This window comes from Rissa tridactyla, chromosome 5 (assembly GCF_028500815.1).
Source record: "Rissa tridactyla isolate bRisTri1 chromosome 5, bRisTri1.patW.cur.20221130, whole genome shotgun sequence".
NCBI classification, from domain to species: domain Eukaryota; kingdom Metazoa; phylum Chordata; class Aves; order Charadriiformes; family Laridae; genus Rissa; species Rissa tridactyla.
In genome coordinates, this window is record NC_071470.1 from 11,685,859 (window position 1) to 11,757,610 (window position 71,752).

The 71,752-nt window shown below is 46.2% G+C and overlaps 1 protein-coding gene across 1 annotated transcript; it reads right to left on the reverse strand.

Moving 5' to 3' along the window:
• Positions 1-9,568: 9,568 nt before the first annotated feature.
• PDGFRA (platelet derived growth factor receptor alpha) lies at positions 9,569-45,636 on the reverse strand. The gene is made up of 23 exons (XM_054203191.1): positions 45,489-45,636; positions 38,142-38,202; positions 36,453-36,767; positions 33,225-33,488; positions 32,344-32,474; positions 30,790-30,961; positions 30,497-30,686; positions 29,897-30,012; positions 29,297-29,423; positions 28,132-28,325; positions 27,566-27,660; positions 27,326-27,458; positions 22,715-22,819; positions 21,898-22,008; positions 21,460-21,613; positions 20,161-20,327; positions 19,006-19,121; positions 17,994-18,116; positions 17,272-17,383; positions 15,406-15,505; positions 15,191-15,296; positions 13,802-14,037; positions 9,569-12,751 (listed from the first exon to the last, which is right to left on the reverse strand). The coding sequence occupies exons 2-23, from the start codon at positions 38,188-38,190 to the stop codon at positions 12,604-12,606; spliced, it is 3,264 nt and encodes a 1,087-aa protein (XP_054059166.1). The 5' UTR covers positions 38,191-38,202; positions 45,489-45,636; the 3' UTR covers positions 9,569-12,603.
• Between the last annotated feature and the right edge of the window lie 26,116 nt (positions 45,637-71,752).

The window sequence follows — 71,752 nt, forward strand, 5'->3', positions numbered from 1 at the left end:
ACTCTTTGATAATATATTGGAAGCAGAGATGGGAATGGACCTTCATTTACAAAGGATTGAAGGGTCATGAATTCAGGATCTGGAGATGGAACTGGGGGGCTGCGGCATATTGTCCGTTTATTGTTTTGATAATACCATTTCTCTGCTTTTTCTTTCTCTTCTCCAATAGACAGCTCTTGTATCAAAATACTTATTTTTTAAAGAGACTGTTTTCCTGGACAGTCACTAACATGTACGTACATCCCTTCAAAATCTGTAGGTTTTGAACCCAAGACCAAGCCGTGATTCAAAGTATTGCAGAAAGCATGGAGCAAAGTACCGCAGTGAGCACCGAGCAAAGCATCGGTGTCCTCCAGAGCGATGTTCAGGAGGATGAGTCACAGCACCTGCAGGGAGGGAAGAAGGAGTCAAACCGATTTTCCAAAGTACTGACCACTGACATATCATGGGGGCGATGGGGCCCCAAGGGAGGGGAAGGACAAGAAAGGACAAGGGTATTGCTAGTTTGTGGTGTGATGTGATAATGATATGTTTGCACAATTAAGAGGAAGCTTGTTGCATGGTTGTTCTGGACCTTTCTGCTAAATTCTTCGCAAAAAGAGCTGAGCTTGCTGAAGCCTAAGCTGGGGGTGGGGTATATTGGGACAGGACGCATTGACACAGACAAGACCGGTCACTGCACAGGCAGTCCCTGCTCCTCCTGCTCCCCTAGGACCCTCTTATTACCTAGCATCCTTTGCTTTCATTGCTCCATAGAAAACAAAATTTCATTTTCATGCAAAGTTTTCTCTCCAGAGAGAAACTATGGCCCTTTTGAGCAGACGTATAGCTGTACATCTACATATTTAGCAGAATTTATTCTACAGAATTACTGACAACTAAGGTCACATGCAAAGGTTGATATGCTGAAACCGCGTGTCTGCATTTTAGACAAAATTTCAACAAAGCCTTTTGATGTTGGCATGTTAACATAATAAAAATTTGGAAAGATGCATAACCTCTGCAGTAAACTAATATTCTCTTTTGCTTTGAAGTAGTTGTATCCCGCCTTTGAGGACTTCGAATTGCAGAGCTACTAAAGCCAGAAGAATTCAGACGGTTAGCAAAAATGGTATGTCTTAAAGATGCGCCTGCTCTACTAAAAAGATTTGATCTCAGCTTAGGCTGTGGGTCACATAAGATAGATAATAATTGATTTTCCATTGCTGTTACTAAAATGTTTTCTATAAAGGTCTTTTTGACTAAATTAAACCTCCTCTTCTCTCTTCTCATCTTATTTTTCCCAGATTCATGAAAAAAAATGAAAAACTTCCAACAGTCCCAAAACTTTCTGCTGGGTATTTTAATGAAATAAGAAAATTGTGTGTTTTAATGAAAGCATCTTTCATGTGTATTTCATGAAAGATACAGAGGATATATTTCAATGCACCAGTTGACCAATAGTTGGAGTGGTTGATCTTTCAAAGAGAGAAGAAGATACAGGCATGTACTTGTTTTTGGACATATTAACAATGCAATCTCATGGCATCATGCCAGGTTCAACAACATAAGAATATCATAAAAATCATATTTTTTCGATATTTTAGCTACTATGTGGCTACTTGCCATAAAACTCTAGCTAAGTGGAAGAAAGGGTGGTTTGGGAAGTTGACAGGAGGATTAGTTGTCAGCTGTTCAAATCTAGCCCAGGTTGCCAACAGCAATAATGGAACTACCACTGCTACCATCTGACAGCTCTTTGGCCTAAGTGAAATGAGTCAGTGGACTACTCCAACATTTTTAGGTTACCCGTCCCTCCAGTTTCTAGACAATATCATAAAATCTCTCAGACCAGTCCCCAGAAGAGAGGTGTCAATGCACAAAACTCAGCGAGGGTGTCTTGAGTGACGGTAAGCACATCTAGAAGTAAGAAACTTCAAGACGGAACCACAAAATCCTCTGAACCTTAAAAGGGCATCCTTCAGTGCAGGCTGGGACAAAGTGGCTGCTTTTATGGTTTTCTGAAGTTCTCCTGGTGATTTCCTCAAGGCCAAATCCTTAACTGTCCCTGTGTCCTTCTAAGTGGTCCAGGAGTGTCAGGCTTTTGGACTTACTGTTCTTGGCCAGATCCTTGTGCAACGCTGCTTTGTGAATGAGAACTGAGGTGCTTTGTCCTGGACAACGGTGACAGGGTTTGGTCCTTACTAGGACTGTAGGGTGTGTTATATGACAACATTTACCTTGTCCCAGTGTTTACATGGTCTTGTTCCCTCTCCCACCACATACAACCATATGGGGGTCCATCTTCCTTCCTCACCAGCAGCAGATCCAGTGCCACCTCCTGTTGTTGGACGGGTCTCCTGGGCCAGAGCTACCGGTCCTCCCATGGCAAAAGTCAGACAAGTCTCAGCAGTAGGGCGGGCAGTACACCTGTGGCTGGGGGACCTCAGCAGGATCTTGGGGACAGCATGGTGGACAAGATGCTGGGGCACGACACATAGTGTTGGAGGGAGGAGAAGAGAGGGAGAGAGGTTTGCCATGAGCTACATCATCACCGTTGTGTAGATACATGAGAAAACTCTTCCCTTCTGCTTGACTTGGCACTCTCACAAGTCCCCTGCTCACTCTTTGATGTAGGAGAAGACAACCTGAGCAACATTGTGACAAAATTCAGCACTGGCACAGCAGAGCTCCTCTAAATGAGAAGGTGTCAGGATTAAAGTGCAGTAGGTTTGCAGACAGAGGTGATGTCTCTTGCGATCCCTGCCTTGATGGCTGGTAAATCCCAGGCAGCACCAGCAATGTCTCTGACCAGTGTGAGGTTGCAAGGCCATGGTGGGGTTCGGATCCCTCCTTTATGTTGCTCCTGGGACATAAGGGTGAGGGCCCCCTGGGCCGACAGCAGGCAGGCAGCAGGCAGAGATGTGCCTGGTCACAAGCACCACTGTGGTCTCGCTCACGCATGTGAGCCCTTGCGTCAACGATGTTCCCGGGAAAGGAGGCTCTCACCGGCAGTGTTGCGGGCGGAGTGAATAACTTCACTTGTAAGAGAGAAGCAGTGAAATTTTATTAACATAAAACAGTGATTTAACAAAGTTAGTAGTGAACGCGACAGTGTTTTACGAGATTCGATGCCAGGGCACACTTGATTATTTACGGCATAGAGGCCAGGGTCAGACAAGCTCTCAGCGAGACCCTCCCATTGAGTCACGAGGTTCAGAAAGGACCCCCTGGCTTTCTAAACTCCTTCTCAGACAGGAGTCGAGGTGCGGCTGAATCCAATCCTAGTCCCAGACTTAGTCAACGGTTTCTGTCTAAAGGATTATATATGCGCAATCAATCCTTATATCACTTAGCTAAGATTGCAAAGTTTAGCATGCTATTAGTCACTTACCAAGAATCTGTTGCGGCAAGGAGTCTCTCAGCCTCGAGGAGAAGAACCTTAAGCGAGCTTCCCCACTCAAAGGGAGGTCCTGTCGTGCAGCCCGCTGCCGTGCAGGAGAGCTCAAAGGGCTCTTGGGCCGTCCGCTATTTATGGAGTAAGATAATTGACCTATAGTCATATTCCCATGGGAACAGGATACCTAGGTTCCCACTCCAGACAGTGTTTTGGTTATGTTGCCAGCCATCTCCCACAGTTCAAGTGCAACTCATAACAACTCCCGCTGATGGCCATGGCTTGAGCAGGACCTGGGAGGGGGGAGAAGGGGAGAGCACACCGCCACAGGCTCCCAGAGCCGGCTGCCACAGGGCAGAGCAGAGGAACAAAACGCATCTTTCATGCCGGTGCCCTGCCCGCAGCCTTGGCAGTACCCCAGCCAGGGCGGCTCTCCCACCTCCATCCTCTGCCGACATTTTTTTTGGAAGCTACCAGAATAAGAAATCCTGATAAATACTTCCCTGGAGTTGCAAGGCAACTTCTAACAGCTGTTCCTATGAAAGGTCCTTGTAGCAGCACAGTCTTGGTCTCCGCGCAAGATGTCATAACACACGGGATGGGAAGGGGGGTCCTTCCTCAGGAGGGAGGAGGTAGAAGTGGATTTCAATGGGGGAAAAAAAAAACCCAAAAGCTTGCTTTCTACATTCTCCATAGAGAACACGGCATTTTCAGGAGAAAATTTGAATCCCAAAATATTCGAGCCAAAAAAATAAAGTTTTTAATTTTTGGCAGCTCAGGACAGGTTTAGGCTGCTCAGTTTTTGACAGTAAAGCAACATATATTCGCACCATTTTTTTTTCCCCCTCTTCTTCTTCTTTTACAGAATGCTGACATTTTCAAATGCATTTTCTCTCAAAAATGCAGTTTCTCTTGAACATTTTCAACGACGCTTTCTCACGGTATTTAATTCTGAGGGTTTCTCACTGCCAGGGGAACAGCCGCAGATGTAGGGAGGAGCTGTGGAAACGCGTTAGCGATGCAGAGTCTCGGGATCAGCTTGGAGCGGCGCTGGACCACTTCAAACCCTGGCCTTTGGTGTTGTCCGATTCTGAAGCGGGGCACGGATGTGGCAGTGCTCCCAGCTCGCTTCTCCCGAGAGGGGGGAAAGCTGAAAAGGTTAGGTGGAAGGAAAAAGAGCCAAGTCAGATGTACCTTTGAGCAAATCGTGCGGTCTTGGCAAGACAGCAGAGAAAAAAAAGCAGAATATGCCATGCCCCAGCATCGTCTGGTCAAGCCTTACAGCCAGGGAGGGCATCTCTTGACCAGCCCACAGCTGTATCGGAGCAGGGACCATCCCCTGTGCTTGCAGCCAAAGGCAGAAGCCCAAACCTCCGTGTTGCTGCACTATGTCGTAGCTGGGATTGGTATAGAGGGTCCTCTACCCATTCCTGCTTTTACATATATAAAACCGAAGCACAGGCAGCTCTGAGCGAAGCCCTGGGGGGTCAGCAGCACCTTTCTGCTCAGAGCAATCTCCCTGGGCCATCCAACGGAGTCACAGCTTGGAAAACCGTGGGAAAGTCTTGGGACAGAGAGGGAAAACACTCACATTTAACTGAATTCGCCCACATTTTCTTACTGAGTAGAAACGTTATACCCGTATTTTGGCTACAGGCATCTTTCCTCCCTCAGGCTGGTCCACCTCCACTGACTTCCAGCCAGAGGAACTCCCATTTCATGCACGGAGCATCAGAGTAGTGTACACACATAACCAAAACTGCCAAAGACAGCCACCAGAAACTGCACCAAAAGTGACGGAAATGTGCTGATGAAATCCCACTCCCCCGCTCATCCAGCCGATCAGACTAGAAATGATGATGGCTAACGGGTTTCTCAGCTCCTCCAAGCAAACAGCCTGGAAATATAAGTCTTGGTTTGGTGCATGCCCAGAGAGTTGAACTAATAACACTTGTCTCACATGTAAGCAGCTGCAAAAACTGATATTTACACAAGGATTCACAGAGATGAAAAAAGACTGCTTTTTTTTTTTTCTAGATGACAAGCTCTGGTTCAAATGGGAATTAATTTGGGAAAACCCTCTGGTCTGTGTCATACAGCATGCCAGGTTAAATAACGACAGTAGACTCTTTTTTTTTTTTTTCTTTTTTTTTTACAGTTGAAGATTGGCTTTAAAGCACTGACATCATTCCCACATGAATATAGCAGCATTTTTACCTACCAAAGCACCCATCATTTTGCATGTCAAATAGATTGTGAGCAAAACAAAACTCTATCTTTGAAAAGCAATCAATCAACGGGCTCACAAATGCACTCGGTATAAATACAAATACACCGAAATGCGCTTGCTGGTGGGAGACTCTTTTTTACAGAGCCGTTGCTGGTAACGCATGCGTGCTTGGCTTACCTTTGACAAGGTGGGTCCAATTTCAAAGCTTAGAGCTGCCTTCAAATAAGCATTTCTAAGGCGCGGGCATCAGCTGGCACATGCTACTGCTGGCAGCACAATGGCTGTTGTCTCAGCCACCCAGAAGTAACATGCAGAAGATGTCTTTTACGAGGCCAATTAGTAGAGCTGGAAAACACAGCCCAGTTTTTAAATATCCAAGCCCTACCTCAGGTCCTGACGTTCCTTACTTCTCGATTTTTTTCAGATGGTTTAATAAATCACATCGTCCTTCTCACAAAGCTTGCATCACTTTTATGGAGAAATGATGGGGCAGGTGATGCTGCCGCTGGCAGAGCGCAGCAGGGCTGATGGCAGGGTGGGTACGGCAATGTCTGGTACATTGGGTTGCTGCAGGATTTGGAAGCGCTTACTTACAAACTCGAACTAACCCTCGAACCTGCATGCCTTCTGGGGGTTAGAGTTTGGGGGTCTGGCTACGTACATTAGACTTGCCCCAACTCTTTATTTTTTTGAATCCCATGAATGCACGTGAATCCGGCCCTTGGCTCAGGGGTGCTTCTGGCTCCTCATCTAGCATCCACACAACACTAAACCCAACAGAAGAATGAATGCAGAGGAGATGGACGCAGTCTCAGCTGAGTTTGGGATATCTAAGGTCTCACTCCTCACTATATTTAAAATCATATTTTGTTCTAAATCTCTCCTTCTCTCCACTAGAGGTAAGTTTCTTGAGGGAAAAAGGCAGAGTGTCCTTCAGCGCCGTCAGGGATAGCCTGGCAGTTGCCAGTGAAGTCTCCAGCTTTGCAGAATCTGGGCTGTATGCTGTAACACAAAATGGATAACCACGGCCCAGAAAAATCCCAGGCAACATCCCTGACTCCCATGATGCTGTTTCAGTTTTCACATTGGTAAGAGTAGACTTGAGTACATATTTCATTCTTAAAAAGGAGTGTCTGCTGCAGGCCTCATCCTATGGAAAACTATGGTTATCATAAAAGGTTCAAAGTTCTTCCAAACAAAACGTTTGGAGCTGATGGACACCACATGTATTCTTTACCTCCTATTGCTATAAAGGCTCCAGCTGCTCTGCCTCTGCAGTGGCAGCACATCTGTGCTGCTGTGGAAACAAAAACAGAAAAGGGATCAGGAAAAGAGCTATTTAACAGATTTTTGTCTGATGCTTCCATCTTGTGGCCAACTCGGAAAAGAAAAGTCTGGCTCTTTGTTTCGGTAAAGGTATTAACAAATGTAAGGAAACATTGGAAATTGCAAAGGTGTTTCAAATCCCTACCCGCAGTTATATGGATGGGAATGAATTGGGTATGGAAGGTAGCTGAGTTTTCAGTGCCAGCAGAAGAAGGGACCGGTGCCTCCTCTGCCACTCGCTGTGGTTTGGTCTCACGTGAGCTGGCTGTGCCAAAGGGCGCAGGACAGAAATGGGGACAGGTGGACAAGTCCATGAGTGCTGACCCCAACCTTCACCTTACTGTAGGCATCAGTGGTGGGAATCCCATGGCATATGGACTCTTCCTCAGCTCCTGGCTTCATCGGCCAGCCCAGGTCCATGAGGTGACTTTCCCTCTTTGTTTTTGAGCACATGAAAGGCTCTCCTTTGCTTTCCTTTTATCTTTCCCAGGGATTATGCCAGCACACAGCTTCCTTAGCACACAAACTCTAAAGATGGGGATAAGGTGATGGGACATGGCCATCCTGCTGAGACAGTTGCAAGGGCACCATGCCTCAGGTTCCCAGAGCCACCTTGGGGTGGCTGGATGACTTACTTCTGGCTAATGAACGTGCTTTTGCACCACTCATAGCAATCCAGAAGCTTAGCCAAAGGTCTGTTCACCTTTGCATTTTGTTGATGTTTCCTTCTCTTTCCACTACCAAGAAAAGCTCCACCGTCTCTGAAGCCACCCTTCAAGCAGGTGGGTGCACAGGGCCCATGTGGAAAGCCATTCCCTACCTTTCCCTTCCCATCCCAGCCAGGAGCCCACCCATCTCCACTGGTCCGGGCACCGTGCTGCTCTCCCCCCAGCTCATCTCTCCGGCCTCTGCTGTGTGCCACTGTGCTCCCTCGACACATTTCCAGCCAAATACTCCACAGACCTTGAGACAGGGAGCAGGACGATGAGCGTGACTCCCACCAGCCAGCCAGACTGTGGTCATCAGTGGAGTGAGGGGTTAGGCTTTTGCCCAAAATGGATCTGCTTCAGCAAGAGGGTGAGACGTTCACCGTCCATGCTCCCCAACATGGACGCATGCACTCACAGGCACACACAGCCACGTATTCTGCACACAGGAGCTTGCATTCTTCCTCTGTAAAGGGCAAGAAGAGGATGGGGAATGGAATCCGAGCTCTGTTCCCAGCTACAGGCTTTTGCGTGGAGAGGGATTTTGGTACCACCACCCCTTACCGTGCACAGCAGGAGTAATGAGTCCATCGGTCCTCATGTCTCACACAGCTGCTGAACTTCCAGAAGAGCAGATGCATGGCCGAGCAGGACAGAAGTAAGGACACAAGCGCTGCCATGACTCTTTCCCCAACCCCTGGGGTGGCAAGAAGTGTTGCTTGTCCATGCAGCGTTGTAGGATAAAGACTCCTCTTCGACAAGGACACAAAGAAGGGGGAACCTGCTCTAACTCTTATCTAAGGCAAGAGCCCAGGCTGCTGCACCCTGTTTGAAGCAAGGAGGGGTTTTGCTTTGTGAGGAAGTGGTGAAGGAGAGGAAGATGTTAGGTGGAGAGTTCATCTCCAAGCACGTTCTAACAATGGTGACCACTCCATAGACAGGAGGTTGCCAACCTGCCTGTTCACAGGGCTTTCCCACGGCCAGCCTTGCCTGGCTCCCACTGGAAAACCAGGACAGGCTCCAGTGCAGAAAGTGCAGGTGACCAGTTTAACTCTGTTTTCAGGTTGAAATCTTGCAATTCTCTCCCCATTCACATTCAGTTACGTCCACTGTGTAAAATTCATTACTGCTGGAGCACAGGACCATGGGACAAAAATCTGGTTTGATTCATAAAGAAAGTGAGCCCAGCATAGGTTTAAAAAAACCCTGCAGCCGGGGGCAGCGAAACCATGACCACCTAATCCTCTGTAATCATCAAGCGCTTTAGGCTAAAGACTGACATAAGTCCCTTGTTGAAAGCAACCTTTGCATAAAGCCCTTTATTGTACACCAGGGCTAGCAGCGGCGGAGCGTACATCGCAGACAGGAGGCGCAGCATCCCATGCGTCCCGTGTCCCCCCTGCTCCTCGGTGTGTGTCGACCAGCGGGCATCGAGCCCCCCAGCGCAAGAAGGGTTTCATCTCCTGTGGGGAGCCCCGTGCCCACCTCCAGGCAGGTGCTCAGCTCTGGGCAGCAGTCGCTGGAGCACCACACCTGCCATGTTTTGGGGGACAGCATGGCTCCCCACAGATGTGACTCGCTCTCCGGATCATTTGCCGCAGGCGCTTCCCCACTGTGCCCGCTGGAAGGGCTCAGAGACCTGCTCCTCGTTGCTGCCCGATGGCTTTGCAGGGCACTCAATTAACCAGAAACATTTTAGGGGGAAAAAAACCCAAGCAAGACTAATTCTTTGTGACCATCTTTCAATAAGTGAGTATAGACCCCTCACATATCCTTAAATTATATATCATTTATTGAAATATAGAGATCTTAATTTACAGGATTTTTTCAAAGACAAAATATCAACAGGGGCATTTTTTGAAATACATTTTGTGCCTACCGTCACTCAGGCCACTTTGCCCTTCTTCAAACATTTCACAACAGCCACCATTTTGGAAACACTTCCTTTTTTATTATTCTAAAATATAACTTTTGGACATTCAAAGTGCAACAGTTAACGTGCCTGTGGAATATATCACAGTAAAAAAAATATAAACAAAGGCAGTGATATAGCTGTCATAAATGTTTTGGCAGTATTCTAGAAGTCTATATAAAAATACTTATATACATATTGATGTATAACATCATCATATCTCACGTCCTTCATCATGTAATAGGACCATTTTGTACAAGTTGCAGACCACACTGTAAGGAATTGGTTGGCCATTCCAAATCAAAAGCTGTGTTTCGCAGGCTAACGCTGATTGTCGTTATACAATTACTGTAGCGAAAGGTTTGGGAATATCTCTTCCAGTGGCTTCTCAAAAATTAAGCCATAAAAGAAAAAGTCTGTAATACTGATAATATTGTAAAACTAAACGAATCATCCTCTCACACATCTCCCTCTCTAGTCGCTCCCCTCTCTTCCTCTGCTTCTTATTCCAGTTTCCAGGCCAGCTTATCTGATTCCAAGCCTGCAGCGAGCTGGGTTTGGCTAGACCCCCGCCATGGATGCAGTTCATCTACACAACACTCATGACAGGATGGAGAACCAATGTTCCCATGCACTGGAAAGTGAACCAGCTCTCGTTCACGTCCACCGTTTGGGTCTAGCCCCGAGGTGTGCTGCGAGATACTGAACGAAACTGGTGAGGGGAAGGGGAGACCACATGAAAATGTCCTTAAAGTCCAGTAACTGGTATAATAAAGCGCACTGGGGCTGATTTTCAAACCCTGAAGAACACTAGGCCATGTGCAAAAATGCAGGTGAAATTACTTGCCTAATTTGAATGTGTAGTTGTACTGACTACACACGCAAATTAAGGCACGTGTGGTCTCAAGTGGCCATTCAGATATCTGGGATACCAAACAGATAATTTGTGTTTCCTCAATTCATAGTTCATAGCTGGAGGGGGACTTGACATCGTCTCATCTGTCCTGGCTGTATGGAGAGTCTTTATGTTTCACAGTTGTCCCCGTACAGAGCCCAGTGACACGCGTTTGGCTGAAGCACGGCTCCCGGGCAGACACTCGGTCGTCATCTGTTGAGTGCAAGAAACGGAGGACGCGCCATCGCTCACGGTTCCTTCTGATTGTCAGCCTCCCTCGGGGTGGAAAATGTGGGTGCCTCACTTCAGGTCCCGTTGTCACATCTGCCGGATGCCTGTACGTGGCCTGACATTTTGAAACCCAGACCCGGAAGCATTTGCCTGTAACACTGACAATATTACATTCGCTTTCATTTGATCCACAACTGTCCACAACGATGAAGTCAAGGGGACTTGCGTAGCTTTTCGTAGGGCCATTTCAAGTTAAACCGTAGTTTAACACGGCAGCATGTTCTGTCGGGCACTGCTGGTCCGTCTTTCACACTTCCTAGGAAAAATAACTGCAACAGAGGGATGGGTTTGCACCCCGTTTGCATTGGTTGTGTCGTGCCAGAGGCTGCGCGCCTCCTGCAGGGCGCTCATGGCACTGAATTAAGGTTAAGTTTGAAAGTTGAGCACCAGAAAGGATGGGGCCCTTCGCAGTGATGTACCTTTTTTTCACATGTAAGTCTTCCAAAGCATTGTATCTCAATAACACGTCGTACAGTGATAGCAGTAATCGTAACACTTTGCTTGTATAAGTGGTGTCAAAAAAACAACTATTGCAGGCTGAGAGCAGGTTCATTTTCGTGCACCTTCTTCTGAAAAACACTCTTGGAAGCAATTATCGTTTGTAGTTACAGTCTGCAAAGATAATAGTCAGAGTTTTCTGTTCCTGTTTAAACCTGAAAACTAAGACAAGAATATTTGCTGCAGAATTATTTCTGCTTATTTAAGCTGGAGTTCCAGGCTGGGAGAGATGTCTTTGTTTCTTGAGCAGTTCAAATATCAAATCAATTCTTCACAGCTAACCGCAGGATAAGATTTCTTTTGAGTACCCATGAAACACTAATAATGGGATGTTGCTGGTGATTTATCATGAACTTCCGTTCTCGAGCATCTTGAAAATATGGCATAAATTAATATTTTTAAATTAAATTTTTATAACCTCACTTAATCAGAGGGCAATAATTTCTTCCAGTATATCTGATTAGAAAACTACTCAGCTCAGAGCAGTTACCATACTGCGTACAGCCAAATAACAGAATTGTTTCATAAAAATTTTCAGGTCATGAATTTTTTCTTGAGAAAAAAAGAGTTTCTTGAGACTGTGCTTTTGCTGAAGGACAATGAATTATAAAATATACATTTAGTGTTACTGAAAACAGTAGTAGTATTATCTTGAAAACAGCTATCTTCTATAGTTAATAAAGACTTACTAGGTTTCTAACACCTATTATAGACTGGTTTTTAATTATTATTATTATTATTATTATTATTCCCCTTTACTTGCATTAACGGTAAAAAGTAACACGTTTTGTAGTACCGGTCAGTCCCTTGCGGTTTTAGACCTTTTTGGTCCAAAAGTGGTTTTTGCATGTTCTTCAATTCACATGATAGTTCAACAGCAGCTGACATTGAGATTGAGGGAGGAAGTACACAAAATTCATGAACGATCTCTTCTAAAATCCATGGCATATGTTCAATGTGCACCTCAAAAGATCCTTGAGTAGTCAGTTATTTACATAATTACAACGGCGAAGTATTGCTGCAGTGGAAATTCGATCCATCAAAGTCATATGAATGCCCTTGAAACACAAAACTGGTCTGTTTGTGGCCTTTTCCTTCATCCTCCTACCAGTTCGAATGGCAAACAACACTGAGATGCTACTGAAGTACTGCAAGAAGCAACACTAAAAAAAAAAATCCATCTTCAACGTGTCTCTTTCATTCATACTCAGGCTGATTCCTCTGCCCATCACTGGGAGTTTCTCTGTACAAATCCACCTCCTCTTCACATCCTTGACATTGCAATAAAGTGGTTTTCTCTGTGGAGCAGAAGTCTGTAGATGACACGGCAAGCTTCCCCGTGTGCAGAGCTGGAAGGTGTCCATGTGGTTACAGGAAGCTGTCCTCCACCAGGTCTGAGGAGTCGATCCCAATGTCGTCCATCATGTCAATGTCCTCAATGGTCTCGTCCTCTCTCTTGATAAAAGTAGAGCTACTGGAACCAGTTTCAATGGCACTTTCTTCAGAGGTCTGGGAACTGGAAGAGACAAACATCTCAGAGAGAAAATACGCGGCGAATGTGGCTGGGTAAGTACTCCAGTCTCTAGCAGAACTGAACACCATCTCTCCATGTGCTTTCTGACCCGTAATGCAATTTTAGGTGACTCTGACCGCCTCTTTCTTAGGACAAGGCAGATCTTGTATCTCAAGAGTAATGAACAACCTTCAAATTAAAAGGAGCATGTTGTACCTATGTTCCTCCGAGCACTTTCTGCCAGAAACTCATTAGAGAAGTAGCTTTATGACACTGCTGTGACAATAGGTCATTTGGGTAAATCTAGGCAGGTCAGGTGAAAATAAGATAACAATAACAGACAATAAGATAATAATAACAGAGGGAGGTAATAAATCTTAATCCAGATAGTGCTTCTTAGACACTTCATTCATCCCTCTCTTGAAAATTGCACAAAAATATAATAAAGAAGACGTTTCTACCTTGCTAATTCTATAAACTATGAATTAAGTGTTGAATTAAACCCTGCCATTCACAGTAAGGGTTACACAGTGTTGTGCTCTAGTGGAATTGGTCATGCAAACTGACAAGGCAGCAGCAAAAAGTCCTGAATACCCTGCTGTCCATTAAAAGAATACCATGGAAGATATTAAAAACAGCTTCTCCCAAATTTTAGAGCTGGTGTCACGCAAAAGAAATCAGTGCCTTGAGACCTCACATGCAGCTCCAAGGCATTGAGCTGTAGGGGCAAGATGTGTTGCAAAATGTGCCCACAGAGCCACCAGACAGCCGCTGTGACTTGGCCAAGCTAGCAAGGGAGTCCCAGTGACATGCAGGAGCACTCTACCAACATTCACCTTCCCCTGGCAGTCACAAAAGAGGCCAAATTAGGTTATTCCGATTGAAATAACTATGACCATATTGCCATACTTACATGGGACCTTCACAATAAGAAGTCCCAACAGAACCAAGGAAACCATTTGAAGATTAGGATGCTAAAAAGTGTTAATGCGTGTCACCAAACGTGACCCAGAATGGTGACTATGGGCTACGTGGTCTGTAAACCTCACATACCTGTGCCTGTTCCTTTTGCCAAGCTCATCTTCAGAAACAGGGTCAATGTCGGGCAGGGGGATGATGTACCCGCTGTCAGCACTCAGTCTCTGCTCATCAAATCCGCTCTCCCTGTCCTTTAACTTGTCTTCATTCTTGTAGGTGACACCAATGTAAGCGTTGTCACAGTCCCCTCTCATGCGTGTGACAGCTGGGTGGTCACTTTTCAGGAAGTCCAGGTGAATCTTCTCATAGCTCTGAAAATCACAGAATCACAGACTCACAGAATGGCAGGGGTTGGAAGGGACCTCCGGAGATCATCTAGTCCAGCCCCCTGCCAGAGCACGGTCGCCCAGAGCAGGTTGGACAGGAACGCGGCCAGGTGGGTTTTGAATGTCTCCAGAGACGGAGACTCCACCACCTCTCTGGGCAGCCTGTGCCAGTGCTCTGCCACCCTCAAAATATTAATTTCAAACCCCTCATTAGATGCTATTCACTAAGACCGCCTTTCTTCAGATGGGTAGCTGTGATTCATTAACCCAGCAGATATTCTGCCCTGTGAGCCAGCAACAGCGGATGGAGAAGCCCAGCATCTTCAAGTCGTTGGGAATTTGAAGCCAGTTTTAGAAGATGCAGGAGTGTCGGAGCACAGAGCAGACAAACAGATGGGAAAGAGGGGTAGTGAGAGGGGGAAAGGAATGAAGGAATGAAGGTAGGTGGGAAAATGAAACACTGAATGATACGACACAGGGTAATGGCCTCAAACTGAAAGAGGGTAGATTTAGTTTGGATATCAGGAAGAAATTCTTTATGGTAAGGGTGGTGAGGCACTGGAACAGGTTGCCCAGGGAAGTTGTGGCTGCCCCATCCCTGGAGGTGTTCAAGGCCAGGCTGGATGGGGCTTTGAGCAGCCTTGTCTAGTGGGAGGTGTCCCTGCCCGTGGCACAGGGTTGGAACTAGGTGACCTTTAAGGTCCCTTCCAACCCAAACCATTCTGTGATTCTATGATTCTGTGAATGATGGAACAGGCAGAACTTGTTCAGAGGTATCAGAAGTGTGTCGGAGCCAAAGAGGGAATAGGGAGGTTATACGTGTGGGCCAAGCCGTGCCTTTTCTAGAATTCTTTCACTGTCTAGAAAATCCCATGAAAATATGTAAAACCTGTACTCCAGTAGAAATATTAGGATTCATTAGAAATGGAGAGTTCTGCTTCCCAGCTAATACTGCCAAATTGCTTCTCTCAGTAACCTTAGTTTCATGCTCCCCCAACATGCAATGACCCTGTCCAAATCATGCAATTCATGTAGGGTAGGATGTGCCAGTTCAGTGGTCATGGCTCTGATGGCTGGAACAACACTAATAATTCCCTCTAAAACAGTATTTAGAAAGAGGAAGTTCCAAAGAACAAACCTTTTTGTACTCTCCGGGCAACAAGCTCTCCACAATTTCACTCAAATGGTAGAAAGAAGGTCTCTTCTCTGGTTCACTGTTCCAGCACTTCACCATGATCTCATACCTGCAGATAAGAGGGAAATCAGTTTAACCAAAATGAGCGATCAGACAGAAACTAAAGCCAAAATTGTCCAGAGACTGGCCAGGTGGGGGAAAGCCAAATGCAGACATACACTTCATTGGTGGCATGATCGGGTTTGGCCATTCGGTAGCCGCTCTTGATCTTGTTGTAGAAAGTAGAATCGACCATCATGCCAGGGTATGGTGTGCCACCTGCACATAAAAGAGAAGAAAAATTACTACTCCCTACTTGACTATCCATGCAGAGAGCCCAAAGACTGTCTCGCTGTTAATGTCAAAAATTGTTAGCGCTGTAATTTGACATGCCACCAAAATTAATCTTTCCTAGCCGATGTTTCACGTTAGAGCTGTTGCCTTGACCATGTTAAGCCCTGATGTGAAATGCTGGCTAAGGAAGATTGAAGCAGGTACTACCTGGAAAAAGATCCTCTTGTGGTGTTTATAGAGTGTATTAACTGGGCACAGAGGCTGGGTGATACCTGGATCAGGTCATCAGCCTGCCTTCAGCAGACCTGAGGTCATGGCTCTGCTCTGCCACTGACTTTCTGGGCAACTTTAGGCAAGTCACTTGCTCTGTCTGTTTTTATTGCCTCTGGCATCGGCACAACAGCTGAGAACGACGTGGTCTGAGCTATTCTCCTCATCCCGGCTGTAAGGGCAAAGCCTTAGTGTGGGTCAGTCCCTCCATGCCCAAGTCTTCCCACCTGGGCAGGTGGCTTTAGACAACAGCAAACACGTTGGGTGAGTGAGTTGTCGAAAGGTCTGGACTCAGCCCCTGAGCTGACACGGTCAAGTGATCATTTGGGGCTACAGCGTACAGACACCGCTGATGTATGAAAGGACCGTTCAAGCTGAAGTCAGTGTTGCAACAAGATGTCAAAGTTGACTTTCTTAATAAACACCCGAGAAATATCTTTCTCAGGCATAGGAGGCGTTAGACAATGTTTACACCAGAAACCTCAGCCCTTTCAAAAGCAGGATTTTCACCTAAAACTGGGCTTCAGAACGTTCCTTGTAGGTAGGACAGCGAAGCACGGGCTGAGCTGTGCCTCGGTTCCTGAGATATCCAACAGCCCTCCCATGCCTCCCAGGGATGCGGGTGAATGGATGTTTACAGGACCCTATGACGCCCAGAGATTACAGTAATCCGTACCACGAAGAGTGGGGCAACTGCTGTTTTCTGAGAAGCAGCTATATATGATAACTTATTTTAGAAAATAACATTAGGCTTGGGGCTGCCGTGGGGCAGCAGTAGATGCCATACAGGCGTGATTAATTCTGCTCAGAGTAAATGTGGGCAATGCAGGCCTACTGGAGCAGGCCAGCCACCCGCCCGGGAGGCTAATTAATCAGGCTGAGGAAAGAGCCAGGCTGTTCCCAGCTGGGAACTGTATATTGTCTGTAACTGCTATAGATTGTCATAACCACTTTACGCTGCCATAAACCAACTGTGCGAACAGTGCTGACCTGGAAACGAGAAATCAGCGTCCCAGAAGATTGACATTTGTTTTCTTTCCGTAATGGGACTAAGACGGGCTTTTTTGAAACGTATACAAAGAGACTGTTTCAAACCAGCCGCTGGGCTGGGCTGCAGCCCCCGGCGCCCCGTTGCAAGGGAGAAGCATGTTCCTTCTCCTATTATCCAGGAAATCTATCCTGGCCCAGCACACCAATACTTTTCCATAAGAGCTTTTCACTCAGTGCTTTCAGTTTTCTAGTAAAAAAAAAAAATAATAAGTACCTTGCCAAAAAAAAAAAAAAATCTAAAGAGAACTTTGGGAGAGTATGGACATTTCACTTCACACCCAACGTGGGGATCTGAAACCCCATATAGAAGAATAACTAACAGTTGATTTCACATGTGTATTTTTACTGTAGAATTTGAAATACTTAATGTAGAACAGCTGGAACTGAAAAAGCTTAATCACTACACACACAAAAGTGTTCACAGTACATACCAAGAGAAAATATTTCCCACAGCAGAATGCCGTAAGACCAGACATCACTTAACGTTGTGTACAGATTGTCAAAAATGCTTTCAGGTGCCATCCATTTTACTGGGAGGAAAGTCTGTAGCAAAAAGAAAGAAACCCCAAACCACTCAGATTAGCCATTAACACGCTTCCTATTACAACTGCTATTAGATAGCCAAGATTAAGTTATCTCTAATAAGGAAAGTTGTGTTAACCTGGCTAGTATTTCTTTTTGATTCCACGTAACACAGCCATACCAGGATTATAAGGAATGTTACTATTTGCTCCCCACAAAAACTAATTAAGCCATAACTGTATTCGTTTTATTACTAGCAAATGACCAGGCTGATTGAAGGTATGATAGGAAAGCTGTCATTCCTGATTCAGGTCTGATATGTCATGGGCTGAAGTGTCACTACTTTACACATCACAGTGACAGTTCCTTAATAATTTATCCAGTCACAAAACTTGCCGGTTAAATTGTAAGCCTGTGAAGTCCTTAATGTGGCCAAGTACCTTTCAGCTTTAAAGCAGAATTAGGGAAGTTACAGGAATTAATGAACTGAGGAAAAGTTGTTCTCAGGAGCGTTCACCCCAACGGTCAATTAGTGTAACTAACGCTGAATGGGAAGACCATTAAACAGCATTTAAAACTGATACTTCTCATTTCGGTTAAAGCAGAGCCCAGGAGATTAAGAAGTACATACGCTGCCCTTGGAGACATAGTTGGAATCATGCATGATGTCTCTAGCCAGCCCAAAGTCACAGATCTTCACAATTTTTCCCTGAGCCAGGAGGACATTACGAGCTGCCAAGTCACGGTGCACACACTGTACGGAGAAGAAAATAAGTTGTTCACAGATGTGCTAATTCCACGAGGGCCATTTCCCTTGCAAGGATCGCTGAAAGAAGATCTGTTAGCTGATGGGCACAGACTTAACAAGACCTTCTACTGAGCAGGCACCTGTATTGCCCCGCTGGCAGGGGCAGGGAGGCCACCTGCCCTCAGAACCAGCGAGGGCTCACCCAGATGTACTGCAGTGGGAAGAAGACAAACGATGCCACCCTTTCCCCTTCTACTCATCAGGTACTAATGATATGTCTATGGTTCTGACCATGGAGATCAGACCACGGGAGGGACTGTTCGCAAGGGCATGCAGCGATAGGACGAGGGGCAATGGCTTTAAACTAGAGCAGGGCAGGTTCAGATTAGACATTAGGAAGAAGTTCTTTACAATGAGCGTGGTGAGACACTGGCACAGGCTGCCCAGAGAGGTGGTGGAGGCCCCATCCCTGGAGACATTCAAGGCCAGGCTTGATGAGGCTCTGAGCAACCTGATCTAGTTGAAGATGTCCCTGCTGACTGCAGGGGGTTGGACTAGATGGCCTTTAGAGGTCCCTTCCAACCCAACACATTCTATGATTCTGTGCTGGCCTGTGGCACTATGGGCCCTCCACCCGGACTCTCCTTAGATCCACCACTGTGTCTGGCTTGCTGCCTCCATGAATGTCGCAGGCTGCAATGGGAGAAGAGGACTGGCGGCTGCTTTGATCTTTCCAGCCATGGTCTCGGTTGCCAGGTAAGCAAGAAAGCTGTCTACAACCCCAAAAATAATATTGTGTTGTGTCGTATTTTCGGAATCTAAATCGAAACGCATAGTTGGAGATGAAGATGTTTCTACACTTCCATATAATTTGCTTACTTTTTTATTTACTTACATTTTTAGAAGCCAGGAATTCCATTCCTCGTGCAACCTGGTAGGTGAAGCTCAGCAAATCCAGTAGGCTGAGGCCCTCCGAACTGTCATCTGAGAGAAGGTTTTTGACTTCTGATTCTATTGAAAAAGAGAGAAAAATGTGTTTATGCTGTGGAGTGTGAAAGTAACATCCATTTCCCCCTACCTATCATGATTCTGAGCTGATGACTATAACAGAATGCCATGACCAAAGCAGTCTTTTCATAATAACTAACCACTTTTAATGTCTGCATCAGTCACTGACGCGTACTGCATTCTTAAAAACATCCAGTATTAAATATAGGTCTTGGTTTTTCTCCTGTCTGTATTTTTTTTTCCCCAGAGAACTGCAGGAAAAGGTGAAGTTGAAAAGGCCCACCGGAGTGTTTAGCAGGTTGTTTACAATGCTCAGTGCACGGTACGAAAACTTTTATTCAGAGGTGGTGCCTTCATTAGGTTTTTGTGTATGCAAGTGCATTCTTATCCGTTTGCTTTTGCTGAAGGCTGTTATGTTTCCCAGCAAGTATTCACTGGGACTAATCCAATACCAGCAAAAAGGGTTAGGCATTCTATGGCAACAGTGTTTTTTTCTTATGAAAAATGTCAGCAAAAATCACAGTCAAAATTCAGTGACTCATTTACCCCGACTGTCCTAGAACGCAACATGAGTACATTAGTCTGCCATGGAAATCTGGGACTGGATAGGGTTCAGTTTCTGAGGCCTAGAGGCAGAAGTGACGGTGCCTATTTTTAAAGCAAAGCATATTTGGTTTCTGAGAAGAGGGCCGGGGAACAGGATGCATTCGTTATCCTCATTACATAATCCAGGAAAGTATTTGGGAGTGTTCTGCATTCGCTAAGTGTCAGTTAATGTGACATGTAAGTGGGAACAGAGCGATATACATTTACTATTATTATTGTCCACTACTATTGCTCAAAATCTGGCGAACTACGAGGCTAATAACATCGTTGCATCCAAAGAGTGCCTCCAGCCCCACTGCAGAGCGCAGCCCCTCAGCGCTTCGGCAGAGAAGCGAACGCACACCATGTCCATAGAGACATCAAAAAAACCAAATTCTCATTTGTGCGAGAATTATTAGTATCAATGATGTATGCAGAAGGGACAATTCTCTGTTACCTGAGATAGATTTCTTCTTATAGGAAGCAGGCCGATCATACACAGACCTCTGAATATCAGAGTATTTGGATCCCTCCTTCCTTTCCAGCATTGGCACGTACTGAGTGGTGTCAGCTTGTTTCATGTCCATGTATTCTCCAGTGTTTTCAAATGATAATATCACATAACTGAAATCAGGAAAAAATACAGGTGCATCAGCTACTATTGCCCAGGCGACTTCCCTGCCAGGGCATCCTGTAGCTCTAACAGTTCTCTTATGGTGTACGATTGTGTTACTGTGAAAAGTAAGAGTGTAAGAGCTGGCTTCTTGGTAGGGGATACGTAAAGATTATGTATTACAACGTAGTCATGAGTTACCACATATTAGTACATGTTACCATATATCACTGTAGACATACACAAGGGCTTCAAACTCATCCTTTTGTCAATAGCCAAGCATATAAACATGTATTGTCTAACTTCCCAAAATGCCACTAATGCAGGTATTACTACCTAGGGCTTTCAGTCCAAGGTGTTCCAAACTATAGATGTAATTTATTCATCCAAACAGTTTTCATCAAATCCAGTCCTGCTGAACAAACCCCTGCTGAGGTGAACAGTCCTGCCTGTCCTCGGCTACCAACTCAGTTGGTCTATTTGCCTGAGTGGTTTTTTTGAAGGAATCTCTGTTCACCTTCTAAATCCTGGCTAATTTTATGACATTGCTTTACTGATGAGTGTATGATGACAAGCTTCCTCCTCCGTCATCTGGAAAAAGTTATGGGGTGAACATTAACCATAAGGAAACTATTGAGACTGGCTAAGCCGCCGGTAGATAAAGGAGAGTACTTGAGTTTGGAGAGCAAACTCTGCCAGGTTGTTTGAAAGGAAGGAGTTTTAGACAGTGGAAATTCCCCAAGCAGGGAAACAAGGAAACCAGGTAGTTGCGCTTTACTTTTAAAACTTGGGTGGGTAGAAGCAAAAGGATGTTTTTACAGAAAAGAGGAACACTGGGCCATGCTTTATTTCTGTTGAAATGTTCTTTGGGACCTCAGGATGCCTATGGAGAAGCCATGGTGGTCCTGGGGCTGCAGGCATCTCTACACAAGGGAAATGTGGATCTAGCACATGTGTCAGGGAGACTGGAAAAAAAGTGCTGAAATCTTCCCAGATCTATGAAACCTGATAAATAAAAGTCTAATAAGAAGAATTAGGGAGGGGTCTAAACCAATGAGTGAGAGGGATGGAGTAAGGATTAGTAATGACATTTCCTTAAGTTGCAGGTCACACTTTTTTTTTTTTTGTTTCCTTTTTTCCCACCTTCTTGTGCTTTCATCAGCTGGGTTCATCCCAAAGATATCCAAATCTTTCTTTGGCTTCTCTGGGTGTCGGCTCAGGAAATTGTCCCTGTTCTTATGCAGATAGTTCACCAAATCACCATAAAAGCAGTATTCAGTGATGATGTAAATAGGACCTGATGAAATAAAGCAAAATAACGTATTGATGAGTGGAGTCTTTAAAGAGAAAAAAAAAAAGACTTCAAAAATAGTAGAAAATAGCATATAAAGCATAAAAAGCATTGGGGGTTAATACATTGTTATTTACTAATTATGACTGCAATTACCAAATATCAAGTAGGTTTGTGAAACCTTTTATTTGCTTATATCTGTTGTTAAATCCTTTATTTGACAATTGCATGCTTGTTAAACAGTGAACAACGGCTCGACAGCAAACCTCCATTTTGTCAGCCAAACTCACCTGATTTTGTACAAGCTCCGAGCAAATTCACGATATTCAGGTGGGGCCCGAGGTGCGTCATTATCTTCAGTTCGGACATGAGCGCCTGTTTTTCACTGGATCTCGCGGTAGCTGTTGGAAAAACACACCAGCCACTCAGTGAGAGCGATCGCCTTTTTCCCCATAACAAAGGATTTCTCCTTGCTTGACTCATTACAGCATTGTGACCATGGTTTCTTGAAGAAGACGGTTCCTTTACTTGAAAAGGGGCTTTCTTAAGACGTGGAGAGGAGGCACAAATCACTAATAGGGGACTCATGTAACCCAGCTCAATAGCTGACCCAGCCTATTTGTCCCTCTGCAGGGGTACAGTGGACTGCCCAGGTGGCACGGAGGCACTCTACAAGCTGCTAGTTTCAAGACAAGAAAGTTCCTTGTGGTTCCTCCGGAATCACTGCACCAGATTCTCAGCTCATGAACCGGGAAATCTTCAGGGAACTTAAGATTCTCGCATGAAACCTGCCTATTTCTGCTCTGTTGCATTTCTTTCACTTGTTCACAAACGTTCATGGTTATTCTATCTTCTTCTGAACTTGTGGAGTTATCGTGGCTGCTATGGTCCATATAGCTAAAACCAAACTTTAGATGTTTTCAGAATACTGCCTGAAACAACTGAAAACACCATGAAGCAATCTAAGATATAATTTTAAGTTTCAGTCATTCCACAGTACAGTTTCAACTTTGGATATGGAGAAACTATTTATACACAAGCAATGCTGATACAGCCCCGTGGGAACGTGCTCTACCTAGCTCGGGAACCGGAGCCGCAACAACTTACGTTTCAGCATTTTCACAGCTACTTTCATCACCGGCTGAGAGCGACTCAATCCATATGCAGTCCCTTCGACTACTTTTCCAAAGGCACCAGAACCAAGGATTCGACCTGAACACAAGAGAGAGGGTTATTTATTTCAGAGAGTAACAGCAATTCGCCTCGTTTCCCACTGCCTCTATGGGTTGTCATTCTTGTGTGGAAAGAGCACGTTCAAACAGCCAGACCACTGGAGTACTGTGTCCAGTTCTGGGCTCCCCGGTTCAAGAGGGACAGGGAACTGCTGGAGAGGGTGCAGCAAAGGGCTACCAAGATGATTAGGGGACTGGAACACCTCTTTTGTGAAGAAAGGCTGAGGGATTTGGGTCTCTTCAGTCTGGAAAAAAGGCGGCTGAGGGGGGACCTTATCAATGCTTATAAATACTTAAAGGGTGGGTGTCCGGAGGATGGGGCCAGGCTCTTCTCAGTGGTGCCCGGGGACAGGACAGGAGGTAACGGGCACAAACTTGAGCATAGGAAGTTCCACCTAAACACGAGGAGGAACTTCTTTACCCTGAGGGTGGCAGAGCCCTGGCACAGGCTGCCCAGAGAGGTGGTGGAGTCTCCGTCTCTGGAGACATTCCAAACCCGCCTGGACGCGTTCCTGTGCAACCTGCTCTGGGTGACCCTGCTCTGGCAGGGGGCTGGACTAGATTGATTATGATTATTATTATTACTGTTGTTGCTAAGTAGAAAAGGCAAATATATGTTACAGAAATGCTGTCATTAAGTACAATTCTTAAACAAAAACAAGCAAGCAAACACCAGGAGCACATCTGCACGTGGGAGCTCAACTCACTCAAATTCGTCTCAGACTTTGCCCTGCCACTCTCACTTTATCCTTTCTAATCATTGATTCTCCTACGTTGAAGTTGACTTCTCTGCCACAGCCAACACCTGACTACAGTACAGTTGTGCCCTTTACTTAAAAATCCGAATTGATCTCCTTAGCCGTAGTTTCGGGCTGTTATATCGATGCTGGATGCATCTAGCGGTAAGATAGACATCAGCAGCACGTCTAGAAATAGACAGGCAGGACCATCAGTGATCTGCAAGAAGCTGAAATACATGTTGATCACACATGAGGGGAAACTTCTCTGAAGTTTAATGTACAAGTGTGTTTCATATGCTTGAATAAATTTTATTGCAAATTTCCAAGTGCTGTAATGAAAAGGCTAATGTTTATACACACTTTACTCTTCCCACAAATCAATTCAGACGAAAATTTTGGAGTATCATATCCTGTATCCTGGTATGGATACAGCGTGCGGAAGAATTGTGTACAGATTGAGTGAGATTTTAGAGAAATATGAACTGCACAAACATACTCCAAAATACTATATTTCATAGTTTACATATGGAAGAGTAAGTTCACTAAGGCAATGTGCACTAAGTGAATATTTTCAGATTCCTGACAAGCTCTTTATTTTGTTTTATGTTACTTTTTAACTTCCAGCACGGGAAGAATAAGCAGTGACTTTTACTATGGAGATATATGGCATTTTGTCTTTGACGTACGTTTGCAGTTTGAACTTGCCACCTTTGACGCTTCTGAAGGTGTTATCTGGCATGCGACGCCATATGTTTCTGTTATCCTCTAGCAACATCCCCCACTTTTATTGTTTGCACGCTTTTAAAAGAAAATTTCCAGCCGAGCTATATCTACGTCACCAACAAGCACAAGAAACAGTTAAAGCATGCTTAGCCGAGCTACCACTGAAGAACCTCTCCAAGACTATGACAGCATAGTTTGTCATGCGCTCAAAAACTATGCGATTTCTTTTCAAGATTCCGAAGGTTATTCTTCCCAGTCAGGATGTGAGAAAGCTTCCCACTAAATTTCAGACTAATTCAAACAACCTGAGCCTGAAATTTGGCCCCTGAAACTTTTCAGACCAAGGGTCTGGGAGCCACATGGCAGGATGCAGCCCTTCAGAATGTGATGGCATTTGCTGATGCTCCTTGATCTTCTTGCCTTCACACGCCAGTTCCTCCCCAAACCATATTGTCGGCTGAGCGGGAGGCGCACATCTCCCCCTCCATCACCTCTGCTGAGCCGGGGTGCGTGTGGAGGCAGTGAGAGCGCTTCCGGAGTGGCGGGGAGCCATCCCTCCTCCTTCCCCTTTTCACCCTTCTCCCCAGACGCAGCCCAAGCCCCATGCGTTTTAACAATTTGGAGTCAGGTGGGAGCTGACTGCTCAAGAGCTGGAGGCATCTGTGATGCCATCACAGTCTTCAGTGGAGCCCAAAATTCTAGCATGTGTTTACTTCTCTTAGTATAAAGGCACCGCTGTGCTCCTCCCACCAGAGGAGCAGCACTGCTTCTCCACCACAGAGGGACCTCCTCATACTAGTGGAGGAACCACCCTTGGGGTTGAGAGCTATTTCAGCCTCTCTTCCCCACCCACGGAGCTTATCTGCTGAGCCTGTCGGAAAGGTGCTGGTTTTCTGTGTGAGGGGGACACAAATACAAAGGTGAAGTCTGTGAATTTGTTCCAGACACCACCTTCTCGACTGGATGCTTCTTTAGCTAAAGTTGAACGGGGATGATCAGCTCACCCCAAACTAAATTTTTATTTTCTTGGTCTCCACCAAAAAACCAACCAAGTGACGAGCTTTATAATCTACATCCAGTTTTTAGTCTTATGAAAAATTAGACACCACATCCCTAAACGCTGCATAACTTGAATCTTAACTTGCCTTTTCCAAATGGGGATGGGTCTGACTCTGTGTCAGACCAGCATTTCATTTTATTAAGGCCACCAGGACAAATGGGTGGCTTGCTGGGTAGCGACGGGAACGACTCTGACACCTCTTTACAGCTACCCCAGCATCCTGAGAAACGGCAGCACCTGGACCCCGCTCCTCAAAAAACCCTGCCCTTGGCCATCTCAGCTGAAGAAGGAGGTCCAGGTCCTGCTGGGACCTCGCTACTTCTCAGCAGAGCCAGGAGAAGGCAGTGGCCTGCCAGCAGCTCACTGCATTACCGCGTTTCTCATCCTGTTACACATCTCTGTGCTGGCTGCTGAATGCTCTAAATAGCAGAGTACTCCATACATTGCGGAGGGGCAATACCAAAGGGAAATTTGCAGCTCAACCCAAATTTATCAATTGAAACTCCAGCCAGCCAACGCTGAGAGTTGGCATTTAACGTGGCGCTGCACTCCAGGCACTACTAGCTAGAAAAACAAATAAAAGCCAGCTGGCTTACACAGCTAGGATGGGAAATGCTTGTCTGGCTGAGCCAAAATGGGTTTGTATCCCGCTTCAGAGCCTCCCGGAGCTAAAGGTGTAATTGCTTTGCCGCCGTTTCCCGCTTCGATAAGAGAAAACCCGCACAAACCAGCATTATCAGCCCCAGAAACAAAGGAGGTCCCCACCAGCAAGAATTTTATACGGCAAAACTGCCAGTGGGTAAGTGTTAACCATGTCGAGAAGAATGCTTGTACAATCCAGGCTGCTAAAAGGGCACGTAGCATTAGTTTTTTAAGCACCGACTATCCTGAATATACTTGTAAACAGGAAGGCATTGAAGTAGGCTGGTGCTCGTGAGTCAGAGGGAGACAAAGTCACAGCGGTGGTCTGTTAACGGCTCAGATCTGACAAATCCTATTTAGGCATATAATTAAAGTCTGGGTTGTAATAAAATAATTCCATTAAATATCCACCCTCCTCTAGTTTTCAATTAGCAACATGAATTTAATTAAAGGGTATCATTCCTGAACCAGAAATTTTTGCCCTGCCGCTTTGAAGAATTAACATCAATTCTTTCTCTGCGGTGGGGGAAGGAGAACTACACCAGGGGAGTGTGTTTCTTACAATATATCAAACAAAAAACGTCTTTCGTTTTCTTCTCCTGTATTTTGTGTATACAACTTGGTGAACAGACACCTCCAAGAGAGGGATGCCTTGTGAATTTGAAGTGTTATCTGGATAGAACATTAAAACTGTCTATAATCATTACACTTTCAATTGATATAAATGACAGATTGGGCCAGCCCTGAAGAAGTAGTTACTAACTGAAATCTATATGGACTCCAGTGCAGGGATAGCAAAGCAAGAAAGCAGAAAGGGAGGGAAGGATAGTAGCCCCAAAAATAACTTACTAAGTTACTCAGTACTGATATATGCACATCGTGGATTTATAATTTAGAAAATATTTTTAATAAAACTACGTAACTACTTGCAGATTTCCCTTGGCCTCTACACATAAGTGTGTAAATGCCTTGCAAATAAAAAATGCTGATGCATTTCTTGTGGGTGCCTTAGCGGAAGTGTTGAAGAGGGAATTTAACGCTGGGAGAAGCCCCCTAAGCCATGTGGAGGTGGGCATTGCACGAGAGGCATATGGAGGAGAGCCGGACCAGAGGCATGGGAGACACTAACCCAAGGAGCTCAAGGCTGACACCACTGCAGGGGGAGAGGAGGATGTGGTAGGAGAACAGACAGGTACAGAAAGGCTCTGGACTTCATGGCCATGAGTTACATCGCAAATCCCAGTAGCAGAGACCTCAGAGTTGTCCTTAATTGTCCTTCTCCCCAGAGAAGGATGGGATTAATCCCTCAGAGGAAACTTACCAAGCACTAACCCGTCTCGAGGAAACTCCCATCTGGAGTCGTAAGGCAGTTGCATTGGGTCCACGTAAATGTATTCGTGGCCATCAGGGCTGATAGACTCAATGACTCTCCATCTTATCTCATACCTCGGCTTCTGCAAAGCACGTCGAATGCAAAACCAACCATTAGTCTGACTTCAGAGCAGATCAAAACCCAGCAGGGTTCAGCATCCAAACTGAAATAGGCTTTTTTCTACATTACCTGTTTCCATATGATGACCAGGACAATCAGTGAAATTATCACAATCACTAACAGCACTAAGACAGCAGCAGCCACCGTCAGTTCTGATCGCAAGGCTGTGGAATAAAAAGAGAGACCATATTTTCCTCCTGAACCACAAGGAACATGACACACACAGAAGACATCCACCTCCCGTACCGTCGCAGTTCCCATGTCCTGCAGATGTGGCAGGAGCGGTCCCTGGGGCTGGTGACTGTAAGGTCTTGCCAAGCCCAGAGCTGCTCTGCCTTTCTGTTTCAAAACCAAATGTAGAGATTGTCTGGAAGAGCATCCTACAGCCAGTGACCATAAAACGATAAAATGAATCACGGAACCACATAACAAGCAAAAAACTGATGCACCATAAAACCCTGTAGAATGCCTCACCCTCAGATGTCCCAGGGTGGAAAAAAAAAAAAACAACAAACATTTCCATTAATTTTTATCTGCAACAATTCACATTTTTATCTATTAAGACTGAACTGGGGTGTGTTAGAGAGGGGTCAAACTGGCTGCTGTAATTTCACAGAAGGACAAAGCAAACTCACTGGGAGCCACCAGCTTCAGTTCCCGAGTAACAGCACCAAGGTCATTCCTCGCCACACACCGCACAGCCAGCGTTTCCTCGACCTTTTGGAAGGTCACCTGGCTTTGCACCATATTTTTCTCATCTAGGTGGGCTTCCATGTGTATATCAGAGATATTGCTAGTCAAAAGAGTCCATGAGGTGTCATTGCTGCACCTGCAGGGAAGAGTAACAGGGGAACAGGCATTGGGCTTAGATATGGGTAGAGAAGAGTGAACAGAACAGCAATCACCTTTCCCTCTTTCTTCTGACAACGTTCATTTTAGAGACCAGAAATGCTTAAGACCACCTCTGCAAAAAGCCTACATCTTTCTTCCCTCAGAATAATTTGCCTTCTGATCCTCATTACTGCTGCCACTTTGAGGGGCTGACAACGCAGCCCAGCAGGTCTGGTGTAGACAGACCTTGGTGTCGCTATGGATCCCATAGGGTTATAGTACTGGATGTTATCTCTATTTTTCCCTGAATCCTTAGTGCCGTACAAGGCTCCCTGGGGCAGGGCGAGGAGGACACTCGTCCCACCAGGCAGTAAGAGGTTTTAGCACGATGTGAGTAGAACAAAGTTGGGAGGTGCCCAGGGCTCCTACCCTCCTCCCATGCATGGTCTCCCTCCCCCTGGTGGATAACCTCCCAGGGCAAAACCAGCCTCCCAGTGGCTACAGGAGCCTGTATAGAACTACCAAAACCAGGAATAACTACTCCAGATGTCTAAAATACTTTGAAGGTAAGAATTATAATTTGGGGGGTAATAACGACAAGTTAAAATTTAGAAGTACACAAGAGTGTTAAGGAGGCAGACAGAGCTATCTGTGAAATGATAAGACCTCCCCGAATGGAAGGACAGCTACGCAAACGGGGATTGTGAAATCTGCTGAGTTCGCTCATTGAGCACAAAGATTTATGAGAGAAACCTCCTGAATCAGCACATTGTGTCTTCTCCTACAGGATGCAATCACTGGGAAGGGCACTGACAACCTCTCGCAAAATATAAGCCTCTGAAAAGACAAATCAGATTTGTAGCTTACTGGCCCTTAATGAGGAAAGCGTGGTACAGTAACTAATACTGCTAAGCTAATGAAGGACACAGCCAGTCGTATTTTAGATAAGAGAGCACCCGCTCCTCTTACTTTTTAATGTCCTTGCAAACCAGCCATTCCACATCAGGAAGCGGGGTCCCCTCCGCCAAGCACCTCACTGTCTGCCCGCCGGCGGAGCCGTGGTGATCGTCCACGAGGTCTAAGATCAGGGCTGGAACTGGGAAGGAGACCAGAATTTGTTAAAATAACTCATCGGGGTCTACAAAAGCAGCCTGAAATTTCAAATAAGCCGGGACAGGTATTGTTTGGCCGACAGCTTAGTGCCAGCTAGAGACCTGGACTCATCCAGGAGGTCCTTAACTCCTGTAGGAGAGAGTGGATCCCAGGCTAGGGCCATGAAAAGGAAGTGCTGCGGTTATGCCACGTCCTCATGTCGTACTAAACGAGCTATCGTCCCCGCTGTCAGCTGGAATAACTTAGGCGGGAGGATAAAGTTTCTTTTTGGCTCGAGGCCAGCGCCGAAGTGAAAGCCAGGATCGGGGTACGAGAGCTCCAAGAGCTCGGCACACACGCACTCCTCCGGAGACCCCGGTTCACACCTTTCTTATCGCAATACTCCAGGCAATCGGATGTGTAAGTGGATCGAGTCTTTGCTGTGTGCCATCAGTTCTGGTGGGCAAAGCTCCTTACCTTGTATTAGCAAGGAGAAGGTGTATCTTTTAATCTCATCTTCATTTTCAGCAACCAAAGTGTAGTATCCGCTGTCTTCTTCCTTGGCCCGGATCAATTTTAATATACTCTGAAACCTGCAGAAATGAGAGGTTTTGTTTGTGTTTTTAAAGCAGACCTAAAAAAAAGAAATCCACTTCAATGCAACATATCACCTGCGCTTGTGGAGATTATAATGCAGTGGCATTTGGCATTTCTAGTATGCCTTTACACTAAAATAATTATTCAAATTGTAAATAACTGCCAAAATACAACCGAGAAACAAGTGGGCATAGTTATATTCTGCCAGGATCTAACAAAGCCTTGGATATGATTGGAAATAGCTAGAAATTATTGGAGCGGAGACATCTTGGAGGAATGAAGGGGCTTAGTGCTCAGAAATGAAGATTCCTATGATTTGGAGAGGTTGATGTTACGAAGGGAATAAGAAGAGGTAGATTAGGCATCGCTCTTTAGAGTAGAAAACAAAGAAATTATTTTAATAGCAGATAATATTATAAATTGGAGCAGTGCCCAGGTGAAGTCAACACGGCAAAGTAAGAGTCAGAAGAATATTTTCACCTTGTTTCCTGGACTCTGTTGGAACTAGTAACAATCTCAGTAAGATTCTCAATCAGAGTCACGTTATCCTTCAACCAGTACATTTTTGGCGCGGGGTATGCCTGCACGTCGACGACAAAGTTTTTGACTTCGTGTAGGTTGACAGCTTCCAAAGGGCTAAACTGAGGCTCCAGGTGAACGAACCCTTTGTCTGGAAATGAAAAAGCCTTGCGTAAACAACGCTGTGCAGCGTTTTTCAAGATTGGTGTTTTCCAACACGTTAATAATTTTTGGACACTAAAATCAGACTATACCATGGACTGTAATGACTACTTTCTTATTTTCCTTAACCTCCTTGGTTGCATGCCGAGCAGTACATTCATAATCCCCTGTGTCTTTCACTGATGCCTCAGGAATGGTCAAGGTGTAAACCAGCTTCTGCGATGGGACTTTGATATCATCAAGTTTTATCAGACCTTTTTCTTTCTGTAGTTTGGAGAAGGAAAAAAAAACCTTACTTAAGTAACTGAGCTGAAAGCACACCATTGTGGATCTATGATGCCACTGGAGCGAGAGCAACCATCTAAACCCTGTACGGCAGAAGACTTTACTCAGTCAGGGATGTATTTTCAGCCACAGGCACTGAAGGTGTGTCTATAAAAATACACCCTTTTGGGGACAGGCACAGAAGGATGAAGAGGTTGAAAGCTCATATTTCGTTCACTCAAAACCAAATGCCATTCAAAATCTAGGTGGGCAGCCCGAAAGAGTGTTTTACTGCTTATGCACTACCTTCTCCTCAGGCATAAACGCTATGGCTTTTTATTTTGAATTTTATTTGTTCAGTTTCCATGAAGTAGGGTGAATTTTTATCCCCTCCATCAGATAAAAAGTAAGTAGCTGCTAGATGCTATGTCCTGCCAGCTCTCAAAACAAGAATAATTTATTGACAAGGACAAGACTGCTACAGGTAAAAGGATGGTGAGAATGGTAGACTATGTCATCATGAGAGACTGGAACAAAAAATATGCTGGGGACAGTTTTGAAAGGTAGCATATAGCAAAGATTATAGCAAAGCGTATAGCAAAGATGAAAAATAGAACAAAACCTTCTTAAATCATTTTTTATCTTGGGCTCTTAACTCACTTAAATAAAAGGGGGGATTTGGGATCGTAATTAGGTAGTCACTTCAACTACGCCACCCCTTCAGTGACCAGACTTTTTACATGGGATACTCTGAAGTTCTCAATTGACAGGGACGGGCTCTACCCAACAAAAATTCTCACTGCAGAATGTTAACGCCAGTTTGAAAACTTCTGAGGTTCTCCAAAAGTCTTAAGATTTTCTTACTTGGCGGTTCTCATTAGTGAGTAATTACACTGACTGTAAGAGTCATTTTAATTAACACCTGCATAATGAGGAACAACAAAGCCTGTGAACTTGATTCTTCATCATCCTCCATTATGCCCAAGAACCCGAGGTTTACGAGAGCCATTTTAGAGGTTCAACCTCCAGCAGCAGAACTCTACGCAGACGTATGGCACATTCCTAGGCCTTTCTATTTCCACAACATTTCTTTTTTTTCAACCAGCACAAGACCTGAGAGACAGCATTCCTCCCTCGGAGGATGGACTCCTAGTCACACCTCACCTTCCTCTCATACTTTGCATACTTACTAACAGCAAACTCTAACTTTTTGGGACTGACTTTCTATTGTGGTAACCTAAAAGTAAAACAAATTACTTTGTTTTCTCTCCTCAGCTGTCCTCATTCGGAGAAGAGAAGAATATTTTACAACCCCACCTTCTTCCCCAATAAGTAACTACAAACATTCAAACGAAAAATGAAATAACTAGAGAGATATTTACCACTTTCCCAGGATAATTCCACTGTAAATTAACCACCTCATTGTCAAAGACCACACAAGTTACTACGATGGTCTCGCCTGTTTTGTAGACAGTTTTAAGAGCTTCAATTTCAACCGGCAGCTGTGAAGTCGCTAAGAGAAGAGAAAGAGAGCAGATTTTGTTTTTAAAAGTACGCAATTTTCACATGGTGTGATTTCAGGCGGAGATTTCCATTTCACTTCCTCTACTGAAGAAATACCTAGAAAATTCAGTGTTTGTACTGATTCAGGTTTATACTGATATAAACTGATTCAGGTTTATACTGATATAAACAAAGCGTATTTAAAGCATGAAGTGCACAGGCATTGAGTTCAATCCCACAAAGAATGATCTGTGCTTAAAATTAGAAGTTTCTATCACCTCAAGTGCCCCTGTGAAAAGGCACTCGGTATAAGAGAAATTCCCATTTTGCTGATCAGTGACTGTCTTTGAGAATCCGTTGCTGGCCAACAAAAACTTTATTGTCAAAATATTTGAATGATGGTATTTTTCAGACTACTTGAAGTCCTACGACTTGCAGCCACTGGGAAACACCAGTCTTCTAAGTTACATTTCAGCCAACAGGATGAAAACACCTGAATCACGAAAGACTTTTCTTGTACCCATTTGGGAGAGGAGGTAAAGTTAAGGACACTTTATGCTCATCAAAATTGTACGTAACTGCTAAGTAAACTAGCAACTAAATAACAAGTAATACTGCCAGAAGAGCAAGGAGCTCATTGTTGGGGAAGTATCTGATATAATCCTGTGATGCTGGTGCTAATATGGCTCTTACAGTATTGAGGAAAGGACTGGGCTGAGTATTATTATTTCTTTTTTTTTAAATGAACAAAAATAAATACCTCTTAAAATATAGATGAGGAACTCATCGGACTTGAACTCCACACCCTTAACCATTGTTTTGCATGTGTATGAGCCCGCAGGGAAATTCCCTATGAAGCCTTGTTTGCTGTCATAGAAAGCGTAGATAGCCTTGTCCAAACTGTTAACTAAAGTCACTTGAGCAGCTGGGTCACTTGTCCGACAAGGGATAATGGTGGGATCACCTTCTTCTATTAGGATGAACTGGTCTTCTGGTATAGAAGGGACAAAAGGCATGTCTGGGTCTGTAAAATACAAGAGGTAATTTTACACTGTCTTGTTTGTAGTAAGACCGTGTGCAGAAATTGGATATCAATGACCACTTATAGATCATAACCAAAACTAGTACAGTTTATTACTCCACTTTTTCAGAGATTGCAGGTAAGGCATGTTAATTGTATGCAGTATCTCCTTTTTCTTATTTGACCTAAGCACGAAACAGGAAAGAATGGGAAATGCAAAGGACCCCAAGGAAAAAAAGCTAAGTAGTATTATTCCCCTTAGACCTGGTTCTGAGATATTCCTACAGTGAGGGCAAAAGGTATTGTGTGACAAAAAGCAAGAAAATCACTACTGGCTTTGAAAACATTCATGCAATTGCTGGGGACCAAAGTAAAGATGAATTCACTTTATCACAGATAACTCTATCAAGATACATGTACAGCAAAGATCTCAGGGGAGAAACTGGACTTAAACATCCTATTTTTATGACACGGGATTTGGCACTTAGGTTCAACATCCACCGCACAAAAAAAAAATATTAAAGATTCTGCCTTTTATTGGTACAGATCAGTCATCTTCTTCAGTTAGAATTTTTTTTTCTTTGTTAATAGTAGCTATCTCCTAACCAATATATAAGCTGGGGGGGCGGGGGGGGAAGGAAAAAAATCCGAACACTTTCAATGTCAAAACTGTAGAAATCAGTTTCATGTTGTTTATGTTGAACACCAGTAAAACCACATTTCATCAAAAATAGTTCAAGGTACTTAACTTCATGCATTTCTAACATGTCCGACATTACAGTTACGAGACATAGTTAATTATGGTCACAGCATGTGGTTTTCAAAATACAGTATTCAACCAGAAAAAGGCAAACAAACACCTGGTAGTCTTATTTCTTTTAAAGTCAACAAAAGACATGCCAACTTTCCTATCCAGCCAATCCAAAGCCTGAGTTTAAAACATAATTGCATAACATATCCAATTAAAAAGCACAGCCCTCAAATTATCTCCATTTGGCCATTCGGAATAAACAAATAATCCCTGCTAGCCTGAAGCTTCTGTGCGAAGCTTTATAATAAAATTTAATAAATAGCAATCCAAATCCCTCCAACAATAGACTTTCTGCTGGACTGGCAGGCTCTTTGTAGCAATATTCCAAACACAGCGCTCCATCCCAAAGACGCTGCCAACTCCATGTATTCATTTTCCCACTGTAATTTAAAACAGAAACAGGATTCACCTAGTTTGGTTTTCTGTGTGCTGTTAGTGAAAATGGGATATTGTGTGAAGTCTCAGTGTAATCCTCCTTGGCTAAAGTGGGTTGCTGCCACCCATTGCCCTCCTAATTCACTGCAGGAAAAACAATTGTAAAGACGAAGTTTATAGTGGAAACAGAAACATTCTCTATAATTTGAAGAAAAGGATATGTTACTGCATTTATGACATCTTGATGGTTAGTGAGTGGAAAAAATTACAGGGTGTCTCTGCCCTGCAAATCTGGTAGGCTGATGTCTAGAGGCATTCAGAAACCAAACCAAAAAGGCCTCTTGAAGAAATCTTCCATCTCTTGCCTTTATATTCCTTCACCGAGTGAGTTACAAGACTCTTTAACATCAACAACATCTTCTGGTGATTTGGTGAGAGCTGTTTGGAAATCGAGATACATGTGCCAAAGCCTGCAGCCTCTGCTGAGACATCTTCTCGCTTCAAGGATGAAAGCAAACGCTTTACAAGGAAAACGGAGAAAAACTCTTGGAAGAATCACTGTCCTTGAATTACACATCATGAATTGCAAAAACTTAATGCTACTGCAAAATTCCCTTTACGATAAGTCCTGTTAGCGCTTCCTGAGTTTTTCCCCCTTCCACAGTCTTTGTTGCAGTTGCAGACGTTGTCTCCTTCACAACTGCAATGCTGGAGTTTGGCAAGGTGATTTGCAATCCCTTCTTTTCTCTTTCGTTTCCTGTCCAAAATATTTACTGCAAATCTACTGGCTTGATCCTTCCTGGCCCTGCGGTTGTGCCACTCATCCCCTGAACCCCAGCCAACGCCGAGGAAACATCCAGACAGGGCTTTACGGAGGCAGTCGGTTGTGACTCAGCCTCTGGTGCCTCTCTCAGCTATGACAATAAAGATCTCCATCCCATGGATAGCGTGGAAAGCCTTTAAACAGATTTCCAGTCGGAACAAGGGGGAGGGAGGGCAAAGCTGGGGATAGGTACTTCCGAAAAGAAGGGATGTCATTTCTTCTGGGTCCAACAGGTTTTCCACAACTACAGAGAAAGGCGGCGCAGGGCCTGGGAAGGCTGTGTTTGCTTTGAAAATTACAGGGCACTGCATGGTAGCACCATATTTTTAATCTTGCGTCAGACTGGCCACCAATAACACCTCTCGTTTCACCCTCCCTTGTGACAGCCACCTCCAAGATGTCTCCGTTGCTTTATGCTTCCCAGGCCCTCTGCACACATGAACTTTTTCCAGTTCTCGGTTCAAGCCTAATTCAAGGTTAAGAATGAGATATGGCCTTCCTCATCTGGCAACTGCTGTAGTGTCAGACATGGCACTGGTTTCATCAGTACAGGTCCCAAAACATCCACCCAAGTCACCCCTGGAAGGATTGGCGTTGATGTTAATCCCTACCTGGGGGCCAGGCAAACCTGAAGGCTGGACATGCCCCCACAGCTGAGATGACCTGGCCACCAAGGCCTACCACCCAGTCCCTGGTGGTCAGGAGACCTCAGGTCTGAAGTTGTGAATTCTTCCCTCTTGGTGAGAACTAAAAACTCTTACCAAAAAAGTGAAAGCCAATAGAAAGAAAGAGGAACGTATCCGTAGATTCACAGGGGCTGGTCTTGATTTACATGTTAGGAAATAGCCCTGGGGTCATTTATCTTCCTCTGATGGTAAATTGCCACCGACTTCTGAACACCTACGGTTCAGCCCTCCCATCCAAACCTCCAGGTACGGCTGCGGCATCCCCCACTCACCAGGCACATAGATGTAGATGTCCTTCCCTTCCACTTCCCCGTCCTCCACTTGAGTGTGGTTATAATAGCAAACATACAAGCCCGTATGAGCGGCTGAGGCATTTCCTACTTCCAGCACTGTCACGAAGAGGCCACTGTTGTTTTCTTCATGTCTAATGTCTATCCTGTGGCTTCCCTCGGTCACTGGGTACTGCCAGCTCACTTCGCTGTCTCCAGAGCATTTGAGCGTGAAATTGGAATTCAGCTGTACCACCATTTCGTTCCTATTGGGAACAATAGTCGGCAGAGGAAGCTGGCAAAATGTTAGGAACGGTCCTGCAAAAAGACATGAATAAATAGCATATGAACACACAGAACAACCTCGGCGCAGGATGTGAAAGACAGCAGAGAGGATCAAGAGCGGCTGTTTTTCTAACCATTTTGGATGTGCTGATGGCCCAGGAAATCTGCCCTTGTTAAAAGCCAGTGTTTTGCCAGTGTTTTGGAAGGCAAACGGCTTCCCTTTGAAATGCTAAGTGTTTGCTTGCCGACTTGTGTTTGTCAAATAAGGAGGTGAAAGACAGAGCTGAAGTTAGAGATGGCTCCCCAATCCACACCTGGGCTTCCCAGACCCAGATGTGGGCACCGATCTGCTGCGGACCAGCGAATCCCACACCCCAGCTGCTGGGTCACGAGCATCTTGCAGCTCAGCTGAATTTTAGAAACCCTTTCCAAAGCCCAGTGCTTGCATTTTACATCTGGCTTCTATTTCTGCAAACGGATGGAGCGGGAGTTTAGATCCAAAATTTTGTGCATCAGGTCTACCTCTAGCCAAAATGTACAGAAGGCTTACAGCCAAATAAAACTGTAATTCACTGAACTAGATGTTGTAGATGGCACTGGCTTTCAGATGAAATCTATGGTTAGAGGCTCAGATTTGCAAGCCTAGGTAATTTGTAGGTGGGCTGGTGCAGGTCCAACTCCCAGAAGGAAAATTAGAGGATCTACACCCTAAAAAAGCGGGGAATTCACCAGGGAAGTGGAATTTGCTGTTTCAGTCTACCAAATGACCTGTACAAAACAGATAGGGTAGTCCACAATAAACAAACGCTCAGGCCCGTGGCGTGAAAGTGGGCTCTGTGCGATAAACCGCCAGCGGGAATCCAGCCTGTCTTTGAAACCAGTTTCTCATTCCCGCACGTGTTTCTCCCGGTCTGGGGGCCCCTTTCTATATTTGTCACCTTGTGGCAAAGCCTGCCCTCCCCTCCCGGCACCATGCGCCGGGCAGATGTCGGGAGGCCGGGCCGGAATCCCCGGCGAGCGCGGTGGGGTGGTGGGGCGTGGGAGGACGCGGGGAGCCCACACAGGCAGCACCAGGCTGATGGAGAAACCCCAGGAAGGCAGGGCTGGGAGAATTGGAGGTAGGCAGGCTCACTTTCCCTGCGCAAGGCAGACGAACTGGCCGGGTTTGTATCACCGGGAGGTTATGGCAGCTGTAGGGGTGACAAAGCGGCCGGCACAGGCTGGCAAAAGTACTGTCTTCTCGGTGGTTCTTGCCTTAGCCTACCGAAGGGAAGGGTAGAAAAATGGAGCCTGTAGCCAGCTGGCAACCATTTGGCATTTGTTATCGTGGGCACAATGAAAGCAAGCTTAAGGAAGGATTTATGAAGGAGTAGGAGTGGAGGGGCTTAAAGGGCTGAGGAACATTACCTGTGAGAAAACATCCCAGGATCAGGAACGTCCGTGGGGAAGTACCCATAGCTACCAACAACTGAAACAGAAAGGAGAAGGCAAGAGAGAGAGAGTTAACGGAGTGAAAATGGGAATGAAAGTCTGCAGGACCCCTCTCCTGCAGTGCCCTAGCGCAGATTCCCGGCATTCTGCATGGTGCCAGGGACAGGAACGTCCCTGGGACCACCGCTCGCACCTGCAGCCCATTGAGACTCGTGCAGCCGCCTCCCACGAGGTACGTGGGGCTGCAGGCACACCACACACACTGACACGTCGCCGGCACGGGGACTGCAGCCGAGGCTCCATAACCCCTTCTCTCCACTGGCAACGCAAAGGAGCCAAGTCCCGGCGCATCCCTCCCTCGAACAGCCCGCCAACACCTCTGGTGCCCGCTGCAGCCTCCGGGGCTGAACCCACACAAACACTCCCCCACGGAGGCTGTACCCTCACAGGCATCGGTGAGGATGCAACAGTTTTATGCAATAAGTTCCGGCCTTTTAGTTGCAAGCAGCTTCTATGCAAGAAAAAGCATAATTTAAAAGCGACTTTTATTACAAATAGTACAATCCTGAGTGATATTTTTGTTTTGCCATTGTACATTTGTATATATATATAGCTGACTGAATACAATGCAATACAATAGTGTTTATTGCTTATTTAGCAAGAATTCCCTTGATCGGGAGACGTGCTATTTAAAACATATGCTGAAAATTTCTTAACGGAATAAACCCACGACAGACTGGAGGCCAGCGCTGCCACTCGCGGAGCATCTCCTCTCCCCAGCAACATGGAGAGTCAGAGATCACACGCGATAATTTTAGCTTTCAAACACAATCCAAAGGCGGCCGTCTTGAAGAGGCAGCGGCGGCAATAAGCATCTATGTAATTTTTGTGCCATCTAATGACATTTCTACTTAAAACCCTCAAGCAGCCAGCTGGATAATTTACAAAAGAGGAGCTCCTGCATCCCCTGCTCCCATTGAAATCAATGGACGTTTTGTTGGTGACTTTAACGGTAACTGGATTTGGCCTAAAGCCAACATAGATTAAAAAATGTCTGCACGGAAGAGCCCCTAATCTGAAACACAGACCAAGGAGTAAAATAAAGGATGATGTGCCAAGACAGGGACTACTTTGCAAAGGTTCTGGACATTTTCTATTCCCCTTCTGGTATTCGGCTCCTGAGATAGGAAAGCACGTAGGTACATCCCGTTATTACGACTATGCCAGTGCCGTATGGGAGTTAAATGCTTACAACACACCAAGGAGTGTTTCTGAACCGGTCCCTCTTTCCTTCCACAACGTGTGGAGCAGACAGCCCACTTTTGCAAAGCAAAAAGTATTCGATACGCGAATCAAACATAAAGGTCTCAGGAGCAGGATTAGAAAACTTACAAACTACCAGCCCCCAAAAACATGTACAAACAACATCGGAAATTCAGCTGACAACATTCCAGCAGAGACAAGGCATTTTGCCTGATTCTTCAATTAGCAATAATTGCCATGTGTTTATGTATCTGTCTCCCATCGATAACAGACTCCTGGACATCAAAGTCCCTCAGTCTCAGCCTCCTTACTCATTTTTATCACATTTGTATCCTGTAAATTTTTTTTATGATAAAGTAACTCACTGTAAATCTTGAAAGACTTACCATGGTCTGCTTTATTGATCTGACTCCTAACCTCCCAAGACCCACAAGACAACGTTACCCCACTGTCTGCCAAGGTTCCTTCTGCCTTTTCTCTCTGAAAGGGCAGACCTCTCCCCGTTTTGTCCTGTTTTTGCAGACTATTCAGCGCAAGCGACGCAGCACAGGAGGAGAAAACACAAAGCCAGCTCAGCTCTTGCGCCACAGCCTGCAGGAGCTCTGCTGTTGCAGACCTCTGTGTGTCAGTGAGGAGTGAAGCCCCATGACTGCACTGACATAAGTGCAGGTGATGGCATTTCCAAAGAGCTACTTCGAATCTGCTGTCTCGGTTGGGCTGCCACCGAAATCAATGAGCTGAGTGCCTCAATCTACCCTTGCGGTTTAAAAACAGGAGGGCTTAACTAAATTTGCTTTTTCCAGATGGCTATTCTTTCACAACCCAGAGCTTTGATCTTTCCTCAACGAGCCGTTAATCTCATCAAGACCTAAAGCAACACTTCCTCACTGTGAAAGACAGAATAATTTACTAACGATTCACCGCCATATATACTCAAAATCTATTTGAATTGGATTTAATTACGTTGCGCATCTGACTTAAGAACGCTGGAGTCCCATCTCCAACACGTGCTCGCACATCAGGGCTGGAGTCAAGGTTTAATGCAGGTACAATTTCACACGTCCAGGCAACAGAGAGTTTACTCATTCCCACAACACCCAACAAGTATGCTAAACATGTTTTTGTTTATCACCTAATTTTTTGTATGCACTTATTTGCCTTTTTTACCCCCCTTACAACAGTGCAGCCTTCTTTATCCTAAATCACCCAAATCGCAGCCCTGGGTAAATACACCAGGTTCAGATCCTAACACTGCTCCATCAAACCATAATTTGGTGTAGCTTCACTGAAGTGGACTTACGCAATCTGAAGCCCAGTATTGACAGCACACATACAACGTAAATTTGAGCCAACCTTAATTCCTTGCATACCTTGAACATTGCTAGCTAAAATAGAAACAAGGGTGTGTATCGTGAAAGCTACATGATGCCACGAAGGATTTGCCAAACTCTCTGCAGGGGAGGCTGACTGCCCAGGGTAAAACAGTCATTGCATCTGCTTTAACCACTGGCTTTTGAAAGGATCTGACTGAAATTTTGATATTCCTCTTTTCATGATAATGGGGCTCCGAGCAACCTGATCTAGTTGAAGATGTCTCTGCTTATTGAGGGAGTTTGGACCAGATGAACTTTAAAGGTCCCTTCCAACACAAACTATTATATGACTCTATAAAAATATCAGGAAAAGAATGTCTGAAGAACTGTTATCAGCAAGAAGTCAATCTTCTAAACACTCACTGCCAAGCGCTGGCTTCCTACCAAGAAGGATTTCATTGACTGCACTGTAGAAGACAAAGTAAAATCAATATCCAGAAAGCCGATGGAAATATGTATTTAGAAAATGATGCTCTTCCTAGGTGATCGTTCTACATGACCTAGGGAGAAAGCAACGTGGTAGACCAAGAAGAGCCAGTGGTATATATTTTTCACACCCCTGTAAATCAAACAAGACCTCTTTCAAGACAGAAAACTAGCCCATCTACCAGAAGACCGGAGACTAACAGACTCATCTCCTACAGTCACTACAGTTCACGCTCTTGGCCACAGGATGGCAATGTTGATCCACATTAATGAGGGAAATGCCTCGTCGAGCAAAAGGCAACGCTACTCTCCAACACAGCAGATGGAATCTAGACTGGGTCTCCTGGCTCAACTTCACATTCAAATTTCTTATATTTTAATTTCATGCGCTTTCACCTATTTTTAAAGAACAAACCAACAAAAAACCCGCACTGGTCCCTATTGCTCTGTATGTACTTAAGTGATATGGCCGTAGTTGGATTCCAACCCTTGGCACGTAATGATGTGATTATCCTTGTTATGAGAGGGCTGGATAATTTCAGTGGTGATTTTGTCAGAGTGGCAGTCTGTCCTTCTGGGAAGACTGACGTTTTCCAGGAAGAGCTAAGGCCAGCCCAAAAAAAAGAGGGGAGCATTTCCTCCTTGTGGTATATGTCACTAGCTGAATGTAAATGTTCAGACAGGACCTCCTGAAACATTTCTTGGTTCTCAATTCCCAAATTGCGAGATCTGTTCTCCACAAGAGCAGAGCTGCCCCACAGCGCTAACAGGCGGATCTGAACGTTTCACTGGGAAAAGGCACAAACAACTAAAGACAATTTTGTCAACAACTGGCATAAGTATTCTCCTAAAATGAGACTTACAAGTATTTGCATCCAGCACAGCCTGCATGCAGGAATAACTACACACCGAGACTAGCCCAGTGCTGGGCTCCTGCAGAGTGCTTTGGGCTCTGCAGGACACACTCATGGCTGCTACCCAGGGAGCCTCCCAGTCAGCCCCAATTCTTCAGCCTAACCCTCAAGGACACACTCCACCAGTCTAGGAGCTAAAGATGGGGGAAAATTTGCAGAGTCTAAATTTCCGCGCTTGTTCCAAAGAGGATTTTCCAGACTGCCCCAGCAAACAGATAAAGAGAGTGGCACTTCCAAGGAATACATCTCACTTAGGTTTTCGGGATCAAATCAAAGAACGCCTCAAATCCCAACTCAAGTGCTCAGAAGCATTCCATGGAAAAACCAATCCATCTCTGTTTGACCACAAGAGCTAGGAAACCTTGCTGTTGCAAACTTTCCCCTTGGGTGCCCATGCAAAGCTTCATTGGCTTGAAAGAGATGAGTCAAGCAGGAGAGCAAGGCAAGAGGGAGGGAAAGGACTGTTTGCTTACTTGCTTGGTTTTTTTTAAATTATCAGTAATTCTTGCCACCACCAGGAAAAATAACCTCTCGGAAATCATTCCCTGGTCTTTAAAACAAGTGAAGCAAACATTTTCTACAAAAATTTTCAGAGTTCACATGCAAAAGTAGTGCCATTGTGGCCATGATGATCTAAAGATGCAAGCAAGGCAAGGACCGGATAAGGTTATACATTTCGCCCTCGTTTTTAGACCAGCTGGAATAGCTGGAAATAACTGGCAAGGTCTGGGATATGCAAGATTTTTTCTGTCTATATACATTGTACTCAAATCCTAGCTCAATACTGTAGTACTGTGGAGAGGTATTTTATTAAAATATTTATTGCTTCCTGCTTTCTTGAAACCTAATACCTATATTACTCTCACAGCCACATGAAGATTTCCCATACATCAACGAACAAATAATAGCGAAGATGGCCCCAGTGCCCGACGGCAGTCGGACTGGCACATCTCCTGCCCCTTCGTGCCTGGAAAGGAGAACCAGCACAAGGGGTCTCATTTGAAAGCAACGGGAGAGCGCCTGCGGGCTGGGAGAGCTGGTTTGCTTGTGGACTCCTAAATCCCAGTGCTTTGTGCGGTCTCATTTTTCTTCAAACTTTTTTTTTTCCCCACCCCCAAGCTTTGAGGTTGGCTAAACCGCTGTTTAGCTGAGGGCCTTTCTAAAATGCTCTTTGTTAACTAGAAGCAAAATCCGAAGTCACTTGCTGGGAGATCTTTCCTTGGCGTTTCTAGACCCAGAGTTAAAAGTTGGATCTCCACAGTTCAGATTTTGATCATCCGATAACAGAGGAACCTTTGATGCCTGTCTCCTTGCTTTGATCCCGTCTCTTGCCCCATCCAGGGACACGGAGTCAAGGCATCCGAGCTGGGACCCCAGATGGGCTCTGCATTGGCCCTGGGAGATACCGAAGAAGCAACAAGACGCCCCCCTTCCCCCGGTGCGCCCCGTCGGGGGGACAGTGGACCACCTACAGCCAGCCGGGATGGGGATGGAGATGGTGGGGGGGGGGTTGTATTCACACTCTGCAGCTCCTACCAGGCTGCCGGCGCTTGCCAGACCCTGCCTGCCCGCGGGGAGCCGGAGCGGCAGCCCCCAGGGAGCGGGGAAGCCGCGGCTCCCCCTTCGGTCCCCGGCCCCTCGGTTAGAGCCGCTGCGGATCACAGGCTGCCCGGGACACCGGGGGAACCTAGCAGAGATGGCAACTCCCAGCCACATCGTTGTTTGTCTGGGAAACAATAGGAAAGCCTTTGCCAAGTTGGAGCGATTTTTTTTTTTTTTAAATGCGAGGTAGCCAGGAAAAAAAGAAAAGTGGGCTCGGGGAGATGGAGAGGGGCAAAGCAAAGCCGTGTTTCCCTCCGGGGGGGGGAATAATTCTGCTGGCGGTGCCACCCCAGGGCTTCTTCTCCAGCCCGCACCGTCGGGCGAAGTGCGGACCCCGAGGGAGCGGGTGTCTCGGCGCGGGGGGACAGACGTTGTGTCCCGGCTCGGAGCTGTGGGACCAAGGGAGAGCTCTGGGGACGGATCCGTCTGTCCCCACCGGGGCCGATGCCGTGCCCTGCTCGCCCCGGGCGCGCAGCTTTGGGCCCCGGGGGAACGCCAGGGAGACGGAGCATTTGCAAAAGACCGGCCGAAAATGCTGTCGAGGGGCTCTGGAAACGTGCCCCCGGCGCGGGTGGGGGCCAGGGCATCGCCCCCGTCTCTGCCCCGCAGCCGCCTCCCCGCCGGGCTGCGGGCAAGACCCGGGGGCTGGCGACTGCGCCCCGGGGCTGCTGCTGCCGCTGCCTCGCTAGATCTGTCGCTGCTGGCTCCAGAAAAAAAAAAAAAAAGTTGTCCAAGTCCTGTTCTCTGGAACGGCTCCTGGGCTGCGGGATCCGCGTCCAAAAATGTTGAGCAATGCCGCGGACAGCCAAAAAGCCATTTCCTACTTGCTCCTAGGACTTTTCCAGGGGACTCCAGCCTGGCAGAGGCTGGCGAGTTTGCAACCTCCGGGCTTGACAAAATCCAAACGGTGGCCGCGAAGACTTTGCCCTCCCCCGGGGTAGGAGACGGTGGGCTCCAGCGGTCCGGCGGGGCCGGCGTTCCCGTTGCGAGCGGGGGCTGTAAGCTGGAAAGGCTCCAGGTACCAGTCCTGCCTAAATTCAGCATCTTCCCTTCCGTCGAGACGTGTAAAACTAAAGACGGGGCGCGCAGGGATGGAGATCGGGTTGACTGCAGCGGGGGGTGTTGGTTGTGTGCTTGCCCCCACCTGGGATCTGGGGGCATTTTAGGCTACCCGGGCACGGGGAGCGAGGTGGGGAAGGGGGATCTGAAGAAGGGAAGGTGGTGAAAAACAAAGGGTGGGGGAAGGGACGGGGGAAGCAGCGGGGCGAAGGCAGCAAAGGATGCGAGAAGAGGGGGCGCGACCCTACCTGACTTTGTCCCCCCGCTACCCGGCGGAGCCCCGGCGGGTCTCTTCCCCCACACCACCCCTCCCCTACCGCGGCAGGAATGCAGCGCGGTGGCCCCCGCCGTCCCAATCAATGTGTTTGTCATTAGCTCTGCCCGCGCTTCTCGCCGCCGCGCCCCGACGGCCCGCGGGACGCCGGGCTCCCCGCTCCCCCTCGGCGGCGGCCGCCAGCGCCCGCCGCCCCCCCGCCTGCGCCCCCGCGGGAAGGAGTCCCCGGCCCGACTCGGAGCACTGGGAAAAAAGGAGAAAAAACAAAAAGAAAAAAAAAAAAAAACAACCAAACCAACAACAAACAAATAAAGTGGGGAAAAAAGAAAAGAGGGGGCAAAGAAAGAAGAAGCGGGAGAAGAGGTGAAGAAAAAAAAAGGAAAAGGTGGGGAAACTGCCCCTCACCTCTTACCTTCTCCTTTATAATCCGCAGCGCCAATCCTGCAGATTGTAAAATATCCAAAATATGTCCACGTCTTTTGTGACTTTCCCCGCTCAGCCGCGCTCTTTCCCTCCCGCTTGCCCTCCCTCCCGATCCGACTGTAATGGTCTCACAAACCGCGTCCCGTAATTGATTCAATGTTATAGTCCATCCTTCCAAAACTAATCATTTGCTTTAAGTAAATAGCTGTCAGGAAATGAAGCCCCCCTCCGGCCCCTTCAGAATAAGAGCCGCCCTGGCTCGCCCGGCGCCCCCAGCCCCGCGGCCGGAGGCGGGCGCGCCGGCGGGAGGCTCTTACGCAGGCAGGGGGGCCAGTCTCTGCCTCCAGATTTCACCAGCCTCGCAGGGGAGGGGGGAGGTTGGCCATATGGCAGGGGCGAGGGGGAGGAAAGGGGGAAGAGGGGAGTTTTTGCACGGCAGAAGGAGAAAATAAATAAATAAATAAATCACAACACCCCCCCCCAAAAAAAAAAAAAACCAACAAAACTTTCATGAAAACCCCGAGCGCTCCCAATTTCATGAATGAGCCTTCCCTCCTCAGACCCTCCAGGACGAGCGGGTCGGGCGGCGGGGCTCGTGTCCACGGCCACGGTGTGAGTTTATGGACGGGGGAGTCTGAGCTGGAAACGAATTTGCGGCTTCCTCGTGTCCTTTGTGCAGCACCGAGCTGGGGCTTGGGCTAAGAGAGCTGGATGGACGGCCGTGAGCCAGCCGGGAGCAGGAGGCACTGAGAGAGAGGGGGAGAGACGAATCCCTAACATTTATGAATGAAAGACACAACGAAAGGTAACCTTCGCCGGCAGCCGGCCCTCCCAAACCCCGCTGCTCCGACGGAACCGGGAAAGCTCTTCTCTTCCCCTCTGCTTTTGCTTTTCCCGGCGCAAACAAACCCCAGCAATAACCGAGCCGGGGGGGCACGGCGGGGGCCGGAGGTGCCTGCGGAGGCGAGGGCAGCGCACGTCCCAGTCCCTCCTGTTTGAACACGCTCCAGCCGGAGCTTTGATCCCCGCCGGGCAGCCAGCACCGGGGTATCTCTGGCTTTGTTGGCCGTCGCTATCTGCTGGCGATAAGGGGGTGGTCAGGGGAGGCGGCGGGGAGCTGCCCTCGCAGCCCCTTCTGCTGCAGGCTCCGTGCGGGAAGGGGCGATGCGGCGGCCGCGGGAGAGGGGGCACTGCAGCCCCAGGAAAGGAGCGGAGCGGGAGGCCCTGCCTGCTCCCTGCCTGCCGCCCTGCCTTCGCACCCGCCTCCTGGGGAGGGCACCGGCCCGAGAGCTGCGCCCCGGGGCTTCTCCCCTCCTCTGTCTGGCTCTCCTTCCTCCCCGCACCTCTTTTTTCCTTTTAGTATTAAACAAAAGAAAAGTTTGTCCTCAAAGTCAAGCGCCAGGATCCGGTGGTTGGGTTGTGTTTTTTTTTTTTCCTCTTTCCCAAGCGAGGGAGAATTAAGCCTCCGAAGTGAAGATGCCCCGAAGGGAACGGGGGGACAGAAAGAAGGGACTCCCGTGAAAAGAGGGCTCAGGCTGAGGTGCCCTGGCCGGGCTCGACGGGTCCCCGGCGGCGCTCCCGGCCCTTCGCCCGCCCTCCGCCAGTGCATCCCCGGCTCGGGTGAGAGCACAACCCCGCTATTGCTTCCACATGTTCCTCCAGGAAATCATCGGAGTCAGATCTGTGAGCAGCCCCTGGTCGGAATGCTAACAGGATACCGTAATGCTTGTGAATAAACAACAGGCTCCCAGTGAGTCAAAAAAAAAAAAAAAAAAGTACCACCAACCCCAAAACAATCCACCAAAAAAAAAAAGAAAACAACAAAAAAAAAAACCCAACACCGCACCCTGGAAGTGTCTGCCTGGGGGAGAGAACGCTTCCAGCAGCCTGCACCCCTTAGTTTGTGGAGGGAAGAGTCCTATCGTGACTTGGGTCGGAGCTGCAGATTTAAGCCCCGCGAAGATGCGCAGGGCTCAGACCGGCGGCAAACAACTGCCCGTGAGCTCCGAGGGGATCCCGCCCGGCCCTGCCGGGATTTACCCGCTCTGGTTTAACGTGCGGGGCGGCGGAGGTGATTCCTGGCGAGGTAACCGTCAGGATGGGCTGTAATGAGAGAGTTACTCTTGCAAAAAAAAAAAAAAAAAAAAAAAAAAAAAAGAAAGGAGCAAAAGGAAAGGGGAGGAGGCGCCTTCTGGTTGCAATTACCTGCTTCATTTGAATAATGCCTTTGTCATGATCATTATCGAGCGATCGTTAACGGCTTCCACGTGGGATCTCACAAGACCCAGCGAAAAATAAAAATTGCAAATTGGGGGACTGGCAAAGCTGGTCGCCAGGCCAACCGGGCGCTGCGGGGACCGAGACGGCGATGTCCTGTCGCCCAGGGCCCCTCCGGGGGAGCGGTGACACTTTCCCCGACGTGGCTTCCCCACGCTAAGTGGGGCGACCCCGAAGTGCCGTGGGTGCCTGTGGATTGGTCCCGCCTGGATAAAATAAACCCCGTGTGGCGCAGGGGGGTCCCGTCCAGGGAGGCGCGGGGGACTTGGGGTTAACGAGAGGACAGGCAGGGGGTGGGGGGATTTTTAACCACTGCGGGCCCCCTCTGCTCTCCTCCCGCCTTCCCCTCCCCCGAAGGGCTGGAGCACAAGGCATCCCGCTAGCCTGTGTTTATGCGGCAACAGATGGAAACTGCACATCTTAAACAAAACTGCGGCGCCCGGACTAGAGCCGCTCTCGCCTGTTTGTGCTCCGGGGTGGGGGGGATGGTCCCTCGGGTCCCCCCACGGGCCCGCAGTGCCGGTGGGTCCGGGCAGCGGGCATCGACGGGGCGGGTTTTTGTAGGGCGGCTCTCTCCGCTCTCGGGGGCTTCCAGCGGGGGCTGGGAGCTTGCCAGCCGCCCCGCTCGGCATTCCCCCCACCCGGCAGGAGTCCCAATTTGCTGCAAGTAACGAGGCCTTTCCTGCGGCTCTCTCCCAAGGGTGATCCGGGCAGCCTTTAGCTGGCTGAGGCTATTAAGCAGACTAATAGGTGGCTCATGAAGGGTCCCAGTGGCCTCCTGCGAAGGCGGGGGTGGGAGATAAGGGGTCCCCCGGCTCGGGCCCGGCAGCCTTTTGTCTCTTTGGGAAGGCAGATCTGGGGTTGATTATCGTTCCCCGCGTTGCAAGCGATGCGCCGTGCGGGAGTCAGCCACAGCCTGCTCGCCCTTTTTGGAGCAGGACCCCCGTGCGTGGTGAAGAGCCTGGAGCAGAGACACCTCAAACCCCTCCAGACAGGGAGAAAGCGGAGCGGCCTCTCATCGCTTGTCGCTATAAATCTGGTCTCGCATCTATCGCGAAGGGAGGAGAACACAGCAGTGGGGGCTTCCTGAGACAGAAGGGAAGCAAGTCAGGGGGTCATCAAGCCCCCCAACCCCCCCGGGAGATGTGTGCTGCTCGCAGGAGGGCCCTGTGTGCTTTTACAGCAGTCCTACCAGATTTTTATTTTTTTTTTGTCTTTCCTTCTTTCCACGAGACCAGATTCCCTCATTTTGTTTGCTCAACATGATTTGGCTCTGAATAGCAGGGATCCCGTGTCACCGGTGGAGCAGGGAGCCAGACAAAAGAAATTCGCGTTGCCCAGCCTGCCCTCCCCAGACTTTATTTTGATTCCCCACATGCCTGGCTCAGGTACTTCCCTGTGCCCGACCCTTTTCCCACTGAAGCGGCTGCTGCTGCCACGTCGAGCTGTTTTGCTTTCGTTGTTGCATTTGGCTCTTGACGTTAAATGATGCCAAAACAGCCGTGGAAGCCTTATTCTTTGAAAAAAACAGGCTTTGTTTTTCCTTCTGCTCCTGCCATGACTTTTTGACTGGGACAGAATAAACAGGCCGCTCTGGTCCAGAAGCAGCCCGAACCCAGTTTAGGGGTGAGATAAGCCCAAAGGCAAGGGGAAAACGGGTTGTTGCTCCAGCTGGCCCTTCACCGACACTCTTGCTCCGCGCTCCGCTCTGCCCCGGACCCCCCCCAGCTCCCCAGGACGGGGAGCCCCGGGCCGCACCGACGGGGCGGGGATGCAGAGGTGCTCTCGGGGCGGGGGTCTCCGGCGATGCCACCGCCACCCGCGACACTAGAGGGCACCGGAGCCCGCGGGAGGAGGGAGCCCAGCCCAGCCGGGGCACGGCGAGCCCCGCCAGACTTTGATGTCTCTGTTGTTAATTAAGGGATGGAGCGGGTTTGGAGAGGATGGTGAAGAGGGGCTGTCCTCCCATCCCCGAGAATCTGAGGGCTTCATCCCTGCAGGTCGAGCCCTGCACAGCCCCGGGCCGGGTTCAGCAGCTCGGGGGATGTGGCATGCTGCAGGTAAAGCAGAGAGAGCAATTCCTCCCGTGCCACAAGTGAGAAGTCTTCCCTCTGAAATCAAAGGACCTCCTCTGCTGATTCAGCCCAGGTTTGATTTCGGTTCGTAACTCCCGAGACCATTATCTCTGCCTTTGTTCTTTCAAGCTGCAGCAATTAATGGATTACAGCAGGACAAAACCACAGCCAGACCAGGCTTCTTTGGCTCTGTGTCTATTTGCTGTTAGTACCAGCCTTGCCTCCTGGGGCTGCTGTGCTCGGGGACCCAGCCTTTGCGGTCTGCACGGGGCAGCTGGCTGGTACGGAGGCCACCCTGGACATAGTGGTGACAACCACCCTCGACAGGGTGGGCACGGGCCAGCCCTGTACTGTGTCAGCGTCAGTCCCCGCACGTGCCTGGGCTGACCGCGTCCACCATACATCCCTCCCATGGGCACAGAAGAGCCGAGGTAGGCTGCGCGCCGCCAGGTGCCAAACTCAGGAGAGACCCAACGTGTCTGTTTATCCCTGAATTGCCCGAGTGCCAGACAGGGGATGTCATTTTTTCTGCTTCATCCCACAACAGGTTTTCTTCTGATGCTTAGTGATTAACAATACATCCCTTTGGGATGATTTGCTGTAGAATAACTGGAACTATGGCCAAGGTATATGAATTGTAATTGGCTTTCTAAAACAATCCCTCTTCTCCCTGGATGTTTCATGTTCCAAAATACCATCACAAACAAAACACTAACTCTCTATTTCTGTGGCACAGAGAGATTCTGAGCATGGGTCTTCCCCATCCCAAGGATAAAGGGGAAGGAAAGCCATCAATGCCTCCTAAGAGCTTGCAGAATTGGGGTTTGTGTGGGAGCAATGGAGATTACGAGTTTCACCCAATACTTTCCAAAACAGGTCAACCCCTAATCCACCATCAGGAATTGCAAGAATCAGCATCCATGTCGACACAATCAGCAAAAAGCTCTAGACCCGGAAATTAATTTAGTCATTCCTCTTAGGCATTGAATTCAGTCATTCACTTTACTTTTATTTACCAAGATCGTGCTGGGGATGCCTTGGCAGGAGGTGTGAATCACATTGTTGTTCTTTTTCTAGCACTGTGTGTTTCCTGTACTCAAACGCAGGAGTGACGTTCGTTCTATAACCCTAATCTATGATGGAAGAAATCAAGCAGGCGCCAATTGCACCTAGAGCCGTTCCAAGAGTGACAGTGACTGAAGCCCACGCATTCAGTTTTCTCTCTTTAGTTGAGAAACAGGAGAGACTGACACACTGAAAAGTCAGGGGAAACCGTTCGTCTCTTTTCTGTCATTTCTAGAAAAGACTATTTGGGCTTTTCCTTTTGTCTGAAGTCACCAAGTTTCAGTCCGTACCTCGCCTAATTCTGCAGGGAGCAATTTCTGCTTCAGTAACATGTTTATTTACCTGTCTCTCGTTCTCAATCCTCTGGAGTACTCGGTTATATGCACTTCACTTGAGCAAGGCAGTTGCAGAGGAAGAAGTGAATAAGAAAGTGAGATGAGAGGAAAATGCAGGTTTAAGTCCCTTCCCTGCAGCCATGGACGTGAAGCTACAGCTCAGGCTTAGCTCAGGCAGGGACGCTCTGGCGTGGCTCAAGAACAGGGGATATGGCAGCATGTAGGTAGGTTTTGATCCTCGGACTGCTGTCTGTTTTAGCCAGATACTCTGGTTTTTAACCTCAATTATCTTTCAAGAAAGACTCTAATATGGAAACTGGGCCAGATTCTGCCTTGTGTAAACCTGGTGTAACCAACTTCAAGGGAAATATTCCAGATTGAATCGGGTATAATTAAGATTAAAAATTGGCTCTGCAAGTCTTTTCTTTGGCAGTGAAGTTAGAGAAGTACTGTGAAGAAAAATAATTCAAACCAGAACATTGATTCAGTGCTCTTTTAAATAACATATGCTATAGGCGCTTTGAAGGCATTTGTTCTCCATGGCAGCAGTGTTTTAAAACTTTCACTTTGGTTCCACTAACCAAGTTAACCCTTGATAACCAACTGTGTTTAAAATATACTACGTACAGAAACTTATCATGTTGCAGGACATCGTCCAAATAACAAATAAAAAAAATCCATTAAAATGACGATTGCTGCTGTGGCAGTAGCAAGCTGCTTCTTGCTGGTGCAGTCATGAATTTCACTGTTCTAGCCACCACACGGGCCTTGCGATGAATCCGAATTTATACCTTACTCATCAGCGGGGGTTTTTTTCATGGTGCAAACCTTGTTATCTGACTGCTAGACTCAACACACTGAGAAGGAGCAATTTTCCGAAGGCGGTTGCTTAGTATCCCTGGGAAGCAAACTCTGAAAGGAGTCCCTAAAGGAACGCTGAAAAACTGAAGACCCATAAATTACTAGACATTTTTCTAGCTCCCATGAATCAGACAACAAGAGGTCCTTTAGTAATTTCTGTGTCCGATATCACTTCATTTGTTAGGCCCATGTCCCTAATAGAAACTATTTCAGCATAATTTCATTGCAGTTGGTGAGGAGATGCTGGCTAGTTTTTTCCGGGGCTAACATTCAGCCCCAATGAAATGTCATTCCCTTGAGTGGTCCCAGATTCTCACCAGAGGTTAATCAGATCTTTCTTCAGGGTGCATAGGAAAAGAAGGGAAAAATAAGAATCAGCTGCGCCTCTCTTTGATTCCTTGTGGTGTATGAAGAATATGGACTTGGGAAATGTGTTTTGCTCTTTTTAAGTGGGGTTGGGATGTAGGAGGAGTCAAATCTTGTTTGCTATTTTGAAAGTACAGGAATATCAAGCCTTGTCTGCCCTCTTTTTGCTAGAGGACTCCTTGCTGAATCGGTGAACAAAGACATCATGGCGAAGCCAATTCTTTCACGGGGCAATCTTTTAAGCTGTTTGTGGAGCAGGTTTGTGGAGTTAGGGAGCAGTGAGACACACGTCATGCCCCAGCCTCCTGTCGCCATGAGCTTCTCCACCACCCTTCCTCCGCCCCGCGTGGGTGCCTCGGAGGGATGCAGGAAGCAAAGCTGGGAGAGCCCAGACAGCAGCTCTGGAAAGACCTGTACTGCAAGAGCCAGGAAGATGGCGCCCACTCTGGTTTTACCCATTTGAGGTTTCCTTCAGAGAAAGGGAATCGTGGGATAATCCCTCACCTTCCTGGCCCCTATTCCCATCCATGTTTTGCTTCCTGTGTCCCACGTTCACAGGCTAAATGCTGAAGGAATAGCAGTAAGGATACAAAAAATGCCCAAATCCGAACAGTGCTCTTTGCTGGCTCTCTTTGTCCATCAGTTGAGGACACCTCAAAGAAGGAATAGAATAGGAACAGGTCACTTCACCCCTATTTTCTGTTTTCATAGTCAAAGGGAATAGAAATGTGCTCTCAAGATTCTCAACAAATTCTCAAGAAAACACAGATTCTCAAGAAAACACAGAATTTCCTTTCCCTCTCTCTTTGTGATAGGAGAAAACATTTGTAGAGCCAAAGTAAACCCAAATCAATTCTTGCAATTCCTATCCATCACCGAACTTACATTTTCTCTTCTCAGTTATTTTTCTCCCAATGTGTTTTATATGACTACAAGAAAAAGGTATTATTTAAATCCATGCCTCTACGAAACTTCATTGGGGACCTCTCATTAAGAAAGCTTCAAGCAGTCTCCAGTGCTCTGAATGAATCTATGAAGCCTGCTCTGATTATCTTTTCCAAAACATAGTCGGATTTAGTCAACTTGACAAGATGAAGGGTTTGAGGAAATGCTTTACTCCAGAAACATCGGCAGCTGTACAGCTGGGGGCTGATCAAAACAGCGCTCACAAGGATAACTGTGGCCTCTGCTGTTAACAGGCAAGTTGGAGGCACGCAGTTCTGCATACAAGAGGTTAAAATATATAGGTAGTTAGACAGTTTGAGTGGACAGAAGCCATTGTAAATAACTGCAGAGTCGAGTGCTTTTTTTTTTTCCAGGAGACAAATGGTCCCCCAGCCCACTTAGCACCTGCCAGTGCCCCTCCGGTGCCCTTTGCCCTGTGGGGCTGCTCGTTCTGACGGCTTCTGAAGCTCTCCCGGCTTCAAATTCCTTCTCCGTATGTTGGCTTTTTTCATTGCTGCCTGTCCCAATATTGACTTAGGAAAGAAGGAGAGTTAAAAATAGCTAGCTTCCGTACTGTCTACAGACCTTCTGCCTAGCTTTGCTTTAGGCCTGTGAATCACAAACATTGGTTTAAACTGTCATTAGCATCTGAATGGAGATAAGGGGGACAAGAGGAGCTCGAGTTGGCAGTCACCTTGTGTAAGCATCACCCCTCAATTATTTTGAAGAGTAGGAGAGAAGCAGGATCACACCAGAGGTTGTTTGCATCCCATTTCAGCAGCAGGGATTATTTGGAATTAAGGGTGTAACAAATTTGCTTTCAAAAAACCACGTTGGATCCCTCAAAGGGTCCACAATAAGCCTGCTGTCGTTCACGGGCAGCTTCGTTTCCTCCCTTCTCCTCACTGCCATCCTTGCCCCTAAACTGCTCTGCCTTCCCAAACGCAGGAGTAGCAAGGGTGAAGTCTCAGGTCACCGGGGTACGCAGCGTGAAGGTGGGGGCTGTGTGTGGCATGGAGGGGGGTCTTACTGCAGTGGGTGGCACAGTTTTATGAAGGTCAGTAAACCTGGGCTCCATCAGACCACCAGAGAGAGTGGGTTTCCCAGCTGGAATCACTCAAACATGTGACCCTGTGCTGAAAAACACCTCGCTCCGGTCTCTAGGAATGCATCTCTGCCATGGTTAGTAAAAATGTCCCAGAATATCTCAGCGTCGCAGCATTGCACAAGAAGAGAGCCAGACTCAGAGAGTCGCATTCAAATTGGGATTAAAACCAACTGCTGGCTTCCCACCCAGAAGCAAAAATAAATCGAGCGGCGGCTGCGAGCACAGGCACCATGGGCTGCCTCCGCCCAGCTCCACAGCTTCGCCAGCTCCGCCAGCTCCGCAACTCCTGACGCATCTCCGGGAGCCGCAGCAGAAAACAGACATTACAAAAGTCAAACCCAAAGCAGGCTGTGGTGAGGTGTCCATCAGGGAAAAAAGTTTTCAGACCTCTACAGAGGTTAAAATGTGTTGGGAGTGACTGTTTTGATCCTGGACCTGTTGTTTTGATATGGACCTGTTGGAGCTGGTCCAACAGAGAGGCACGAAGATGATCAGATGGCTGGAGCACCTCTGCTATGAGGACAGGCTAAGAGAGTTGGGGTTGTCCAGCCTGGAGAAGAGAAGGCTCCAAGGAGACCTTAGAGCCCCTTCCAGTACCTAAAGGGGGCCTACAGGAAAGATGGGGAGGGACTCTTGATCAGGGAGTGGAGCGATAGGACAAGGTGTAATGGTTTTAAACTGAAAGAGGGGAGATTTAGATTAGATATTGGGAAGAAATTCTTTACTTTGAAGGTAGGAGGCACTGGAACAGGTTGCCCAGGAAAGTTGTGGCTGCCCCATCCCTGGAGGTGTTCAAGGCCAGGCTGGATGGGGCTTTGAGCAGCCTGGTCTGGTGGGAGGTGTCCCTGCCCAGGGCAGGGGGTTGGCACTAGGTGATCTTTAAGGTCCCTTCCAACCCAAACCATTCTATGATTCTATGATTGATTCTATGGCCCTGTTTGGATTCTGAGAGCAGGCAGTGAATCCAAACTATCACGACACTGTGGCTTTCTTTGATAAGGAGTCAGCACTGAGAGACATCTGATGTCATCCCGATGTCAGAACTTGAATGCAATACATTGATATGGCAACTTAATGACTAATCCACCTGAACTTGGGTCTCTACCACTTGCTGGGGAGGCCTGAGGACCAGCCCCACCATGCAGTGAGCCTGCAGATGTGGCCAAAGGGACAGGACAGTAACATGCTCGAGGACATGCTGGCTGGCGTGCCCTGGTCGCAAGCTGGCAGTCCTTAGGCAGAACGCGGGTGGAAGGCAGGCAGCCACCAAACACATGGGCCATGGGCTGCTCGCGAGGCCACTCTTTCCTCATTGTAACTTCATGGCTTTGCAGCCTGGAAAAGAGCATCCCTGTGGCTCCAGCCCTGGAGTATCAAGAAGGTTCAGCTCTGGGGATCACCAGAAAGAAGGAGGAAGGAAGAGGGATTGTACAGAAGCTCTAAAATAGCCAGGAAGGAATTAGATATTTATGCTTTGTTTCATTCTTCAGGTTAACAGTGGAGGCAGAGCTGAGACAGGGTAAGTCTGGATGGTATCAGACATCTATGATCCCTCCCCAGCAGGCTGCAATGCCAGCGTTTCACATCTTTAGCAGGAAGAGGGACTGAATTCCCTCTGCACGGTGAAGTGAAACGGGAGCACTAATGATAAAAAAGCAAAAATCCGCCCTGCCCGCTCCTGTGTTCATTACCACCCAAAGTTTTGCCCACTCCCAACACCCGGCACGGTGTCCCTGATGCCAGACGCATCCCGTGGCCTGACAGACATCTCCAAAGCTGAGCTCTGTTGGGAAGGACCTGGGAACGGTCTGTGGTTTCCTGAATCCAGGGATTACATTGAGACCTGGAGCCTGAACCAGACCACAGTGCAAGAGACACTGCATGAAGAGGGTACAGGCAGAGCTTGCACTCTCTTAGTCTTTACGGTGGTGGTAGCAGTCCTCCGGGCTTATTGATGTCAGTCCGTAAATTCTCCAGTAGGACGGGAAGAGTTTCTGCTGATGATTAGAGCAGACACAGTGATTAGGTCCACATTAGGAACATCAGTTTGTCCGGGGCAGGGAAAACTCAGGGTAGAAGGAACAGCTTAAGCCTTTGGGGAAAGTACAGGCAGAGGTTTGTGTCTCTTGCTAGGATTTAAATTAACTATGCACTTAGCAATTCACTAAAGCAGCTTCAAGGCTGCAAAGGTGCGAGTTTAGGCTGCCTACCGTCTCTGTTCATGTTAGGGTGGAAACCTTTGGGCCCACGCGTACCACACGTGGTACAGCTGTCGGAGTTACAGCCCAGGAGACTGGGTTTGACCGACTAAATGAAATGCATCAGCTCCTGTTTGGTGCTGGCTGTACAGGCAAAAGAGACCAGTCGCTTCACAGTAACTTTGCCTGCTGAAATCCACAGAGTTACAGCATTGTGTTAGTGAGAAAAGAACCAGACCAAGAGGATGAGTCTGTTTTCTTTGAAGTCGCAGTGACCACCCGTGACACTTTTCACTTTTGGGAAACTGAAGTGGTAAAATGGAAAATCTGTAAGGACAACGTTATATGTGACAAGCTGTACCTACAAGGGTCTGTTAGATATCTCTATGAAAATTAAGTATCCAAAAGGTGGGATTCTAAGAAAAGTTTCTAGCATTTTCATTTCTCTTATTCAATCTATGTTAAGAATACCACCAAAAGGACTTTGTTTTGGAAACACATAAAAAGCAGAGCCAACTTTCCACTTCCAGCATCTCCCATTTAGAAGGAATGCGCAGAAGACCTTGATATGATATGAATTAAAAGGATTCTGTCTTTGCCAGCCCTAAATTCCAGGAAGCGAAACACAGCATCCTCATCTGCTCTTGCAGGGAACATTTGTTTTTACTCTAGCCTAAATACCAGACTGTTTCCTAAATCTCAAGAAGTTGACCGTTTGCTTAGATTCCTCAACCTCTCACAACAGAGCAGCAGGCTCTACGCAGGCATTTCAAGTGCTCTTGCACGCCGTCCAAAATCGGCTCCTGCCCCTGGGGATTTAGAGGCGCTGCTGGAAGAAACACAATGGGAATCCACTGTGCGCGGAGCTGGTGGGGCGGAGCTGGTGGGACAGAGCTGGTGGGACACACAGGCTGCCCAGCCCCTCACTGGCAATGTGCAGAGCGATGAGACCAGGACATCCTTTGCTATCTGGAGCCAGGCTAACACACCAGCTCATGACCCTGCAGGGGAGTAGGTTTTGTAAAGTAGAAGCTTCAGGAAATCCTTCTGTAGCCCTGCTAGGGCTGATTTCAGTTATTGCTTCTTTACTTCCTCTCTATAGTGCCTTCCATTATCCTACTTTCCGTGCCCAGGCAGTAGGCATCCTACCCATCTAGCACACGTACTCCCAAAAATTCTCTGGCCTTGGGTTCTGAACTGGGAGTTATTACCTACCAGTCCCTTGTTCCTTGCAGGGAGCCCAGGCTGATGCTCTCTGACTGGTGAGGGATCTGGAGCACAAGTCTTATGAGGATCATCAGAGGGACCTGGGGTTGTTCAGCCTGGAGAAAAGGAGGCTGAGGGGAGACCTTATTGCTCTCTGCAGCTACCTGAAAGGAGGGTGTAGCCAGGTGGGGGTCGGTCTCTTCTCCCAAGTAACAGGCGATAGGACAAGAGGAAACGGCCTCAAGTTGCACCAGGGAAGGCTCAGATTGGATATTAGGAAAGATTTTAACACTGAAAGGGTTATTAAGCATCGTAACAGGCTGCCCAGGGAAGTGGTTGAGGCACCATCCCTGGAGGTATTTAAAAGGCGGGTAGACGTAGTGCTTAGAGATATGGTTTAGTGATGGTTTTTGTCAGAGTTGGGTTGATGGTTGGACTCGATGATCTGAAAGGTCCCTTCCAGCCTAGGTGATTCTGTGATTCTGTGATTCTATGATTCTATGATTGCAGAGTGCATCCCGCTAGCAACATCTGATGCTCTTCAAAGAAGTGATACACTGCATCTGGTGGAGACGCTGGATTTGCTGCTATCATTTAGAGGAAGGATGCAGATAAAGAGGCTTCTGCAATCACCAGACAGCTATTAACATTTGGAAGTCCTGATCCTGGGGACAGTTGGGTCAGTAAAAATCTTAAATTTGTGGGGACGCCAATGCCTGCTGTGTGCTGGTAAACCAGCACCCTGCCTGCTCCCCCTTCCTCTCACCAAATTCTGCTGACGGTGGCATCCCTGGAGCACAGGACTGGTGCAGCAGAACAAATAGTCAAGCACACTGAAGTGTGGGGTTTTTCTTCTGGTCTAAGATAATTTAAAAACCCTCACAAAGAAGCTGCAACATACTAAGTATTTTACTAAATATTTTCTGAAGTTGCTGAGGGATTTACATAGCCAGCAACCAGTGACGTTGCTCAGAGGTTGTATAGTAGCTTCTGATCTTGAAAAATAATTAATTAGACACAATAGCATATTTTGGCAAGCATTGGTCTTTCCCAAACATTTTTTAAAAAATTATCATTGTACCAACTACATAAGAATTAATCAGGGAGTCCATAAGCAAAATCAAATACCTCTGTATATATATAAAAAATCTTTCTGTTTGCCTATACTACCTGGGGCCAGGGTTAAAATGAGGGTTCCCAAAACTCACTATAAGGTGGTTAAAAAACTTCAGCACGCTATAGCTATATATACATCGGCTCATGTCAGAGGTTCTCTTTCAGCACCACTATGGAAGAAACTCGGAACAGTGAGTGTCTTCCATCCAAAATCCCTCTGGGTCCAACAGTGCAAAATCACTGCTGCAAATGGGCTTCAGGCAGCTACTAACATAAATGAAAAAGCTTCAAATACCCTAAATAAGCCACTCCTTTTTGCTGGGAATTTTTCACAGATACTTGTGAAAGTTTTTTCAATTTTCTCCAAGCAATCTCTTCCTTCTTGACGAAATTAAGAAGACCCAAACAGCAGACTAGAAAAATCTATTTAAAAAACACTGTTGGGTTCTCATCTCCCACATTTCTTTATGAGTTTGCTTCTTCCCTTTTTTACCCCACACCACAGAGAAAAAAAATTTAAAAAAAAAGAAAAAAAATAGAGAGAAAGATGACAAACGTCCCTGCTTCATGGTGACTCTCCCCAGCTCGAAAGCTGACACCAAACACCCGCGTTATCTCAACTCCGTACTCGGGTTGGGCTTGTTTACTACTTCGTGCAATGATGCAGTCGTGCTGGCTCGCTCTCAAGCTGTTGCAACAGCCAGCCACATCCTGAGAGTCTTCCTCCGTCCGTCTGTCTTCAGGCTGAAGCACGTTCCCATTTACTGGACCGGGGACAGAGAAAAATTGGGTCAAGAGCAAGACAGGTCGACGCTTGCTCCTTTGTGGGTGCTCGGTGCAGTTCTGGACCAAGTCAGGAGACACACGCCCGAGAGCGAAGGAGATTGTGATGGGTTTGGTCAATGTAGGGATCCAAGACTTCTCTAAACAATTTTGAGAGTGGTGAAAAACAGGGACGGGACTGAAGAAATGCAAACAGCTCCTTTCCAGCTCCTTCTCCTTCTGCCCCCCGGATCATCTGTTTAGAGCTGGTGTGGCTGGGTATGGGCTCAACATGCAGAGGGACTAAGTGCTCCTTACAGTACATCAAAAGACAGAAGTGTTTGAAAAAATACATACTTTTATTAAAATATTGATAAGTGTATGGTACACCGCCTCAAGAAAACAAGCTATGCAGTATTTTCAGTAACGCAGATAACATTCATACAAGAAAAACTTAGAAGAATGTGACTGCACACAATATTTAGGCTCATTTTTACTTTATTTGACAACTGCTTTGAACAGAAAATAGCATTTTATAAAGATTTTTCATTTCCTATACGCGTATCAAAAGGATTTTAAGATGCAAAGGTCACTCATTTTTCTAAAGAGTGTGGGGACGTAGATCAAAAACTTGCCTCATGGCATTAAATTTGCTTCATTACAAACTTTGATCATTATCAGGTTGTTATGATTCCTATTGGAGAAAAACTTTGAAAAAATCTAGTCCCGATAGCACAGTTTAGAAATGCTATCTCGAGGATTTCTTTTGAAATGCCTTTGAAATATTTTCATCACATTATTTGTTCTTACTGGTTTGTTTTCCTAATCTTTGAGTTTTATATTTTCATAAGGGTCTTTTTATCAAAAAAAAAAAATATCTGAATGGCTCCCTCATAAGAGAGAAAAAAATGTGCCACTTTTGTTTAGTATATTATATATTACTTGCCGCTTTCATAATTACCTATTTTGCTGGCACAGGCCTGATTTCAAGTTGTCAGTGTCACCATAAAGTTTGATTTCAAAAACGTTGTTTTATTAACATGACCTGACAGATTCCCATAAACTCGTGAAGTTGTGCAATGCTTCCCCTGTCTTTTTATTCCCTCGCACAGATGGTTTTTTCCATCCAGAAGAAATTTCCTTCCCCAGAAGAGAAGGGCATTGCAGCATTTCGGGGACGGGGGGTGAGGGGGGATGTAGATAACTTTACAAGACACCTCTTCTAGAGGAAAGTTATCATAATCCATTATTTCCTCCTCTAACTAATCCAGGAAGTGTCGAAAGATGCTTGATTTACTGTCTAGGATAAATGATGGAAAAATAAAACACAGGGAAACATATGAGTAAACTACATACAGAAATAATTTATTATTGGTTGTTTGGGGTTTTTTTGCAGTTATATGTGCAAGCATACTTTTTTCCCCAGTAACTTTCTTAATTCCTCTACATTTTCCTTTCACATTTGGGTTTGTTTCCAACAATTGTATGTTTGTTCTTAGTATTTTGTTATTTATTTTTTATTGCAATAACGTACCGGGCAATATCAGGGCTCTGCCATTATACACGGCACTGGGGAAGATTTCAACTGAAACACCATGTACAGCCGCAGTCGGGCATACCCGGGAAAGGTAAATCCCAGGTACAGGAGAAGGGCTACCTTGAAAGTGGGAGGACAAGAGGCCATCTAAAAACCTTGGCTATGTCGGACTGGCAAACTGAAAACTGAAAAAGCATAAACGCCCTGTAAATGTGTCGACAGAGTAAACACTGGAAGGCAGAAGACGCATTTAAGAAGAATAAATGGGTTAACAGATACTGGTAAATAAAATAACGGTAAAGAAACATACATTGATCATGCACATATTTAGGCTGGTAATGAACAGGCTTCCAAGCATCGGAGTGATGAGACTAGAGATAGCGCTCTGACATGGTGGGCTGGTCCCCAGGAGCCCCGCGACTGCCCGAGAGTGGTGAGGACAGAGCTGTGCCTCCCTTCACCTGGGGGGTGAGAGACCTCTCACGGCCCTAGTCTCAGAGGACCAGGCTCCATACGATCCTGAAGAGCATTTATTTTGCTGGAAGGATGGGACAGCAAAGGCAAGTGGGCGTTGAACCTGCTGTATCCCATCCCCAGCTTGGGGAACCAGGCTATGAGCTCCTGTTAATGCCGGGGGAGGCAAATCGCTCGCCAGTAACCTCCGCTATATACACACCCGTTCTTCCCTTGCTGGGGTCTGATTTTCCAGAGCTTTTGGATATGCAGAAAAGGCAGAGATTTGCCCGTGCTGGGAATTAGTGCTGAATTATGACATTCCACATACCACTGCAGTGCAGAGAGGAATAAATCTCTTTATTATGACGTTTAAAGGTCCTAAATAAAAGGAAACTATTAATTGCACTGATAATTCATAAATAGGCTTGTTAGACGCTCAGTATTTGCTCAGGATTTCCTCATTTACTGGGCAGGTCATCAGAAAGATTACTCTTTTCTGAAGCTTGCAGTAATTAGCTGGTAACTATGGGTAGCTATTTATGGGTTTTCCCCAGTATTGAATTAAAATGGTGGGGAAGGAGACAGAAAAAAAGACTGGGACTGGAACCAAGACTGCAACCTGTTAACTTCACTGAGACCTGGCAGGCTGCTCCGAGAGCAGCTCCGCACATTGTTAGTGCCTCGGTTTGTGAAGTCTCCCTTCTCAGCACACAACCCTTTCCGAAGTTGGCTGGAGATGACAGAGTACCGCAAAATACCTTGGCGATGTGCTGAATTGTCTTATTACGCTACCACGAGTAAATTGAGTCAGGCATAGCTGGAAGCTGTATTTGCAGAGTGATCTGGACCTCATGTTATTTATATCTGTAAAACGATTAACCCTTGCACTCTTCTTTCAACACGTCGGTTCTATTTTCTTTTTGAAATGATACAGGGAACAAAGTTTGTGGGTATTTCTTAAGTAACTCTGTATGTAGCTGCCATCTTTGCTTGCTCTCGGGGGTTTCTCTCTCTTCAGCACTCACATCTAAGTTTCTTCAAATAATTATATAGAGAGGCTGGTACCGTGCCAACCTCCTCTCACTTGTGTGTCCTTGTTGCCTCGCGGTTGCTGAGAGACACAGAACGGAGATTTCCCCAAGGTGGAGGGAAATATTTCCTTCTGCTTGCTCAGGCTCACAGGGCAAATGCCACCCTCGCTTTGTGAGTTTACCTTGTCATCTCTCCATCTCCCCTTCTCCTCTGCTGCTTCCAGAAACAAAAACGTTTTGCCTCGGATCAAACTTTCTGCTTTCCACTGTTATTTTTGTGAAGGGATATGCCTGCTTTTCTTTACTTTAGCCATCAACCAGATATTGTTCTCAAAAAGCTTTGGGACTACGTACCGGGACAGGGATGCTGGGTCACCTCTGTGGGTGTATGACAAACCCTCCGCTTCTGGGGACATCGTCTGTGACTCAGGGGGCAGAGACCTGTATTTTGAAGCTGAAAGATGATGCTTCTGTTTCTACGCTCACAGCTCATTGAGTTTTAGAAATCATTTATGTCAACTGCGTCCTGAGTCTGTGCCACATGGCTCCACTAACATACCCACAAAATCTATTAGAAAAAAAATATACTGGATGACTACATCGATTTAAAGTGTTGCATGTTTCCTGCAGAGTGACAAATTCCAGCATTAACCAATGGAAAATGAGGTCTCTGTATCAGCACACATGGAGGCAGGAGGGGATTAGAGTCCTTTCAATAATCAAAAATGTATAAAGTTAAGGCTTGATTCAAAGCCTGAATCAGAACCCATTGAATTCGCTGGAATAGGTCCAGAGGCTGCAGTAGGCTTTGGATCAGTTCCAGCCTGCAAAAAATAAATAGGTGAAATTTAATATCCCGAGATATATGGGAGACCACATTTGATGAGCTAATGATTTCATTTTGGGCTTCAACTCTGTGCATCTTGTCAAGCCTGAGCCTTTTTTAGCCTCTTAAAAACAGTCGTAGCATGAATGGTCTGAAGAAAACACAAAGTAGACGTCTACACTACGCAGCGGGGCATGTTAGAGAGATCCCAGAGCCACTGCTGGCTGCACATTGTCCCTCAGCTGCATGGCACCGTGCCCAGGCTAATGAGACCTGCTGAGCACCAGAGTTTGTTAGCGTCACAGCAGCTTGGCTTTCAGAGCTTCTCATCTCCTCTGCTCCTTGCACCCATCCCCACGTGGAGCCTCCACCAGTTTCTGTCCTACCCGCTCAGCTGCTCATGGGACTATTCCCTGACATGTTTCTTACCAAATGTGTCAGGCTAACAAAAATTTCTTCCTTAAACCAATTAAGTTAACCTGCTCCATCTCTGTTGACTATAAAAAGGGAAAGGCTATGTGGGAGCTGTGCCATGGGAAGATGCAAGTGGTAGGGAACTGGTGGGAGGGTAAGGACTAACAACTGTGCCGGGACACCTTTCACACCCAGCTACCACCAAAAAATTTACCCCAGTATTATGTCTGAAAGTATTACCGTGGTGTGTAGTCTAAAAATGTCTGTGCCCTTTTCTCTTGTAAAAACAGTGCACCAAATCCTGAATATCTTATTTTAGCCAACGCTTGCAGCCTTCTGTAACCCAGACTCTCGGACACCGACACAAGTGTTTTGCCCTTAGCAGAGCTGCAGCAGTTTGGGCTTCACCATGATATTGAAAAACAGGCATCAAATACACACGGAACAGATACAAAGAAAACCAGAAAAATCCTTTACCGATTTCTTTTGTCACGCTTTAATTCTTCGAGAAGGAAGTATAATGTAAAGTGTATTGTTGTCTCCAGGAAAGAAAGCAAATGTAGAAGTGTGTTACTCCACCTGCTATTGGTTGCAAAGCCGAAAAAACTTTCCTATCATCATAAACACACAAACAACGACGTGGTAGGATAACATTTTTCCCAGACTTTGGTTTTATCAAGTCTTAGTCCCTTTTGAGACAATTGTTTATGTTTCCACGCAAGAAGAAACACTATGATTGCTGGATTCTCACTAGTGTTGTGCTTTCTAAATATTACTAGGCAGCAGTGGCAATTTTGCTGAAAGGAGATGTGGTATGTAACATCTTCCCATCATGCTTTTAAAGTGGAGCGAATCAGCACTGTTTTCCAAATTATGCCAGGAAGAGGCTATAACTCTTAAGAACTTTGGAGGAATGGAAATAACAGTTGGTCATTTTACTGCAAAAAGCAATATTACTTTAATAATGAATCATTTGAAACCTTCACACAGCCCATTATAGCAATATTTTAAATCAAACTGTAAGGGAGTGAACCCCATAAATCTGAAAATGGGCTAAGCCCTCGGGGAGCGACATTACTTTCTTGATAGGCCAGATTCCGCACCACTGAAATCAAGAAAGATTTTGGCTTTCCTGGGGAAAGATATGAGGCATTTATGTTGTCAAATTTCACGCCACTGTTTTAAGTGACAGCAACGCCAACAGAGCATATTGAGTGAGGTATTGTAGGCGTTTTCTCTCATCGGTCAAAATATTTTCCTGAGCAGTTTAACAACCTGTTCATCGGCTCGGCATGAAGAGGTCCCACTCTTGCCTGCATAGGTCCAAATCAGGGGGAGTCCCACTGGACCAACGCTACATCACTGCACGCCTTACGTGTAAGAGGAGAATCAGGTAAGAGAACGAAACCGGTGTATGTCACCCGTCATTTAATATAAACTACTCCAGGAAATTTCTATTCAGTGGAGAGATTTCTCAAACACCTGTTCACACTAATTTTATTTAGCCGTACTATATGTAGTTGGAAAAACATCTGTATACATATACATGTGTTTAGCATTTTAAAATATAGTTTCTTTTCCATTTAAAAAGGCATTAGTCATTCTCCCCCATCACAAGAAAGGTTCTTTCATCATCCCAGCCCCGATTTCTGGTGTACAGCACAGGTTTCCCAACCTTGTGGTACTGCAGAAGTGCTCTGTGAATTAGCAGTGTTTAGGAAGAGGAAGCAAAGAATGCCAAGAAATCCTCCCAGTTTGGAAAATATACCAGCAGAGTAACTCTGGGCCCAACACGGAAACTTATAAAGATGATCTGAACCTGAGGCCAACATGAATATAAGGAAGTAATGTCATTAATAAAAGCACATTTAACATTTTATGCTGTGTGTGCTGCTTCCATCTGGAACTACTCTGTATCATGTGCAAAGGTGCTTCTAGAGAAAACCTCACAGAAGTTAAGGTGTAGTTACCAATATTATACCACTCTGGTACTACCTTCTTTTTTTTTTTTTTTTTTATAAGGCTCTCAAAAAAATATAGTGGATATAAATCAGACTTCTTTCGTTTTGGCCCAGTCTCGGCCTCTTTGCCAAGGCTTCAAGAGCAGCGGTCCCTCAGCAGCTCCATGATGGGGAGAGGCGAAAATCCCACCCACTGCTCTTCCATCGCATACCTGCCGTACAGCAACCAGGCACGAGCTGCTCTATGAGCTCGCTCTGAAGCACATCCCGTGCTCTGACAGCCATGGCACAGGTTGGATGGGGATGGAGGATCTGGGAGGAACCCACTTGACCCCACTTAATCCACGTTTGCTCTGCAGTGGGTTTAATTCCTTGCCTATCAAATGACTTATGTCAAGTTACTAGCCCAGACTGCCTATGCATCTGCCCATAATTGCTGTTCCTACATCAAAGGTATTTCAGATTTCCTCTGTTAGATTCCCTGATTCAAAATAAAGCCCCTTTGGAAGGCTGCTACTCAGTCTAGGGAATAAATTTCCCCGGGAAGAACTATGAACACAAGTGGAGGCAAAGATGAAGATATGGAGTGAGGAGAGGCAGGACTGGAAATTAGACCTCCCACCGATATTAAAAAAAAGCACTTAAAAATCGTCCTACCTCTTACTGCACCACCGCCCTGTGCCCAAGTAAAGCAGGAAAAATCTAGGAAAACGTAGGAAAACATAGGAAAATCTAGAAAAATCTAGAAAAATCTAATCTCTGCCATTGTATGTCCCTCTCAAAGACAGGAAAGTTTCTGAACTCTCAGGGAACACATCCACAATTGTTTTTCTCCCAAACGTTAAGGGTTAACATTCAGTAGTAAGAAAACAAACAGGGGCCAGACAAACCCGTAAGCAGAAGGCACCTGCTGAAGAAGCCTGCTGCAACCTTCAGAGCTACAACATAAAGAGCAGCAGAACCTGCCCAGGAGAGTCTAATGCCAGTTTGAATGAGGTTTTTATGCTGGGAGTCAGACCCGGAGGGGAAGACACCGGCTGACGGAGCTTAATATATGGGATTTAGAAATGGGAAACTGTCCAACCTTATTTTAGAGCTATACTCACTGAGAAAGAACTTAGGGCAGCCAGCTCTAGCCATCTACATGCGGCTACCCAAGCTGAGTTAGTTGCCTCTGTAATTCATGGAAAGAGAGAGGTGTCTCCAGAGAGCGATTGAGGAAAACACTTAATCACATACTTAACCTTTGAAGTGTGCTTAAGCGATATTGAATTCTCTAATTAAAAGCCTGGGTACATTTCCAGTTTATAGCCATAGTGATGAGAGACAAATCAATGGACACGAAATACTAAGAGCATCAATCTACTGTTCCCTCCTGTTGTAAACTATTTGCAATATTTCTCTTCAGAGCCCATGCCTGCAATGCCTTTAGCTAACCGACTGCAGAAGTGGAAGCAGGGTCAGGTCTGTAAAGAAGTCATCAAACAAGAAAGTCTTCTGATTCAAAGGTTTGTTGGACTTTGTTCCCAAGGGGAAATCCCTGTGCGCTGATGAGTGGGATTAACAATAGCACTGTCATCTCTTCTTGTAAATCCACTACAGCACCTCTAAAATGGTTCACTTGAAGCACTATAAACAAGACGGCTCTTTGTGCTGCAAGCAAGAGAAATGTTTGCTTATAGTGAAGTGTGTGTGTGTCTCCGACTCTCTTTTGAGTATCTCAAGCTGAAATCCTCTCTGCAGTATAATCATCGTGCTTCTCAAAGAATTTGAACACACTGCTGGGTATTCTAGGCACCTTAAAAAATAAAAATAGTCCCTTGACAATGTTGTATACATGATTTCAATACCAAAAAAAAAAAGAAGTATGTTTGTAAATGCTGAGGCATACTTACAGCATTTTAGAACCATTATTTAGAGCAGAGGGTGGGAGGTTGCCTTGTCTTTGACATTTCTCACATTTCTGCAGTCTGAGTAAACGTGAAGCAACAGGAAGCTCCGACACCCTGTAAATTATATAGCATAGCCAGTTCTTGTACTTTCGCTTTCTTCGGGCCAGTGAGGGTTCATTTTGCTTTGCTTCAGGCATCCAGTCTAAGAATTTATTTAAGCAGGCTGGGATACAGTCCATGGAGGACAATAAGTGTGCTGAAGTCACTCAAGCCTGTAGTTTTTACATGTTATTTTATTTTTCTTTGGGTTGTCGTGCTTACAGTAAAATTGTTTTCAAATATGTGCTTTAATTACGACCATTCAGTATTAACAGAAAACAATCTGTGTACACATTTCAGCTTGAAAAAAAACCAAAAAGAGATAACAATCACATTTTCGCCCAAGATACCTTACAATCTAAAAGTGCATTTGTGTTTCCTTTTTTGGAATAAAAAACCACTTGTTATAGTGCCTCACCATCTTCAGAGCAAAGACTGCAGGTTTTCACACCAAATACCAGAAATATGTTTATTTTTCCAAATTTGCAGTAAGGCTTTCCTAGTGTTCCTGAATCTCAAAGCCAACGGTCTGACGGCCACAAAATGACAGTAAAACCTAATATGGACAGTAATTCAATGTAAAAATTCTCTCACTGAGCATTGTTTGAAAATATAGATGCTTGAGGAATAATGTATGGTTGAATGCATAGAAGAGTACCATAGGAATAGCTGTCTTGTGGTATACTACGATCTAGGTTTTATATGTTGAAAGTTCTTATGTCAGTCAATATTACTTTAGGAACCCTGCCATCAATGAAACCAAAGAGTACTTTGTCACTGATTTCAGAAAGTCATACTCTAAAAGAGTAGGCATTTCTCAAAGTGAGACACTTTCTTCTCCCAAACCTTTTAGGTAACCTGTAGGAAGACGCGGAAGACTGGGATGGCAATCTGTCAAATACAAGAGTGGAGATGGCTCAAGGGTATAGACAAACGCACCAGCACTCACCAGCATCCTTCCTATTGGGCTGATCTGGAGCAGTGAGTAATAACAGCCAACAGCATTTCCAAAATCTGGTCTTTGTCCAACAATCTCTACTGAGCGGTCCATTATTTTCGTCCCTCTCACTCAACATAAGAACAAGGAATGTCAATAATTCTTCCCTAAGAAACAGGTCAGGGAAAGCTCCAAAAAATAACACCTTCTGTTGTTGTAAGAAACTGCAAAACTTAAAGTAATCAATAAAATCAGCTAATGCACTGTAAAGGCAACGAGAGCTTTCCATTTGTTTTTGGCAGAGAACTGTTGCTGATAACACCCTGCAATCGCTCTATTAAAGTGTTCGTTCCTTTTCCGGCAGGTATCTATCATCAGTCTCTTCAGATTTGCATTGGAATATAAACTTTCAGAGAGAATCCATTTCATTTAGACAACAAATTAGCACCTCCTGCCATTTTATAACCCACGTATCTGGAAAATTATTTTGCCATAATGCTGCTGAGATGCATAAATGCATTATGATGCATTCAAATAATGGTTGTATTTATTTCAGTGCATAGAATGTTGAGTCTATTCCTTTTGTTCAAAATCTATTCCTTTTACTCAGAATACTGATAATAAATTTAAGATGAGATCACTGACTATACATACATGGTGGGTGCTTTCCAAATACCACAATAGAAGGAGGACAATAGGGTCTTAAAAAAGACGGCATTTTTAGATTATTAAGTACCAAAAAGTATTGAAAAATGCAAATGAGGGAAAACAAATAATTCTTCTGGCATTAATTATACAAATATTTTTTGTGTTAGACGAAAAACCTTATTAAACCCTAAATGCGAAGCCATCACCCAATGTACATTATAAACTTAGCTTGGGTATATTTTCCCCCATAAGTACCTCTCGAAATTGTCCTTTGCTAAACGACACATAATGGTGGGGTTTCCTGAGTGTTCTGATAAGGTGGCAAGTATATATATAGGAATCACACATCTTTTAATCCGTTAAATTCTGTTAACAAATTCAAATGTTCTACAAAAAAGATACCATGAAGAGTTAGAAGATCACCTAACTGGGGAGAACTGGCTTTCCTTCTGGTCCACAGTTACTCAGTCCTGCTCCAGCCCTACTCCGCTTTAAGACTTAGCAGCTCTCTAACAGTCCCCAGGAGGTTTTCCCATAAGGACCTGTTTGACCCTCGCCGTCATTCACTCCTGAATTCCTGTCCCGCTTCTCTTCTAGCTGGACACAAACCCAGCGAGCTGTACCTACGAACCAGCAAAGCCTTCCCGGTGCTTTCCCAGGAGAGTGGGAAATGGCTAACCGCCCAAAGGGGCCCAGGCCAATATCACCAGCCTGCTTCGGTTTCTAAAACAATTAAAGCAACATTTTCATGCTGTTTTCTGCTCCAGCCGGTTAGGGTGTGTGAGCAAACTCCCATTTACGTATACATCCCGATTGGCATGTGCAACCGTGTGCCTGCACAGACACTCCAAGATTTGTTTCTGATTCCAGTTGTGTTTGCACGTATCGGAGCCAGGCACATGGTTTGAAATGTTTGTCCCTTGACCTCTTCCACTGAGAATAAGTACAGCTCATCTTAGACAACAAAAATATACTTTTTGGAGTGCTCTAAGTGGTTGGAATAGGCTGATACAGCAAGTATTGGCTTAGTCACTGCAACATCACTTGCATGATGCTATAGAACAGTTCAAAGACATTTATTGATTAGCATTAATATAACTGAAGTGGAAACTTCTGTTCTTCAAAGATGAAAAAGTATTTGCTAATGCAGTGCTCCAGGGCTACGAGCATGCAGTCCTTCTAGCAAAGAAACTGGCAAATTGCACAAAATAAAGAGCCAAAGGGTGTTAGGACCACACAAGTGTACCTTGTTAGGACGGGAACGGGTTACCTTTGTGCCATTCCCATTCTCATTTACAATCATTGCCCCTAGAATGGATTCATGTTGTGCCATTTTCTCCTCTGGCTACAATAAGAATGAAGTTTTCAAATCCCCATCCCCTCTTTGATTTGATGGTCATTCCTGTTCCCCCCTTTGTTTAAAAGTCTGGCAGCTTGAACAGTAAAATCGCCAATGAATCAAAATACGCCTTTTCGTAGGGAAAACTTTTGTTCTTCACTTTCTCTTTTCAACTTTCACCTTTTGCCTTCACCATACCTTCCAAAGAGGGCTCGGGGGGAATCACCACCCAGCTCCCCTGAACTGACCCCAAACTTCACGCCTCTCTTCTGCTGCAGTGGTTCCCACTCTCCGTTAGGTGGCATTAGTTCAAATTCCCTCTTGGAGCTAATTGCTCCAAGGATTGTGGTCCCCACCAAAGTCCCTCCCGGAGGTGGCTGGACCATGTCTTCTGTCACTCCTTCTCCCAGGCCTGGATGTCGCCCATCCCCAGAGATGTTAATTCTGCAGGCTTCCCAGCGTCCCCTGCCAAAACCACGCCTTCTGCAAATGTATAACATTTTTATGTGTAAATAATCTTTTAATGCACACCGTTTCCTATGAGTTTCTATAGCTCCTTTCAGTGCGTAGAAAGCACTGTGCACGCACTTACATGTTAAATAGAAAACATGTGTATAAACCCAACAAATTAACTATAAACCAGTGTCCGATATTATTCTGCTTGCTTCCAAAGGGTAAAGACATTAGAAGGTGAAAGGGAAGCAAGTGCTTCCTTGTCTCATTCCTAAATGACCTCCAGAACAGAAAAAGGGAATAACACAAGTCCAGCAAAACAAGTTGTTTGTGTGTTGTTAGTTCT

Bases quoted from the DNA above. Each gene is read 5' to 3' on its own strand.
- PDGFRA (XM_054203191.1), bottom strand. From the start codon at position 38,190: ATGGGTACTTCCCCACGGACGTTCCTGATCCTGGGATGTTTTCTCACA. The intron at 20,328-21,459 runs GTGGGAAAAAAG...TCCTGATTTCAG, and splicing joins GCTGATGAAAGCACAAGAAG to TTATGTGATATTATCATTTG. The intron at 15,297-15,405 runs GTATGTCTGCAT...TCTTATCTGCAG, and splicing joins GATCATGCCACCAATGAAGT to GTATGAGATCATGGTGAAGT.